Here is a 67677-nt window from a genome sequence, read left to right as displayed (position 1 = left end):
TATCACTATACAGACTTAGATAAACTTGACATCTTCCGTAAAGGGGGATATACAATGGTCTTTCCCATAAATAATTGAAAAACTCAAACAGGTTTAGGCACTTAATTAGCCTAAACTCTTCAACCTGCATGTCACACATCAGTCATTAATCAAGACTACCTCTTATGTGTTTTGTACCCAGAATATAACTTTCCAATCCCTTGTGCTGAGATATACCCCCACATTTTTCTAGTATGTCACCATCTGCAAAAAAACTTTTCCGTGAAGGGACTCTCCACCCCACAAGTTGAAGATATAAAAATAATAATTTGCAAGTATTCAACAATATCTCATAGATATTATAGCATGCTGGTAAATGTCAAAACACGAATAAAAATTATGAGTAAGCAGTAATGGCCAATTAGCAATGGCACGCCATCATAACTCATTTAATAATTAAGATACATCTTTGATGATCATTATAAACCGAATACAAATTGAGAGTAAAAACTGAATTAAATGCATACCATGCTATATCACACGGGTAAAGCTAATGCAAAAGAAGATTATATCATATGCCAATAGTTATAAGAAATTGTCTAAATAAAATTTACTGGAATAGTAGAAGCAGCATAGCAGCCAAAGAGACAAATGAAGGAAGAAGAGGCAATGACATGTTTTATTCTAGTTATATACATATTTCAAATGGGTGTTGTTGACATCAGATCATGACTGCAAGCTAGGATACTCTACGTATCTTTTGGGTTCAGTAGAAAGCTTATAGAATTAATAATGGTTTAGGTACTAATAAGTTGCAAACCCCCACAATTTATATAGTATTCTCAAGGCCAATAGTGGCTTTTGCACCAAGTTTGAAACTAGTACGTATCCAAAGGATATAAAGCCTTCTGTCGTAGCCCGTTTGCCATACTTGCTAATAATATTATTGTTAGTGCATTGGTAAGGAATTGAAATCATATCCGTTATATATGAACACTATAACGTATAATTGCCACACATGAAGTGTTAGTAAATTAATATTATTATGCAAAACTTGCTCCTATGACCACCCCACAAATTTAGGAAAGTCTCAAATAAATACAGGAATAATCACATACCTTAAAGTAGATAGTCATATCGCAAAAATGTGAATTTCTACAAACCTTTCATCATGATTGGATTTGATTGACTTTCGAAAACTAGTCTAGGGCTAGTTTGGTATTGCTGTGCTTTAAAAAAAAAAAATTTTGTTGTGCTGTGAGAATAATCAGTTGTAAAATAAAACAGCAGAGTGTTTGGAAAACTTTTTTGTAAAAGTGCTTTTGGAAAAAAAAAAAACAGTATTACAGTGTTTGGTAAACTTTTATGTAAAACAGCTATGACTATGTGAAATGACCAAAAAGGGTATAATACTATATGTGCCATTAATTTAATTTTCTTAACAAATAAAGGTGAATTACAAAATATACGTTATTTTTAAAAGCAAAATATTTAAACTTTATCTTAAATATTAATTAGTATGACAAACTTACCGCTATTCTATTTCCTATTGGCACGGCCCATAGAAGTTGTGAGTTCCAACTTTGTTCATTGTACAACTAGGTTAACGGGTTCTTTCACAGTTACTCTCTAAACCACTTCAAATATAGAATAATGAGATTTATCCAATACAATTTGAATTAGGAAATCCAACTAAATGCCTCATGTTAACGCACTTGTCTAAATGCAGTCTAAAAGAATTCAACAGAGAGAATGAACTGGAAGTGCTTTCAACTACTAGTACTACATATGCAAAATCATAAAATCAGGTCACTCTATACAAAACCATTCTACAGAATACACGACTACTTCACAACGACCTAAAAGCATGTTGAAATAGCTAAAGCTGAAATGTCATTTTAGAAACTTTTCACATCCCGAAATCATCCAATCACTCTTCAAACTCAGTGATGTCCATCACATCAGCCGTGACATTCTGATTCTGCGTTTTACGCAATTCATCAATATCAGCGGCTAACAGTGGATCATCCTTCACTTTATTTGACTTCAATTTCGCAGGGCAAGCTGATAGGAGGAAAAAGCAAAAGGGTTTAGCAATCTCACCAAAGTATAAGTCCAACTGATGTAGGGGAACAAAAAATAAATATACCTGCAACAGGGCATCGTGTGTTGTTTTCTCGTAAGTAATGCATGATATGCCCTTTAACATTAGGGGGAAAAATACACCAAGAAAAAACTTTAGCATTAGAAAGGTCTACAACAGTGTAGTGTGAGCTAAAGTAAATATACGAAGGGGCTGGAAACGCCTAAACACACATAAATACTCAATGCTAGAAGTCTTATGCCACACCAACATTCAGCAAAGACCGTAAATTCATATTTTCCCAACAAAGAAAAAGATAAATGTCTGAAGTAACTGATACAACACCTGCGTACTGGATGCTCCAGTTCAATGACAGGTCTTGGGGCCAGAAATATTAGAAATAACTTCTCATAAATTTTAGAGAGTGAATTTTCCTTGTACATTGGATAATGGCTTTCATCTACCTGCAATAGTATACAAGGAATGCATACTATGGTCAACTGTGGTTTGCTTACTAGATGTATCCTATTGGCGTCTCACAGAGAGGGATGAATTTATAGTCCTGGCTACTGATGGGGTGCGTAGCCAGCTAATTTATGCTACTTACAAAAGATATATATAACATTTCCTTTCCTTTTCCCCCTCTTATTCCTCGTGCTCTTGGAATCTAAGATTAAAACTTTCTTGGCAGATTTGGGATGTCCTCTCTAAAAAAGAAGTGGTAGATTTATAACAACAGCCCGAGCACGTTCTTCTGCAGCTCGAGCACTGGTAGAGACAGCAGTTCGAGCGTGGAGACAGAAGTACCCAACTTCCAATGTAGATGACTGTGCTGTAGTTTGTCTATTCCTTGACTTAACATATGTCAAACACATTGGACAGGGAGCAGTTTAATACATTGACAACAGAGCAAACATCTTTAGATAGGTAGTAGTACCCAGTGCACAAGGCTCCCGCTTTACGCAGGGTCTGGGAGAGGTGAATGTCGGCTAGCCTTACCCCTATTTATGGAGAGGCTGCTCCCACGTCTCGAACCCGAGACCTACCGCTCATGGGCGAAGGCACTTGCCATCACACCAAGTGCGACCTCTAGTTAGCAAACATCTTTAGATACTTGAGGTAAAACATTTGCATGACAATACTGCTATGGTGCTACCCAAATTGAGCAGTGTAATATATTTATCTAACTCTAAAGGATTATCATGGATCTTTACACATATAAACAACTATAGAGGTGCCCCTCTAATAGAATATATTTGGCTTAAACCGATATGCAGAGAAACCTTCTAAAGGTTGTTGTTTGATCTAGAACAAATCCAGAGGTATGCCCCCCATGCTCCTGCTCCTGCGCCATCCATACGTATATTCAAATCATAGTTTTCATTTATTTTGGTGTGCAGTTTGTGTTTTCTTTAGGATTAAGGCCTTACTTTTTCTCATGTTATTAATTTCTTATCTCTTTCAATTCCTAAGAGAGTCTCATTCAAAAATACATGGATATACCACCATGTCCGAAAAAAAAAAATCCAAATTTAGCCAATCTACGAGAAGACTTCCCATAATCACAATACCAACTACATTGCTACACATATCTCACCTTTTTTCCATAGTTTGCATACACAACAGAAGAAGAACAAAACCACCTTAAGTTAACCACAATCGAAACAATATGAACAACAATTGATCATAACAGAGATATAAAAAGATTACTATGAACAACCAATTTTGCACATGAAGGCGCTTAAGATTAGGCACTTGTTCGAGTAGCCTAACCTTAACCCAATAAGGATAGGATAGATGGATCATATGCACAAAATCAACCCGAAAAGAGAAATTATAGTAGACAACATATACACTAAGCTTAAATAATTAAAAACCTGCATCCACCAATAAGCAGAGCAGAGTTCACAGATCAGTAGCAGGACAAATCAGAAGTAGAGCAGAGCTTCATCCTTTCTTATATACCTAAACCCTAAGATAAATCAGAAGCAGACCTTCCACAAACCCTAATTTTTTCCCCAATTAATTTTTTTCCCAATTAATTTTTTCCACAAACCATATCACCTTCCCCAATTAATTTGTTCCCGACCCTCCATCCCCAATCTTTTTCCCCCACCCCTCTTTCACTCTCACTCTCCCATCCCCAAATTTATAAATCCAAACAAATGAATAACAAAATTTTAGACAAGAGAAGCTTACCAGAGGAAGGACGCCGAGCCGGAGAACGTGACCTGGAGAACGAGAGAGATCGCTGGGAGAACAAGAGAGATCGCCAGGAATGAAGTTTTCTGGTTTGGGTGCGAGAGGCATGCTGATACGAGCGGCGTGTTCTGAAAGTGTGAGGAAAGGATGAGGCAATTTTGCGTTATTGAAAAATTCATTAAAGAGTACTGTTCACCCGTGTTTTTTAACATAAGCTGGTTTTTGGAAGCCGTTATTTCCAGCTTAAGTTTTGGGCTTATTTTCATTCAAAACTTTGAAATAAAGCTGATTTTGAGAGTTTACCAACAACAACAACAACAAAGCATTTTCTTATTAAGTGGGGTCGGTTATATGAATCCTATAACGTCATTGCGCTCAGTTTTGTGTCATGTCCTCCGTTAGATCCAAGTACTCTAAGTCTTTTCTTAGGGTCTCTTCCAAAGTTTTCCTAGGTCTTCCTCTACCCCTTCCGCCCCGAACCTCTGTTCCATAGTCACATCTTCGAACCGGAGCGTCAGTAGGCCTTCTTTGCACATGTCCAAACCACCGTAACCGATTTTCTCTCATCTGTCCTTCAACTTCGGCTACTCCTACTTTACCTCGGATATCCTCATTCACAATCTTCTCCTTTCTCGTGTACCCACACATCCCACGAAACATCCCACGAAGCATCCTTATCTCCGCTACACCCATTTTGTGTACGTGTTGATGCTTCACCGTCCAACATTCTGTGCCATACAACATCGCTGGCCTTATTGCCGTCCTATAGAATTTTCCCTTGAGCTTCAGTGACCTACGACGATCACACAACACGACGGATGCACTCTTACACTTCATCCATCCAGCTTGTATTCTATGGTTGAGATCTCCATCTAATTCTCCGTTCTCTTGCAAGATAGATCCTAGGTAGCGAAAACGGTCACTTTTTGTGATCGTCGCTAGATTGCTCCGGTCATTAGTTTGGATAAGTATATAAATGGATAGATATAGGAAAGCAAACACCAGATGTACGTGGTTCACCCATATTGGCTACGTCCATGAAATAGAGGAGTTCTCATTAATTGTGAAGGGTTTACACAAGTACATAGGTTAAAGCTCTCTTTTAGTGAGTACAAGTGAATGATTTAGTACAAATGACATTAGGAAATATTGTGGGAGAATGATCTCGTAATCACGAAACTTCTAAGTTCCGGAGTGTGGTATCGTCTTGACTTGCCTTATCTGTCTCGTAGGTAGATGTGGCATCTTCTCTGGAAGTACTCTTCCTCCATCCAGGGGTGGTATCTTTAACTGGTGGAGATGCACAAGGTAATGTATCAATTTCACTTGAAGCTTACTTGTAGTTTCAGGCTTGGTCAAACGCGATACAAACCATGTAGTAGGAGTCCTCCAAGTCGCCGAGCTAGGGGATCTGCTGAAAGAGGTGACAGACAAGGTAAGCAATCAGAGCTCCAAGCAATCAGTCCCAGATCAGAACTTTGATTTCGAGTTCCGGCTGATTGTTCACATTCTCCCTATCTTGCAGGCAGCATGAAGGATAAAAAGAAGAAAAATGAGAAGAGATGATATGGGATACTTTTGCTTTTGAAGAAGTAACTTTCCACAGGCTTATTCTTGAACTGGGCTGGAGGGTTTTCTGGTTTCCTCCAGAGTATAAGGCCGACTGAAGAATTTGAGGGTCAAAACAAGTCCATCAAATCTATAGTACGTTCGACCCTGCTGATATGGGATACTTTTGCTTTTGACAGAGTAGTGGATGTATCGGAACGTGTGCTGTTACGCTTGTCTCCACATGCTTCCTTGTATCCTTCTCACTTGCCCTATATGTTCCTCAGGCAGATGCGGTATCTTCCCTGGAAGCATAAGATGTTGAAGATGAGTACTCGAGAGCAATGCCAGGTAAGTAATCAAGTAAGGGGTTCCAGGCAGTCAGTTCCTGACTGGAAGCTTGATTCCAAGTGCTGACTGATTGCTCTCTTTCTCCTTGTCTTGTAGGTAAGAACAAGGCCAAAGGAAAAGACAGGGAAAAAACATGATATGGGATACTCTTGCTTTTAACCCTGATGATATGAGATATTCTTGCTCTAGTATAGCTTGTTTGCAGAGGTATTATCGGGGGGAAAGAAAGCTGAATATTTCGAAAGGCTTCTTTGGGAGTGCCCTCTCAGATATGAGGAAGGGTTGAGCATTTTTGCAGGTCTGCCTGTCTGTTAGGGATGAAGGTCAACATATATAGGAGTCTCCCTAACAACAAGTAGTAATGCTATTCCTTTACCCTTGTGGGTAATAATATGGTAGCTAGACCTTCAAAATTTATGTGTCTAAACTTTGTTAGTGCTGTTTCTTTGATATTCTTTTACCCTTCTTGGTCAGAGCGGTGTAGTGGGAGCTGCAAGCTTCACGTGTCTCAACTTTGTCAGAGAACTTTGGCAAAGTTATCTGTGGTACCCATGAGCTAATGTTGCGTGTGGGAAGTGGGTGATTGAACAGTAAGATTCATGTGCTTTATACTTCACCAGAAATCTTCGACATAATGCCCATAATTTCCGCAAAGCTGACAGGTGCTGACAAGGCTGGAAAAGTAGGTGCCTCTTCGATTTCTGAGATCGGCCCTCGTGGTCTCTGAGCAGCCCAGCTTTTGAGAAAGCAAGCGCCTCTTCGATTTCTGAGATCGGCCTTCGTGGTTTTTGAGCAGCCCAACTTTTGAGAAAGCAAACGTCTCGTGGTCTCTGAGCAGCCCAGCTTTTGAGAAAGCAAACGCCTCTTCGATTTCTGAAGCTCCGTCGAGTGCAGATTTTTATAGAGGCTGACATTAAGTTCCAAAGCACACTTGAATCTCCACCAGTAGAAGCTCCATTCTTGCACTTCTAAGATCTTGATTTGTCCGACCTCTTCTCTCTTCAACACCTTTGAAAATGTCTGGCCCCTCCGACCGTCGTTTTGACTTGAACCTTGTTGAAGAGGCAGCCACGCCTTCTCCAGACAACATATGGCGCCCATCCTTCGTCTCCCCTACTGGTCCTCTTACTGTTGGGGATTCCGTGATGAAGAATGATATGACCGCTGCGGTAGTGGCCAGGAACCTTCTCACTCCTAAAGATAACAGACTACTTTCCAAACGGTCTGATGAGTTGGCGGTTAAGGATTATCTGGCTCTCAGTGTTCAGTGTGCAGGTTCTGTGTCTAACATGGCCCAACGCCTATTTGCTCGAACCCGCCAAGTTGAATCATTGGCGGCTGAAGTGATGAGTCTCAAACAGGAGATTAGAGGGCTCAAGCATGAGAATAAACAGTTGCATCGGCTCGCACATGACTATGCTACAAACATGAAGAGGAAGCTTGACCAGATGAAGGAATCTGATGGTCAGGTTTTACTTGATCATCAGAGATTTGTGGGTTTGTTCCAAAGGCATTTATTGCCTTCGTCTTCTGGGGCTGTACCGCGTAATGAAGCTCCAAATGATCAACCTCTGCTGCCTCCTCCTTCTAGGGTTCTGTCCAGTACTGAGGCTCCAAATGATCCCCCTCCAGTGCCTGCTCTTTCTGGGGCTCTACCGACTACTGAGACTTCTCCTAAGCAACCTTTGTGAAGGCTCCCTTTTGTTTGTTTATTTTGACTCATGTATATGTACATATTTGTGACTTATCAGGGATATCAATAAATAGCTTTCCTTCATTTCAACGTATTGTGTTGAATACACCAAAGCCTTATGCGCTAAGTTCTCTGAATTTTCTTTTGTTGAAGCTTGTATGTTGAAGCTTTGTGAGTGGAGCATGTAGGTTGAGGTAGTATTCCCTTAATTTCCCGAGTAAGGAAAACTTCTCGGTTGGAGACTTGGAAAATCCAAGTCACTGAGTGGGATCGGCTATATGAATCTTTGAACGCCATTGTGCTCGGTCCTGTGTCATGTCCTCCGTTAGATCCAAGTACTCTAAGTCTTTTCTTAGAGTCTCTTCCAAAGTTTTCCTAGGTCTTCCTCTACCCCTTCGGCCCTGAACCTCTGTCCCATAGTCGCATCTTCTAATCGGAGCGTCAGTAGACAACCCCATAATTTCTAATTATATTTTATTCAATATGAAATTCATAGGTCCATTGAGTTCTCTTGACAAATGTTAAATAATTATCATCGTCTTAATCAAATAAGAAAAACTCTATCAATAAAAAATAACATGCATGTAACCCCACATTTAGGATATTTAACCAAGGTTTTAAATCAAATAGTCATTTTGACATTTTTGTATAAGTCAGTTACACATGTATATACACTACAAGCCAACTACAATTATTTAAAGAAACAGCCAATAAATTAGTAATAGGCAAACAAAACGTGATGCAATAGAGCATGCAAAACCAGAATATAAAAAAAAACCAAATGAGAGTGAATGTGAAATATCAAAACTACAAACCATAAATACAAAACAACCAAGTTTTGCATTTCTACAATCATGAGCAAATTCAAAATGTGAGTGAAATATTGATAGAAATAAGAATAACACCACCTGCTAAGACTAGGATACAAATGCTTGACTTTAATTTCATAAACCTGTAATAAAATTCTTGTGGCCATACCAATTTTCAATATACAGAGTTACTGGTTAATTTCACTTAATTCACAACTTAATGTCAATAAAATGAGATAATACAAATATGTTATTGTTATACATTAGATCCTGCTTAACGAAACTTAAATGGATATACAGAGTTACTGGTTAGTTTCAATTGCCGCCGATGTGTGGATCTCCACGTGTGAATCACGAGTCAACTTCTGAGTTTCAATTACCAATGTATAGATCTCTACTGTATGAACCACTAAATGAGATTACACATGAGGAGAAATGTTAAAGGAGTGTTAAAATCATTTTGCGGTAATACCTAACACCTAACAAATTGGACATATTGGACATGTGGTAAAATTGATGAGAGTATCGGTGTTGGAGTGGGGTTCCTCTTGTAATCTTGCTCCCCCTCGTAATTTCCGTCATTTGTGCTGAAATATTTTTTAGATCGACGGGGAAACTCTCCCTCCTCCTGGATTGCAAGAGCAATGCACTGGAGCGCGCCTTCAGGTATGACAAGCTCTCCCTCCTCTTCCACACCTGGACCTTGTATTTGCAGTTGCAGAGTGGTAAGTCCAAACTCCTAAGCTCCTGGATTGGATTAGATTGGTGGGTTGTAGAAATCTAGGTATTCTAGACAGGAAATTGAGGAGGAATCGAAGACGACGATGATGATTCAGCTGCAATCCCAAGTTTCATCATCATTTTGGCCAATCAGCCCAATCCCGATTGAGGCTCCGAAAGGCCGGATGTCTGCCTTGAATGTGCGATCAGGAGGACGACGACGAGGAATACGATGTGAAGCGGTGGCGGCGGGAACGGGAACGGGAATGGGGCCTTACACGGGGAGAGACCCAAATGTGAAGAAGGCGGAATGGCTAAGGCAGAAAGCCCCCCAGGGACACAAGTACGAGGAGGTCAAGGAGTCCTTGTCCCGTCTGAATCTCAAGACGGTGTGCGAGGAGGCCCAGTGCCCTAACATCGGCGAGTGTTGGAATGGAGGTGGCGATGGCATTTCCACTGCCACCATCATGCTCCTCGGCGACACCTGCACCCGCGGCTGTCGCTTCTGTGCCGTCAAGACCAGCAGGACCCCTCCACCTCCAGATCCCATGGAGCCTCTTCACACTGCCACCGCCGTTGCCAGCTGGGGCGTCGATTATATTGTTTTAACCAGTGTCGACCGCGATGACCTGGCCGACGGTGGAAGCGGACATTTTGCTCGCACCGTCCAAACCCTCAAGGTTGGTTGGTTGCTAACTAATCAGCTTGCTTGCTTCAATTTCACTACTTTGATTGATTGAATGCATTATATCATGTCTGATGACCTAGCTTTTAACATAACATAAAGACTCTCAGACGAGCATATAGAGCATTGCAAAATCGACAACTTCTTTCTTACATAATAATAATATTAATAATAATCATTTCTTACATTCATCAATACAATACAACAATACAATGTTTTACACACTCACTTGACTCTGCAGACTCTCAAGCCTGACATCATGGTTGAGTGTTTAACTTCAGACTTTCGCGGTGACTTGACGGCTGTACACACTCTGCTTTACTCTGGACTTGATGTTTTTGCACACAACATTGAGACTGTCAAACGCCTCCAGCGAATTGTCAGAGACCCTCGCGCTGGGTAAGCTAGCTGCACTCCCGATCCAAAGTCTTTCGGTTATGTATTTCGTACAGAAGTGCATAAGTGGTCCGACCCAGATGATTGCACCATATGACGTGCATCAGTTTTTGTACAAACATATTTTTTAAATCATTTACATGCATACCATATTTCTCTCATAAAATCATGTTTGGAAATATGGCCTTGACACATATGTGCTATGCATGCTCCAAGTTTAACATAACATTCAACGATACAATATCCACCTAGGATTAAACTTTCATGTACTTCAGGTAACAGTATCATAACAAAAGGTAAGTCACACAAATGATAGCTAAAAAGGACCATAACAATACTTGTCCAGGCTTTGTATGTATTTGTCGTATACTAGGAACTGAAGTCAATGGGCTGAAGAAGTTTGTTTAATGTGGTAATGCAGGTATGAGCAAAGCTTATCTGTTCTAAGACATGCAAAACAAAGCAAGAAGGGGATGATAACAAAAACTTCTATAATGTTGGGCCTGGGAGAAACAGACGATGAGCTGAAGGAAGCCATGGCTGATTTAAGGGCTATAGATGTTGATATATTGACACTTGGACAATATTTACAGGTTGGTTAAAGATGCATAGCTTTCATGTATTTAGCTTTGATTACTTTCATGCAAATACATTGGAACTTACAGACCGTAAGGCTGGTGTCGTTTTGTTTGAGTGTCCAAGGTTGGACTTGGATTTTTGACAGTCTAATTCTTGTTGTATGCTTGAAGAATGGCTGTAATCTGGCCCATGGTAGTTTTTATTTTCCATAAGCAATCCTCTTTTACTGTTTCTGAGGCAATCATGAAATGAGACTAAGTTATATCCCAGTAGAATTTTGTGATAAAGATTATGATTTTAAGTTGCTTAAAATTGTTGCAGCCAACTCCATTACATTTGGCTGTCAAAGAATATGTTGCCCCTGAGAAATTCGTTTTATGGAAGGAATATGGGGAGTCTATTGGATTTCGTTATGTAGCCAGTGGGCCCTTGGTAAGATGTTCATTAACGTCAGTTTTATAGATGTTGTGGATTATCTTTCTTTGCTATTCTTGTTTGAATGCAGTTACCTAGTTTACCATTCTTGGTGAAAAAATCTTTGCATCTATTAATTTTTCAGGTCCGGTCCTCGTATAGGGCAGGGGAACTGTTTGTTAAAACAATGATCAGAGAAATGGCTAACAGCTCTATTGGCGTACCTCAGTAACTTATGGACTTCAATACGGATGGCTACCAAAACGACAATAAGTTGGTGGCTGCATGAACAGCTAAAAATGGGGAAAAGTTATGATTGCAATGAGCGGATGGCCATACATTTTTAGAGGGTCTGAATTTCCTAGGTCTGCTATATATATACAAATTTTGGTATTTTGGTTCAATTGAGAATGTTGATGTGCCACAATCATTTGTTTGTTAAACGTAGTGGGAGATAATAACACATGTTGGAGTCGGAATCAAGATTTTCCCATATTTCTGTTAACATTTCAATTCAAATTAGGAGAGGAAAGAGAGGACGATGACGATGGTAGCTGCTGTGGTGAACATTTGCTTGCAGTTGCAGTTGCTTTTGCTTAGTATTCAATTGAGATTTTAAGGGATTTTTATTCTTTTAATGAATATTGGGGTATTCAATCAGGAATTTAAGGGCTTGTTTGGTATCCTACTTAAGTTCAATTTTTTAAACTGAAAAACACTTATTGAGTTTTAGGCGTTGAATTCTTGTTTGGTAGAACTTTTTTAAAAAATTGGATTCAAAACTAACATAAAAACATAGACTATTTCTTAAAAACATTAAAAATGAGTTTTTAGAGTTTTTTCTGCTTTTTCCTTAGCATTTTTTTTTTGCTCTCCCCTAACCCTTTCTTTTTGGGGTGTGCTATCCACACACCCCTTTTTACTTCTCACACACCCTTTGTTAATTTCTGTCCGTTGATCTTCTTCAATTCATTCGATCCGACGGTCCAAAATTAGAAGGGTGTGTGAGAAGTAAAAAAGGGTGTGTGGATATCACATCCCTTCTTTTTTCTCTCCCAACCCTCTCTTTCCTCTTTCCCCACGTCACATCCAGTCTTCTCTCTCTCCTCAGCCTTTGTCTCATCACCCTCTTTCTTCTCATTCCTCACCTTCTCATCGTAATTTTTTGCTCTCTCCCTCACCTCCTAGCTCTCTCCTTGTCTTTCTCTCTCCTCGTCAACTATTTCCTCTCTCATTTTTCCCAATTCTCTCTCTCATTCAGTTTATGCTCAAGGTAATTTGAATTCAAACTAAAAAATTTATTTTTAAAAACTCAACCAAATAGATTTTTGAAATTTTGAGATTTAAAAGAAAAATGTTTTTAAGTGATGTTATTTGAAAATTATTTTTAGGAACAATCAAAGTTTTTGGGTAGGATATCAAACGAGCCCTAAGTTATTCTCTGAAATTCAATGTGTATTCAATCAGGATTTTAAAATAGTTTATTAAAATCCTTAGAAATTCAGGTGTATTCAATTAAGATTTTAAAGAAATTTATAACATTCTAGGTGTATTCAATTAGAATTTGATTTTAAAGAATTTGAAAAAGTTGAGGAATTAAGGGGGTGTATTTAATTAGAAATTTGAGAGATTTTAATGAATTTGTAAATCCATGAATTTTTATGGAGTTTAATTGATTTGTAGAGATTTCATGTAAAACTTTGATTCAATTCTCTCGAAATCTCATGGGGATATGTGAGATTTGTGGATGCTTAAAATACACTACAAAATCTCTCCAATTTCTTCTAATTCCTCAACTTCTCCAAATTCTTTAAATTCAAATTATAATTGAATATATCTGAAACGTTATAAACTTCTTTAAAATTCTAATTGAATACACCCGGATTTCTAAAAATTTTAATAAACTATATCCTAATTGAATACGCATTGAATTTTAGAGAATCACTTAAAATTCTGATTTGATACCTCTTGATTCATTAAAAGAATTAAAATCCTTCAAAATCCCAATTGAATACACCCCCCCTAAAAGGAATTTGAGAGATTTCGTAGTGTATTAATCAAAATTTTACATGGAATCTCTACAAATCAATTAAACTCTATAAAAATTCATGAATTTATAAATCCACTAAAATTTCTCAAAATCCCAATTTAATACACCCTAAAAATGGATAATGCTGAATGAATGAGAGGTTTTTGGGCCAAGAGTAATGTTACGTTTACAATCTCTAAAATAGAGGTGTGACTCACTAATACATATAGGTTTCATCTTTATTAAAAAGATGATACAAATAGATAGTAAGAATAATCTCTACTAATTAATAAAACCCTCTTTGTCAACTAAAAGAAGGTGAAAAAACAAATTAGTCTTCTATCACACAAAAAAAATGATGGGCAATAATGTAATTTCATAGGTCCAAAATTTACTTTTTTTTATTGAAACATCACCTACATGTAATGTTAAAATACCTCCAATATTTATAAAAAAAACAAAAAATAAAAAAACAAAAACAAAAACCTCCAACTCCCTCATGTTCTCTTTCTCCCTCTCTCATTCTCATTTTCTAAAAAAATGTGTTCATACACACAAAGTGCGTAGGCAAATGCTAGTATTTTATTAGGCCAATGCTCTCCTTGTTATTTTCTCAAAATGTTCGATTGAGTCTCTTATTTTCTTCGGATGAGTTTCTATTTAGGGAAAATTTGAAATAGGTCCAATTTTATAGGCCTACTTTTGAAATAGGTCCAATTTTTAATTACTTTGGACCCATATCAAAATACCCCTTTATTTATGGAATAAAATTATTTCCTCTCATAATCCCCTCATCTCCTCTCACTTTCATTTTTGTCTTTCTTTCTCTATGAAAAAATTAAGGCTTTTTTAGTCAAAATGGTCCACCAGATTTGCATAATTTTTACTTTGTTCTCTGAGATTTGAAATCAATACAAGTGGTCCCTAAGAGCAACTCCACCCTTGGAGCCCTCCCCCTGGCAATCCACTATTCAATCCACTTAGTGAACAGTAACAGCCCTTAATAAATAGTAATTGTCATTTGCATTTCCACCATTGGAACCCTTCCCCCTGGCAATTAGTAATAAAATATTAATATTTTTTTTCTCACCCAATCCATAAAATATTATTATTTTTCCCTAATTTTGACCGGTCCTCTCTCTCTCTCTCTCTCTCACTCACTCTCTCTTTCTCTCTCTCACAGCAGCATCCATGGAAGCTTCACCAGCTCTGTCGCACATAGGCTTGGCAGGCCTCGCAGTCATGGGGCAAAATCTCGCCCTCAACATCGCCGAGAAAGGGTTTCCGATCTCCGTCTACAACCCTCACGATTTTGTGCTCTCCATCGAACGGCCCAGATTCGTTATTATCCTCGTCAAAGCTGGAGGGGAAAGAGGACGAGGAGGGGAAGGAGGACGAGGAGGAAGGAGGAAGGAGGACGCAGAGAACACCGAGCGCATGCACCGATGTCGCACATCAGCCATACGTCACACAGCCCTCAGGCTCTCGGGCTGGCAATCCCCGCCAGGCCTGTCGCTCGGGCCCTTTCTCCTCGCCTGTCCCCTGAGCAACCAGCAACGCTGGAGCCCCATCCCCCGGCCGTCGGGCCCTTTCTCCTTGCCTGTCTCCCGAGCAACCAGCAACGCTGGAGTTGCTCTAAAGTTGTCCACTATCAATCATTTTGGTCATTCAATGAATAGTTATGTTAAATAAATATTAAAATGACAAAATTATTCTCAGTTTAATAAAAAATAGGCCAAAATGATTTAATAAAAATTGAGCATATTTTTGTCATCTTAGTGGGGTCCACCGGTTTCAAAGTTGCCCACTGTTTACATTACTCTTTCACGTCCGGTCTAGTCCACTAGTTTCTAAGCCCACTGTTTACTTTACTCTTTCACCAAAAGACAGACAGTCTCCCCAACTGCTCACTCGGATTTGTGATTGCCTCCTCTCTTCAACTTTACTGTTCCCTCCTCCTCCGTACTACTACTGCTACTGTCACACCAGCTGCCCCCGCCGCCACGAGCAAGGCTTGGTAACTAAGCTGGTAACCTTGCTACTTCTTATTTGTTGTTTGTTTGTTTGTTTGTTTGTTTGTTTATTTTTTTTGTTTTTTATTTTACGAATTTGAAGGTAGAAATCCGAGAGAGAAGGGCTTCCTTTGTTTTGTTTTGTTTTGTTTGTGTGCTGCTAATTGCTAATCAATCTCAGCTCAGAATCGACTTGAATCGACTTCGAATCGGAAGATAAAATCATCATCATCATCATCATCATCATCATCGATCCAAGATCTATCTATCTTATCTAGCTGAGAAAAGAAGAGAAGAAAGTCAATCAAATTCAGATTTCAAAGCATGGCCAACATAGACATAGAAGGAATACTCAAGGAGCTCCCCAAAGACGGCCGCATCCCCAAGACCAAGATCGTTTGCACCCTGGGCCCTTCTTCCCGCTCCGTCCCCATGGTCGAGAAGCTTCTAAGGGCTGGCATGAACGTCGCCCGCTTCAACTTCTCTCACGGCACCCACGACTACCACCAGGAGACCCTCGACAATCTCCGCACTGCCATGCACAACACTCAGATCCTCTGCGCCGTCATGCTCGATACAAAGGTCCCTATCTATCTCTCTATTTCCTAATTAATTTCTCGATTTCACTTTCCTATACATACATACTTCTGCAGCTACATATATATACCCTCACTTGTGTAATTTTCATCCTACTCTTGTTTTTGTTTGTTTGTTTTTGTGTTCCCGCTTTGCTTTCTGGTGAACTACTGGAATGAATGAAGGAATAAATAAATAAATAGCCTTGTCTAATTGTCTCTCTGTGTTATTCACCATTAGTCTTAATTATCCTCTTCTTAGTTATTATCCAATTCGACTCTTGTGTTTGTCCTATTATTATCCATATATGATACCTTTTTCCTACTCTACTCCACTCTACTCCAATGGAATGGATACATGAATATGAATATTTATCACCTGGGCCTCGATGCCCACACATGGTTTTAAGGGTTGCATATCTTCCAGTTCCTTGCTCCAGAATTTAGCTTCTGAGCCTCTACCAATATCATTTGGCTGATTCATGTAGTTCACTATTCACATCCTCTTGAGATAAGTGGTCTATATCAGTAAACGGTTGAAAGTTGTTTTATTTCTGTCCCATGTTTCTGAGAGAAACAACACTGGGTAGGCTTGGTCACTATTACAACTGAAAGAATTGCTACAAGATTAAGTTCGTGCCTCTACTAAAATATATATAACTGTTAGAAAGCAAACTACTACATTATGGTATCGGAGCATTAGATCCCACGTTCAATTTCTTGCAATCACAATCCTCTCAATCTTAAGTTGAATCCACATGCTGGCTCTACAGGTGGAAAGAGCCTACATATGACAGCAAGTTTTAGTATATAAAAAAATTGTTAATCCACATTCTAACAAACTCTAACAACAATTAAAGATGGTCTGGTCTACAATAATGTTCCACTTTCCACATTTTGAAACTGAGCGCTTGTTACTTCCACTTTTCGTAGGGGCCTGAGATTCGGACTGGATTCCTCAAGGGTGGAAAACCCATTCAACTTAAGGAAGGGCAGGAAATTACTATTACTACTGATTACAGCATCAAGGGGGATGAAGAGATGATTTCCATGAGCTACAAGAAGCTGGCTGTGGATTTGAAGCCGAGAAATACCATTTTATGTGCAGACGGCACCATTACTCTCACTGTATTATCTTGTAATCCAGCAGCTGGTACAGTTAGGTGCCGCTGTGAGAACACTGCAATGCTGGGTGAAAGAAAAAATGTCAATCTTCCTGGTATTGTGGTGGATCTTCCCACACTGACGGAGAAGGATAAGGAAGATATTCTGGAATGGGGCGTGCCCAACAAGATTGATATGATTGCTCTTTCATTTGTACGCAAGGGATCAGATCTTGTTAATGTCCGTAAAGTTCTTGGACCCCATGCCAAGAACATACAATTGATGTCAAAGGTATGCACCTCGCTTTTAATGTTCGATTGTCCCAGCATTGATGTCAGAAGATGATCCGTAGCTTTACTTTTTGGGTTTGTATGTCTAATTGTTTTTTTCATTAATTACCAGTTAAGTTTGCTGTGGTTTCTATAGGTTGAGAACCAGGAGGGAGTTATCAACTTTGATGAGATATTGCGAGAGACAGATTCATTCATGGTTGCCCGTGGTGATCTTGGAATGGAAATCCCAGTTGAGAAAATTTTTCTGGCACAAAAGATGATGATATATAAGTGTAATCTTGTGGGCAAGCCTGTGGTCACTGCCACTCAGATGCTTGAATCCATGATCAAGTCTCCACGGCCAACCCGTGCTGAAGCCACAGATGTAGCTAATGCTGTCCTTGATGGCACTGATTGTGTCATGCTTAGTGGTGAGAGTGCAGCTGGGTCCTATCCAGAACTCGCCGTGAAAATCATGGCTCGTATATGTATTGAGGCAGAATCTTCCCTTGATTACAGGGCAATCTTTAAGGAGATGATGAAGTCGACGCCTCTTCCAATGAGCCCTTTGGAGAGTCTTGCATCCTCTGCTGTCAGAACAGCCAATAAGGCCAGAGCCAAACTCATTGTTGTGTTGACAAGAGGTGGGAGCACAGCCAAATTGGTGGCGAAGTACCGGCCAGCTGTTCCTATACTGTCAGTGGTGGTTCCAGTTCTGACCACAGACTCCTTTGATTGGACCTGCAGTGATGAGACTCCGGCAAGACATAGCCTGATCTACAGGGGGTTGATTCCTCTATTGGCTGAAGGGTCTGCCAAAGCTACCGATGCAGAATCCACAGAGGTGATCCTGGAAGCTGCTCTGAAGTCAGCAACACAGAGGGGATTGTGCACGCCTGGGGATGCTGTGGTGGCACTTCATCGCATTGGAGTCGCCTCTGTTATTAAGATCTGTGTGGTAAAGTAAAACTGAGGTTTGCAGAGTACCAATATTTGCACGGTAAAGCAATGTGGCTGAGATGGACTAAATGGGTTTTGGTTTCTAGCCCCTTGTTATGTTTTAGCGATCACAGCACTGAAAAGTGTAGTAGTTACCTTTCTTTTCTGAAGCTACGTGAGAGGGTATGGTACCTCTACATTTTTATTGCTTTATGCTGCACAAGCTATGAGCTATTATGGGAGTATGCTTGATTTTGCCCGGGTGTAGAAATAAAGCTCGGGGGAATCTTACCGCTGTGTTTGGACGAGAGACTTTTAAAATACCAAAGAAGTTCAGTCTCAAGCCAGTTTTGAAAACTGGACTACAAGAACACTAAAAAACATAAAATGGGATTTGGAATGACATTTCCAGGAGTCATTTCAAAGTTTACCCCAATGGTGCATTCCTAACAAATTTACCCCAAGTTCCATGGAACATTTAAAGTCCCTCGCTCAAGTGCACTGTTGTAGTTTTTCTGGTTGTGGTCTTGATTATGTTAGGTGTTGGGCCTGTTGGCACATTCACTGCTGAATAGTATGTGGTTGGACCTTACATATTAAGCTAGAGAGATTCCCTTTAAAGCCGAAGACGAAGCCAAAAGCCTAAGACAAAGGTGATGATGTGCAAATAAATAAATTAATACAATCGATTGAAAAGTAGATTCCCTCCAAAGCCGAAGCTAGCTACCCCTAGTGCGCAGTGCAGTCGTAAAGCTCAAAACAGCAGTAGGCCCACTTCCCACCCACCAAGCATTCATGCAAAGAGACAAAACGCAACCTACCTGCCCTACCCCTCTTCTCTGTTGATCTCACCCTCTTCTCGCACTCACACCCAATCCAAGTGCCGTATTCAAGAACCTTTCGCATGCAAATGCAACGCCAACAAGAATCGATGACTCCGGAGCCATGTAGCGAAGGCAGATAGGCTCATAGCTAGGAGAGCCATTGTGACCAGACCACAATATAGAACAACTTACACGTGTAAGTTTTATTGTTACATCTTACATCAGAATGCTACAATGACCATAAACCATTTATTGATCACACCACGAGTGAGAAGGAAGGCGACATAAAGATTGGAGCTCAGATAGCCAAGGGTGGTGTCAATTGCTAATTTCGAGGAATACAGCTAGCTAAGAGAAGGCCTTTGTCAGTTGGTCAGGATTCGGGACGCAACGCATCGCGCATCGCATGAAAACCATGTGAGTGTCAGAGTGTGTGTAATTCCATTTCATTTGTGTCTATTTATTCAACCTACGTTCACTTTCAGCAGGTCACTCTCTTCTCCTCGTCGTTAAAAGTTATACATTGTACGGTGATCCTAATAATCCTTTATTCCCAAAGATTTTTAATTTATTATTCCATTTTTCCAAATATTAATTGAATATTTGAAGATTCAGACCACACTTTCAATAATGTAATTAAATATTTTATATGTCCCCAATCCAATCTAGAAAATATTTTTATTTATTTATTTACTTACTATTTGGTGTTAGAAAATATTTTTAATGTTACTAATTTAGAGGGTTTCACTATTTGTCCTTATTGGCTAGTTACCAGTTACGCGAACTTTCTTTATATGGCGGAATTCTTTGACAAAAATTAAGGTGAAAATATTTACCGTAACGAAAACACCACACAACGGTGGAATTCTTATCTTATTATACTCTTTAATTTATTTATTTTTCTTCGGTTTTTTAAGTCTAAAATACGGGATTGTAGTGTAAAACAATTTAAAGTTCGTATCTCCTTATATCTCTCCAACGGAATTGATCCTCTCTTTTTAATTTCCTTTTTTTGGATATAGAGCATTCTTATCCAGTTATCCTAAGATAAAGAGAGAGAATCAGTGAGTGTAGTAGTATTAGTAGCAGAGGAATCTGGTCAAGTGAGTCAACATTAGAGGGGAGTGAGTGGTAGAGTAAGAGACGGTAAGGAAGGAGAAGCAGCAGCAGCCAATATGGGGAAGAAGGATGGTGGTGATTGTGATCATGGTGCACTAGTGACGATGATGACGATGATTGTGATGTTGTTGATAATGGCAATGGTTGTGTCGTTTGCTTCTTCAGCTTCAGCTGCAGCAGCTTCTTCGCAACTCAGACGAAATCTGCTTGCCAACGGACTTGGACTCACTCCTCCCATGGGGTAGAATTTTACTCATTTACAAACTACATAAAATTAATATTCTTGCCTCCTTTAATCGATGGTCAGCCACAGCCAGTCAGATCAGATTCTAAGATATATACATTTCAGCAAACTTACGAAATGGGAAGCAATTTATTTTCCTTCTGCTGTTTTTACACACTTGGAGTGTTATATATATCAACAAGAGACCGTTTGCTTTTAAATCCTAATATTATATGTATCAACATGTGCCGCAACCCACAACTACAATTTTATTCAAATACTTGCAAGCTTGTGGGATTAAGATTAAATGATTAATGTTGTTTTCTTTGCTTGCTTAATTAGGTGGAATAGTTGGAATCACTTCAACTGCAAAATCGATGAGAAAATCATCAAGGCAACCGGTAACTCCAGCAACTTAACTCTTGCCTACTCATCAAAGCCATGTTTTGTTTCCAAAGCTTGCTTAATTTCTCTGGTTGGTTTGACAGCTGATGCACTGGTTTCCACTGGTCTCTCTAAACTTGGATATACCTATGTTAACATAGGTATCCTTCTTCTCTCTTTTTTTGTTTTTTGGGTAGCTTGGTACTTTCCAATTTTAATAAAAGCTGATGCTATCTATATCTATAGATGATTGCTGGGCCGAAATTGCTCGTGATCACAAGGTATTTGTTTCTATTTTTCATCACAGACAAGCTCGGCTGTAAAAGTACTGAACATGCATAAAATTTCATACGCAGCGCAATCTAGTGCCCAAGAAATCAACATTTCCATCAGGCATTAAAGCTCTTGCGGATTATGTTCACAGCAAGGGTCTTAAGCTAGGAATTTACTCAGATGCAGGGTAACACATCTAACTCTCATACACCCCATCCCATTACAAATACATACTGCATGTAGAGCTGTTCTTGAATGTTGATATATACTTGAAGTACAACTAAACAAATAGTACATTCGCTTATAATTTGCAGGTACTTCACTTGCAGCAAAACCATGCCTGGTTCACTTGGCCACGAAGAGCAAGATGCCAAAACATTTGCTGCTTGGGTACGATATATATGTTGTAATCACTTCACTCAATCGAAGGGAGTCATAACATCTCCAATGACGATATGTTGTCACAGAATCTTGAAATGCTCATGCACTTTCTTTGCAGGGAATTGATTATTTGAAGTATGATAACTGTAATAATGATGACTCCAAGCCAACTGTTAGGTAAAATACCTAGAATAGCTATGATGATACCGCACAAAGTACTTTCCTGCCTGCACTTAATTTTCCCAGGATAAGGTCTCCATATGACAAATACCTTTCTACAAATATTTCAACTCTTCTTGTAGGTACCCTGTAATGACCCGAGCTCTGATGAAAGCAGGTCGTCCCATATTCTTTTCGCTTTGTGAATGGTAATGGTCCTGTTTGCTTAAACTCAAGAACCATGTATCGTGTTTTTCTTAGTAATAGGCCTAAGTTCTTAAATTTGTTTTCTATTTCGTTTTTTAGGGGAGATTTGCACCCTGCTCAATGGGGTGCTAAAGTAGGAAATAGCTGGAGAACTACTAATGACATTTCTGATACATGGGAAAGGTAGAAACATGCATGTGCTTCCGTTGACTCTCAATTTGGTCTCATGTTTTTGGGGTCTCACTCTCACATAATACCTTTTTTCTGGCATTTTGCTTGGCAGTATGATCTCTAGGGCCGACATGAATGAAGTTTATGCTGAATTTGCCAGACCTGGTGGCTGGAATGGTGAATATTCCGCTAATGCAACCAACAACCCGGTTTTACATATACTGTCATTTGGGTTGGGCACACTGTTGAGTGTTGATGTTTCACTAAGAGGTTAATCTTATTTATCTGCTGAAAATTTGAACAGATCCCGACATGTTAGAAGTGGGGAATGGAGGAATGACAAAAGATGAATATGTAGTCCATTTTAGCATATGGGCCATTTCTAAGGTACCATAAACGTTTAATATGCTAGATGCTCTTCTTTATATGAAATGTGCAATTTTAGGTCATCTGTTTGGTTACACATGAGCTGTGTTGCAGGCTCCCCTTCTTCTTGGCTGCGATGTGAGGAATATCACAAAAGAGAACATGGAAATCATTGCAAATAAAGAGGTTATCTCTGTAAACCAAGGTAAGTACAAGCTTTGGACGGACACTGATTTTCCTTCCTAGTGAGTGAAGTGAACGATCAAGTTTGCACTAATAGAACTCACGGAATTTTGATTTTTATGATGGTTAACTGTAACAGATCCACTTGGTGTCCAAGCTAAAAAGGTCAGATCAGAAGGGGATCTCGAGGTAAAAATGAAAATGCCAGCAAATCTCTTGTGATATGTATACATAACGTAAGTATTCTGTCATTGTGTATAACTCTGAAATTTGAATGAACAGATTTGGGCGGGGCCCCTTTCAGGATACAGAGTAGCTCTACTCCTTGTCAACCGAGGCCCTTGGCGAACTGCGGTCACAGCTCACTGGGATGACATTGAGATCCCGACAAACAGTGTTGTTGAAGCAAGAGACCTCTGGGAGGTATACTAATCCTTTGTATTATCAATCATCTGTTTTTTCTCAATTCTTGCTACTTTTGGCAGCTGTGTTGTAATTTATGGGAGATATTTACTGATACCTTGCTTGCTGTCATGCAGCACAAGACATTGAAGGCACGATTTGTCGGAAACTTGACAGCCACTGTGGACTCTCATGCATGCAAAATGTATGTTTTGAAGCCAGTGTCTTAACCATGTATGAGTTGAGTTCAGTTGAATAAGAATGTTCATGGTGTTGATGAGAGGTCTCTGAGGTCTCCCTCATTAATGTTTGTCGCATTCATGGTTTACAATCTACGAGCTGTTCCTATTTACCATTTGACCAAAACTTGATTTCCTATTAATAACAATCTGGAGGAAGCAAATTAGTTCCTCTTCTCCGCTGATTTTTATGTGTGTGTGTGTGTGTGTTTGCGTCTTGTGGCGGATGGGCCTCCCCTCAAGGGAATGAGTAAAACTTGTGCAATCTCATCTGTTTCAGTGGTAGTGTGTCTATGACCTACCTGCATGTATGTTAGCTTAGCATTCAACATGACTGTTGCTTGAAGAAAAGATTCAGCATTTGAAGTTGAAGCCGCTATAACTAAATCCAAATGTGATGTTGCCTTGTATATTCCAACTTCCAAGAGTAACCAAACTCTCTTTAATTTAGTACAAGATGTGAAATATATTGCAGAAATATACCAACTATTTATATGATCAAATATAACAAATCAAATGTATAATCACTATCAGACTTATTAAAATTAAATTAGGAAAAAGGAATAAGAATATATGGCCTGTGAACTAAAGAGAGGCGTGACGTCGCTGCCCTAAAGCCATAGACGCCTCCCTACGTGCAGGTTAAGGCGGTGCCTACAACTCCAAGATAAAACCCAAAGCCTCACAAGATGTTTGATCTGTTATGCACGCCAACGACAGGCCGGATTGCCAAGTAGTGATCAATTGCCCAAAAATTATAAAGTAGGAATGTAAATTGACTGACAAAGATGTGAGAACTGAGGAAGACAAAAAAGGTTTTAGCGTATATTATTTTCTGTCTGAGGTTTCTTATGTAAAGGATTTCTCATACCCTTTTAGAAAAGGATTATGACTCTTCAGATAAAACACAACTCTTAAATATTAAAAATAAATAAAATAAAATAATAATAAGTTTTGAATCTTTAAAATAAAATATAATTAAAAAAATTAAAATAACCAACAATCCCCCACAATATTCAAAACTCTATGAGGAATAAAATAGACACAAATGAAGAAAAGGAAGTTTGGGCAATTTGTATACCATGCAATGGGTGTAGGTGTCTTTTGGACTTGAACCTACACTTAGTATTCATAATTTTCATTTGAATGAATCATAGTGAACTAAGTCATATTACAACATTTGACACGCATAGTGTTGATAAAAAACTTGGCGTGGGTTAGCGCTATTAATGGTCATGCACTTAATCTTGATTCTCACGAGTGTTTTTAGAGAACAACCCAATTATCACAGTCGCAGCCTCACGAGTACTCTCACTTAGGTGAGTCCTCCAAGAGTACATGCGACATGTAGCCTGCCTTGGAACTCATTCAGGACAATGTCCTTCCTTAACATCACATATCATCAGCACAATTGTCATAGGGATGCGTAGGGGATTTTATTTCAAATCTCCTATTTTAGAGTGCTGGAATATAGGTCACACAATATGGATTGTTTCTACCTATTGAACCTTCTTCATGGGATCTCCAATCACAAAGGTTGAGCTTCTTCCCTAGGTGACTTCCTTATGGGTTTAAGCCCATCCCCCTCGACAAATCTAGGACTCCATTCCTAGATAGACCTTTGGTCAATTGATCTGCAATGTTCTTTTTCGACTTCGCATAGTCCAAAGAAACAACTTCTTTATTTAACAAGCTTCTCACATATTTGTATCTAACATTAATATGTCTATTTAATTTCTTATTTGTATGTGTCTACCTCACTAAATCTATCACGATCTTATTATCACAATGTATGGAGATGGCAAGTATAGGCTTGCTCACCAAAGGGATATCAAGCAAAAAGCCTCTATACATGCAGTATCAAGAGCTATGAGTTCATATTCCATTGTACATCTAGAAATTATTGTTTGTTTCTTAGATCCCCAAGATATAGTTGCTTCTCCCACTAAAAATACATAACCTGAAGTAGATTTCACTTTGGAGCTATTAGTGATCCAATTTGCATCACTGTACCCTTCTACAACATAAGGAAATCCTTTATAGTGTATAGAATAATCCATAGTTCCTTTTAAATACTTAAATACTCGCCTTAAAGCACTACAGTGTTCTTTACTTGGATTATGAGTGTATCTACTTAGCCTTCAAACCGCATAAGCTATATCAGGTCTAATTTTATTTGCTATATACATCAAAGACCCAATCATTTGAGAATACTAGAGTTGACACACGGGTTCACCACTATTTTTAAGTAAGCACACACTTGGTTCATATGGTATCGAGACAGGATTGCAATTGAAAAGGTTGAACTTCTTAAGTATTTTCTCAATTGAACTAGCTTGGTTTATAATAAAACCTGCTTGTGTTCTTTCTACTTTCATTCCTAAAATAATATTGGCTTCTCCTAGATCTTTCATGTCAAATATCTTTGATAGATAAGACTTAACATCTTTCACAATTTCCAAACTTGTTCCAAATAATAATATATCATCGACGTAAAGACATAAAATAATACACTGTCCATTGCATTCCTTGTAGTAGACACACTTTTCATGCTCATTAATTTCAAAATCATATTCTGAAATGACTTTATCAAACTTCTCATGCCAATGCTTAGGAGCTTGCTTGAGCCCATGTAACGATTTAGCCAACTTACACACTTTATGTTCTTGACCTTTCATTATAAATCCTTCGGGCTGCTCCATGTAAATTTCTTCATCTAAATCTACATTCAAAAATGTTGTTTTAACATCCATTTGATGAACTACTAAATTGTGTATAGAAGCTAATGCTATGAGGATCCTAATTGTGGTAATCCTAGACAAATGAGAGTAAGTGTCAAAATAATCAATTCCTTTCTTTTGAGTGAATCCTTTGGCTACTAGCCTAGTATTGTACTTGTCTATACTTCCATCGGGCTTCAGTTTCTTCCTAAAAACCCACTTTCAACCAATTGGTGTAGTACCGGATGGTAAATTCGTTAACTCCCAAGTGTTGTTTTGTAAAATAGACTTAACTTCACAATTTATAGCTCCTTTCCAAAATGGAGCATTGACAGAGATCATGGCTTCTTTATATGTTGTTGGATCACCTTCAATTAAAAAAAATATAAAAATCATCATCAAAGTTCTTCTCCACTCTAGGTCTCTTACTCCTTCTAAGTTCTGTTGGAGGTTCTTCTTCATTTGTAACTTGATGGCTAATACTTGTAGAGACTTTGTCAGTACTAGTGCATGATCTGTCTACCATTTGCTTTTGCATTAAAGTCTTGAAAGGAAATATGTCTTCAAAATATGTTGCATCCCTAGACTCCAATATTGTGTTATTCGAAATTTCATTTATTTCAGAGTTGATGACTAAAAATCTATTGGCACTACTATTATAAGCATAACCTAAGAAAACAGTATCCACAGTTTTAGGTCCTATCTTCTTTCTCTTAGGTTCTGGGATTGCAACTTTAGCCAAACACCCCCACTCTTTCAAGACTTGAAGATTTGGTGTTCTCTTTTTCCAAATTTCATATGAAGTAGTAGTGTTGTCTTTAATGATTACTCTATTTAATATAAAACATGCAGTCAAAATTGCTTCACCCTACAATTTTTTTTGGTAATCCAGAACTCAAAAGCATTGCATTCACCATGTCCAGTAAGGTCATATTCTTCATTTCTGCAACTCCATTTGATTGTGGAGAATAAGGTGCGGTTACTTCATGTATAATATCATGCTCTTTACAAAAAACACTAAGATCGGTAAGAGTGAACTCACCACCTCTATCAGACCTAAGTCTCTTTATCCTTTTCTTTAATTGATTTTCCACTTATGTCTTGTAAATCTTGAATTTACCAAATACTTCGACCTTGGTCTTTATCAAATAAATATAACAATACTTCGAACAATCATCTATAAATGTGACAAAATACTTATTATCAGCTCTAGTAGGTAATCTATTTGAGTCACAAACATCACTATGTATGTCACGCCCCGATCCCGACATACGTCCAGGATCGACACGTGACGTCACTAAATACCCGTATTTCTAACATACCCCCGCCTCCGGGAAATGGCAAAACACAACTTAAGATCCAACTAAGCAATAATTCTTCGTAGACTTTATGGCTGCATCTAACATCCTTGTTAGACTGTCTACGTACCCTAAATAGGAATCAAGCCATTCGTAGTTCATTATTTCACTAAACTCGAATATTCATCACATAAATCGTTATGTCCCAACAATATACCACAATGCATATCATGCAATATTTCAAAGAACAAACGACGAAGCACAATCATATTTCTAGCCATATTTATCAGCAAGTCTAATCATAACAATAACAATGATATCCAACATAACAATCCCACATGACGATTAATATTTCCACTTCATCCATCACATAAATCATCATGTTTCCCACATAAAATCACAACTCATAGCGTGTAACATCTTAAAGAATTAACAATGCACAATATTATTCTCTAGAAACATTGATCAACTAAAATAATCATAATAACAACACTCATATCCAGCATCATGCCACAATCCCCTCAGTTAATCAATTCATGAATCAAAGATGCACGATCTTATCATTTAATTACGTTAATCAAACAATGCGATAACATATCAATTCACGAATTTAACCAAGGAACTCTACATAATTCCCTACTTGGATTATGAATAATAACATGGTAATTCTAATTTGTATTCACAAGGTCTATTGTGGGTAATTCTCATTCACTCGAATCTAGGGTTCTAGACTAACCTTATGGAAATGAACAAGAGCAAGGATTCTGGACTAGTCAACGGAATCCAAAATATCTAGCGTTTCTCATAGTCTACCCAAATTTATCACATTTATAATCAGTGCCTACATCAGGTGAATGGTGCACTAGCCAACCAGAACTTGGATAAACTGCGAAGCTCGGGTGAGTGACAATAATACAAGTATGTGATATTCAATAAAAGAAAGACCATCGATCACCGTTTATAAACCTCGAATATAAATCATATTTTTACGAAATCATAGTTAAGTCACTGGAAACTCCAAAGGAGTCACCCAGACATCCAACGGTTTTTCTAGTTCAAATCATAAAATTCTCAAAAACCATCGTTCATATATACATTAAAAACTAGGGCTAGGTGGATGTAGTTCAGCCGAAACCTACATAAGTAACCAAACAGGAAGTGGCCCCTATAGTGGATTAACCAAGCAGAGCCACCCCTGAGTAACCATGTAGGTAGTGACCCCCCATCGCGGATTAACCAAGCAGAGTCACTCCCACAAATCTGTTAGGCAGTGATCACCCATCGCTGATTAACTAAGTATGATCACCCCTGAGTATGTATGGCTATAAAGATCGCCCATCGCGGATTAACCAAGCACGATCCATAAATAATATGGTCCCTCATCGCAGATTAACCAAGCAGGACTACTAGTGACCCCTCATCGCGGATTAACCAAGCAAGGTCAAGATAACCAAGTAGGTGGTGACCCCCCATCGCGGATTAACCAAGCAAGGTCAAGATAACCAAGTAGGTAGTGACCCCCCATTGCGGATTAACCAAGTAGAGTCACACCTACAAAACTGTTAGGCAGTGATCACCCTATGGGTGGGTTCAAAAAACCAAAAACTGAAAAAAATCGGACCGAGGCTGAAAAAAAATGAACCGAAAAAAAACCGAACTGAACCAAATTGGGTTGGTTCGGTTTCGGTTTTTAAGGTTAAAAAACCGAACCGAATATATTTTAATTATAAAAAAAAATATTACACCCAAAGGGGTTCTAACCAATTCCCACTTGGTTGAGTATCTTCCACTTCAACCATCTTGACAGCAAGTTTTTTATTGCTAATACCATTATGAGTAGCATATTTAAAACAAGTTGGATCGTAATTGTTTAATACGTTGTCAATTCCCATCTTTCATCCAATCCCCACCTTTTATCTTTCCCAATTCACATCTTTCATCTTTCCTTAACCCTAGTTGAAAAAACCATTTTTCCTAATTCCTATCTCTCTCTCTCTTTATTTAACTTCAACTTTCTTACACTCTCAGAGAGTACTGCAATGGCACCTATGAGTCATCCTCTCTCTCTCTTTCTCTCTCTCTCTCTCTCTATTTAACTTCAACTCTCTCACACTCTAAGAGAACTGCAATGGCACCCATGAGTCTTCCTCCTAGATTCATATTCTACCCAACGGATGAAGAGCTTGTTGCTTACTATCTAGATCGAAAAATCAATGGTCGCGCCATTGAGCTAGAAATTATCCCAGAGGTCGACCTCTACAAATGTGAGCCACGGGATTTGCCTGGTATGTATTTGATTTTGATTTTGGTTTTGTTCGATCTGCAAGATGGAGGTAAAGGTTTAATTCTTGGTTTTCTGGGTGAACTGGAAAAAAGAATAAATTGTGGGTTTTTTTTAAAATTTTTTATAATAACTGATGTTGCAGGTTTGTTAATTCATGCGTTCATTATAGGAATGCTTCATGGATTTGACTACAAGTTTGTTACTTTTAATAACTGATGTTGCAGGTTGATTTCTCACTAAGAATGCTCAAGGCACGGAAGCATGTTCTTCAAGCTTCAAATAAAAAAAAAAAATTGAAGCGGGCCGAAACTGAACCCAAAAAAACCAAAACTGAAAAAAACCGAACCGAACAATAACTTCGGTTTGGTTTCCGATTTCGGCCAAAAATTGAACCGAATGGAACCGAACCCACCCTTAGATCACCCATTGCGGATTAACCAAGCATGATCACTCCTAAGTATACATGACCATAAGGATTGCCCATCGCGGATTAACCAAGCGCGATCCATAAATAATATGGTCCCCCATCGCGGAGTAACCAAGCGAGATCATCCATGTACCACTACTACATGGTGCAGACTCGGTGTCACTTAACCCCGTGACACTAGGGTAACGGTCCCTTACTAGCCCTCGCATTTCTCAACATTTCAAATATATATTTTCAAACACATTTCATAAACATTTCAATATGCAATTCGAATCACTTTTCCACAAATATTACCAATCCATGAATCAAATCAAATTTAATAAAATAGATCGATGGCTAATTATAAAAGAATCACATTTTAACAAAAAACACATTTATAAAACCATGTCATATCCACAAAGGATGTTAATATAAAGAATCGAGTAATCACCATATCACATATATTAAAGTCACTTGCTGAGACAAGTCCGCAAAGCCTCACTAATTTTAGTAATTCAAATGGTTTAAGACATGTTGACCAAAAATCAACGGTGGGGTCCACAACCTAGCAATTTAATCCGGAAGATCCGCATATCATAATCTAGATCCGTAACTTCCTAAGAACCACATTATGCTCAAAGAACAGCGTACTAAAATCTCATTACGATCCGACGGTCGGATCTCCTCCAATTGCTAGAATTAGGTGGCGGTTAACAATTAATTTTACTAACTTATAAATCTAATTCGGGAAGATCCGTACGTCAGATTCCAGATCTATCAGTTCCAATTATCCAATTGCTAGAATTAGGTGGCGGTTAACAATTAATTTTACTAACTTATAAATCTAATTCGGGAAGATCCGTACTTCGGATTCCAGATCTATCAGTTCCAATTATCCTCAAATATTATGTTATATAACGCATTAAAGTTTGGCGACAATCCAACGGTCGGATCGTCGATTCAAATTTTGATGAAGTGATGTATCATAATGAAACTAAGTTCAAACAATCAAATCACTTCATACGGATATCAATTATGAATTCAGGACATCTAATTGGACTTAAAAAGACATCGTCGGCCCACTGACCATGCGCCGCCGCGGGTGGCAGTTGGCCGTCCGACTCGCCGGAAAATTTAACTATTTCAAAAAATTACCAAATTTTACAGGAAAATAGATCTCAGTGAGTGGAGCAAGTTTCATACATGTGGCCAAGTCCAATTTGGCCGAGAAAAGCTCCAATTGCCCTCGAACCCGCCAGAAAACCTAGAAATGGGTGTTCCTCGATTCATTGCCAAAACGAACTCCGTCGCCTCATCCAATGCTTGGGCCTTGCTCCAGGGGTTGAGGGGAGTCTATTGGTGGTGGTGATTGACGGTAATCATTGTCGGATTCAACGAAAAAATGAGAAAACCGCCGGAAAACCGTGGACTTTGTGGCTTCCGTTTGTAAAATTGGGTTAGAAATTGAGAACTATAATACCACAAATATGTTGGGTTCGCCGAGAGCTTTCCATAGACACCAAGATCACCTCAATCGGAAGTCGGACGGAAGAGATACAACCGGGTCAAGGAACCGGGTTGGGATTTGAAATCAGGTCAAGGTTGGTTGGGTGTTTCCTCACCTCTCTCCTTTCCCTCCTTATTCCCCCTTTTGATTGGTGGTAATTAACATAAATTTTGATTGGTCTCCTTCCCACAAGGTAGGAGTTTAAAATAAATTTAAAATCTATAGTTTAGTAACACAATTTCAAATGTCCGTATCTATACCGTTATAGTCTGGATTCGCAAACAGTTTTCACCTATGGGCTCATAGTTTCAAGATCTATTCGAAAACGTTACTTGTGACCTCGAAAGGTCAATGAATTTTAGATAATTAATTTCCAAACTTCAAACTTCGTAACTAATTTAATTAAAATCTAAATCGAAATAAATTAATATAATTTCTCGAAAAATAATATAAAATCTCAATAATACAAATACGTAGATTATAACAATGAAATCCAGGAATGAGATTTCACAATGTATAAGCTCTAAAACTTGGGTATTTCTTTCCACGGACTTAAAAGGTTTCTCGGGTTGTTTTGCTTGTACACAAATTTCATACTTATGCTTAAGATTCACAAACATCACTATGCTTAAGGTTTCTTGGGTATAATTCTCATCATGCTTGACTGTACTTTACTTATGCTCTGACATCACGTGTGAAATGAGTTCATTCTCGCTCACAAACGCACTCTTATGCTTAGGCACTTTTAGGTTCAAATTTATTCACATTTTCCACATCACTACATTTTATGGCTTCGTCACCCTCCTAGTGTCGGCCAGCACAGCTCAATTCGGAGTCCGGACATTCCGGATCGGGGTGTGTCATAACATCTCTAATGAATTTATAACAAAGTGAGATAAGTATGTGATCGTTAAAAGTGACTCTCACATAATGTATGTACATGTGTGTACGTCCAATAATTTATTTATTTCTTTAATTAGGTTGTCTTGGATCCGTAACATGACTCATTTTAAACCTGACTTTCATGAATATATATGCAAAATGTATGAGAATTAGATACATTAAATGAAAAACATATTGAAAACCCAAAATAAAATATAAAAAATGAAGAAAAGGAAACGAGAATTCGTCCCATAAAGAAAAGAAAAGAAAATTGGATAAGGTGGAGAGTTGAGGAAGGTGAGTGATGGGTGGCCAGTCCTGTCAATTTTGATTTGGGGAAGGAAGGGGATACAAGCAGGCAATGCTGTTTTTACTCACCCACTCGTCATCTTGACGCACGCTTTAAGATATATCTTTACAAAAATTTATTTAATTTGAAGACCGTTTAGTAATTCATATGAATTAAATTAATTGATTATTAATCGTTAAAATATTACTATTTACAATAACAATTAATTTGTTCGACGCATATAGATAACTATTCAATTATGACATTTGAATATAAACTATAACCATGTGGCCAGTGAAAAGGAGTATTTCCCTCCAATGGGAAGGAGGCAAATATCAGCTTATGATGATTAGTAGGAGAAATGACTGCATATAGTTTTTGGAAGCGCAAGACAAAAAAAAGTGATGAGTAAATAGATATTAGTAGCAAAATAGAAGTGACAAAAAATCAAAATGAGAACATAAAATATTGGAAGTTTTAACGAAAAATTGCATTTGTACATTTTTCTAGTACTATTCATTACACATTTATTTGTTATTTTTCAATAAAATTAATTTTTTTTTTTAACTTTTCGTTAGTTTATTTTTAAATATTTGAAAGAAAGAAGATTGAAAGGGGACAGATGAGAGATTTTCTCTAATTGAGCTCTTAATAAAAGTATTTTTTTTTTAAATTTATAACTGTCCCATTTGTAACTTTGGGTGGGTCCGGGGTGGGGTGTGGTGGGTTAGAGTTTGTATTTTTTGAGAGTTTAGGGTTCAGATTTCAACAAAAGAAAAAAAAATACAACAGATTTTAATTTTAAATCTTGTAAAGACGGAGTTTGAAACCAATTAATTCATACCCAGGTCGTGAAAGGAAAGCGGCTCAAGGTCGTGTGCTTCTGCGTGCACTTAATTATATTGGCGCTGCTGCTGCCACTCGCCCCGCCGTTGTCATTTTATTTGAGCAATCTATTCTGCTCTGGTCTTGTCTGCTCCGGGGAATGAATGAATGAAATTGGAGTTGGAAGCAGAGGGATACTCGCTGAGTCGCTGTCGCTTGTAACAGTAACTACTAAATTCTTCATCCAACTTTAATTATCTTTTAAGAATACTCTAATTACTAATTAATTACTACTCTCTGCTGTACGGTACCTTTGTCTTTCGTCTTTCTGTCCCTCTGTCGCGTACATTTTCAATTTCAACTTTGACAAGAAATGTAATTTTAGATTTTGTGACAACTTTGAGAGTGAAGAAGAAGCAGCAACAGCGACAAAAGAAAGAAACCTCAACGTAATGTACCTCTGTATTCTACTCTTCATATTTCCTATCGCTCTCTTCTCCCGATCTATTCTCTTTTATCCCTTAACTTGTTCTGTATTTGAATTTTCAATTTTGAAATGTGAAGGCACTGAACGTTACGGAACGGAACGCAGTGAATTCTTCGAGATCCGGAATGGAACCACAATCATCACCGTCCTCATCGTATTCAGCAGCACCTTGACATTTGAGATTTGAGATTTGATTTCAGAGTGTGGACCGCGGCAGACTGGTTTGGTCAGTGCTGCTGCTATATTTACCTAGGGCGGCTAGGGTTTCTCTTTTCTTCTTCTTCTTCTTCCCCCATGACTACTAAACGCGCTTACAAGCTACGTATCCTCCTCTTGGTTTATTTATTTCGCTATGTGCTCTACAGTTTCCCTCCTTCATTTGTAGATTGCACGCACACACAATCTATGATTTTGCTTTTTATACTTGAACACACTGTTGTGTGTGTGTATGTATGGGTATCAGATTCAGAATAATATCTCCCATAGTTCTAGCCTTAACCTGTGGTGTGGCTCAGAGGAATTTGTAGCACATTCTGCAGCTGTGAATTGCCTCAAGATTGGCAGAAAATCTTCGAGAGTTCTTGTCACCGGCGGAGAAGATCACAAGGTCAATCTCTGGGCCATTGGGAAACCCAATGCCTTACTGGTAACCTTCGCTCCCTCTCTCCTTTTGAGGTTAATATTTGATGCTGCTGCAAGTTTTCCAGCGACATTGTATAGTTATCAACTTGGAACAAATTTGTTATTTCATTAATTCTAATCTTCTCAACGTGCCTTCATGCCCAGAGTTTGTCTGGACACACCAGTGGAATTGATTCAGTAAGCTTTGATTCTTCAGAGGTCTTAGTAGCTGCAGGAGCTGCAAGTGGGACAATTAAGCTTTGGGATTTAGAGGAGGCAAAGAGTATGCCGTTTGTTCTCTTTTTTTTTTTTGCAATATTTTAATTTAAATTCCTCCAAACAAGAGAACACCCCCAACCGAAATTGTACTGGAGCTTTTTTAGATATCTATTTTATGGTGTCAAATTGTCTTTATATCCTTTATTGGTTTTGCTATGTGATTTTTTGTGTAGTTGTTCGCACACTTACCGGTCACAGATCCAATTGTATATCTGTGGACTTTCATCCTTTTGGGGAGTTCTTTGCATCTGGCTCCTTAGACACAAATCTCAAAATATGGGATATCAGGAAGAAGGGGTGTATTCACACATACAAAGGCCATACACGAGGGGTCAATGCTATCAGATTTACCCCGGATGGCCGCTGGGTTGTTTCTTGTGGAGAGGACAACACTGTGAAGGTTAGTATTTCTTTCCTCTTGCAAAATAATTAATTCTATTTTCTTTGGCCATTATTTTGGATGTTGATACATGTAATCTTTAGACAAATTATGCCATTTGCCATTTTCTTCAGACAACATATAAACTAAAGTCTATTATTTCACAGTTGTGGGACCTGACTGCTGGAAAGATGCTGCATGATTTCAAGTGTCATGAGGGCCAAGTTCAGTGCATAGACTTTCATCCCCATGAGTTTCTGCTAGCAACAGGTTAGTGATCTTCTTTTGTACTCATCAGTCATGCGTTGAGTTGGTGTTATTAGCTGTATATTATAGTATGGGTGTCAATATCCTCGGTGTATTCTGATAGTCCTGCGAGGTATCGGATTATTGTTTATATATTGAAGTGCCATTTTGTCATCCTACAGCTCAACATAGGCCATTGCTTCATTATAGGCTGCTTCTTTCTTGCTATGTATAGTAGTTTTACCTGCTGTTTTCATTTCTTATTGAAATCGGTTTACCTACTATCTGGTTCTTAACTGGATCAGTTTGATCATTGGATACCCTGGTGTCTGTTGCTTTGTGTTGTTTAATGGGGCAAGAAAATCTATAAATATAAGTTGGAATATGAATATCTTTCCGAGACATCTTTATGTGACTTAAGATGGAATATCTGGATATATCTAGGTTTGAATCTCATTGATGACAATCAGAAGCCATATGGATATAAGAAGATATCTGGAATCACTCTGGCCATGACATCATGCCAAACATGATTGGAATCACTACAATAGAGAAATTAGAAAGATTCTTTTACTAACTCTGACAGTAAAAGCTTACAAAGTAGTCCCCATAGGCTAATTGGGTGGGACATGAGTCCGGAAAGATACACATTAATATCCTTACAAATTGTAGCAACTATTTTGCGAGACCTAAACACATTACCTTTTTAACTGAGAGATACTCAACCATAGAATACAAGCTGGATGGATTAAATGGAAGAGTGCATCGGGTGTGTTATGGGATCAAACTTAGGGGAAAAATTTATAGGATGGCAATAAGGCCAACAATGCTTATGGCACGGAATGTAGGGCGGTCAAGCATCACCATGTGCAAAAAATGAGTGTAGTGGAGATGAGAATGCTTCGTAGATATGTGGGCACACGAGAAAGGACATGATCCAGAACGAGGATATCCAAGGTAAAGTAGGAGTGGCCATAATTGAAGATAAGATGAGAGAAAATCGGTTCAGGTGGTTTGGACGTGTGAACCGAAGACCTACCAATGTACCCTAAACCCTAAACCAATGTATTAAAGGCGTGGGCTAGGCGTTTGAGGGATAGCCCGGCCTAGGCGTGATATATATACATATATTATATTATATATATAAAATAGAGGATGTAAAGTACAATGAGCACACATATAATAATGCACGCAGACAGCACACACCTCCATTATTTAAAAAAAATAAAAATAAGAAAAAAAGGCAGGGAGACGATAGTGCAAGGAAGAGGTATGAGGCAGTTAAAACCCTATCCAAAATTTGGGTTTGGGAGTTTGGAAAAAAAAAAAAAAGAACCCCTGAGGCATGCCTAGGCGGCTCCGGCGGAATAGTGCAAGGAAGAGGTATGAGGCAGTTAAAACCCTACCCAAAATTTGGGTTTGGGAGTTTGGAAAAAAAAAAAAAAAAACCCCTGAGGCGTGCCTAGGCGGCTCCGGCGAAGCCTTTCGCCCACTCCAGCAAAATAGAGGCGTTAGCCTTAGTGCCCAGCCTCAAAGGTGCCCTAGGCGTGCCCCGAGGCTAGTTTTTTAAAACATTGAGACCTACAGATGCTCCAGTTAGAAAATGTGATTATGAGATAGAGGCTCAAGGCAAAAGGGATAAAGGAAGACCTAGGAAGACTTGGAAAAAGACTTTAAGAAAAAACATGGAGTAGTTGGAGCTAACGGAAGATTTGGCGCAAAACCGAGCACAGTGGCGTTTTAGGATTCATACAGCCGACCCCACTTTTAGTGGGATAAGACTTTGTTGTTAGTATTTTTGTTAAAGAACATTGTTGAGTTTTTCTATTTTTGACACATTTTTCCTTTCCAAACGTAGATTTGTATGTCTGAAATTTCAATATCAGTGCTGATTTTACTTTATTGATCACCTTAAACTCTACCCATAGAAAAGTCATGTACATATTCTACCATGTTCTGACCTTGACGTCTTCAAGATTCCCCAAAACACCAATGACTGACAAGTGAATTTTCATGTGTGTATCCTATTTTAATGGGAACTTGCGAGTCGATCTGTCTACAGTAGCTGCTTCATTTCTTAGAGTGGCTCTTTTGCTGCTGTCAATGTCGGTTATGAAAGTAAAAATAATAGTGTCATTTCAAAGTTGTGTGGTTTGTTTCAATTATCAATAAATGTGCATAACATGCTGCTCAAATTATATAAAGTGCTTATTACTTCTGCTTTTATTCCTGCATATAAACTGTAAACTCTGGTAATCTGTAATCATTTACACTGCACATCTGTCCTTGTACAGTATTTCACATAAATTGCTTTCTTCTCCCTTCCTCACTTCCTTTCAGGTTCAGCGGATAGGACAGTCAAATTTTGGGACCTCGAAACCTTTGAGCTAATTGGCTCAGCTGGACCTGAGGTACTGTGTACCTCATGAATACTGCTCTTGGCTCTTATTTAGTAAAAATATTGGTCCATATTGCCAAGAAATTAAGATTCTCATGATTTTCTTTCTATAAGGAGATTATCTATCTCATTTCTAGTTTCTAACAGACAACTGGAGTGCGTTCTTTGACTTTTAGCCCGGATGGGAGAGCCCTACTCTGTGGATTGCATGAAAGTTTAAAGGTAAGCTCATATAATCCTTCATAATAATCAGGATTATCAGATATGCATACTTTATAATTTTACTATGTAGGTTTTCTCGTGGGAGCCAATAAGATGCCATGATGTTGTGGAGGTGGGATGGTCTCGATTGTCAGATCTTACTGTTCATGAGGGAAAGCTTCTTGGATGCTCATACAATCAGAGTTGTGTTGGAGTGTGGGTTGTAGACATCTTGGTATTATTCAGTTTATCTTTGTTCTTGGAGTGTTTTCTTGGTTTCTAGCCCTGGTGCTATTAACTATTGATTTCAAACTTATCTGTTGCTTGGTATAGCGCATAGAACCGTATGCAATTGGTAATGCCAGCAGATTGAGTGGGCACTCAGAATCTAAATCATTGTCTGGTGGGAATCTCTCCGTGCTCAATGAAAATGCTGCTAAATCTAGTTTGGGCCGGTTATCTATTTCTCACAATTCAGATTCTTTAGTGAAGGAAACAAAGTCTCTTGGAAGGTTATCAGTTTCTCAGAATTCAGATCTCGTTAAGGAGCCAAAAATTATTGCATGTAGGCAAACTATTAGCCTTTTTAATTTATAATTTTTGTGGTGTCACTGAGATTCTTAGAATTTTTTTTTATCACAGATCTTACCTTAGCTTGTTTACATTTCTTTATGTTATTACTTCAGTCTGATGTTGACTTTTTAATGCCTGATGATTATCCTCTGAATGAAGCCACAGGAAGTTTTCCTGTTACTCCTCAAAGGATCAATTTGAATTCCAGTCCAAAAACTATTGCGGCTAGTTCAGTGGCAGTTCCTACTGTAACAACCCTGAAGAGGAGTTCTACTAAGACCCATTCAACAGCTAATATTCCAACATTTAACAAGTCTGATGTCATACCTGTAATTGTCCCAAGAACTAGTATGAGGTCGGAGCTGTCAGCTGAGTCTAGAAAAGAGGTCGGCATTGCTGGAAGGCCACTGGCGTTTTCTTTGCAGTCAAAGGCAACTGATCTCCGGAAGTTGTCCAATAGCAGAGAAGAAGTGGATAAGCCAGCTGTGTCTTCAGTGTCTGAATCCCCTGCTTCTAAGGCTATTGAATTAAGCAGTGCGGCAGATAAGAATGGCTTCTCAACAGTTATAAATTCAACTCGGGAAATACATGCTGAAAAAAACACAAAGGATGATATATGTTTTGGGCCTGGGAAGCATGAAACAAGTTCAATGATGGAGCCGACTGCGAGTTACCAGCATGAAAGTTGTATGTATCTAATCTTGGTAGCACGCTTTCCACTCATATCCAATATATTCAATATATTGTCATTTAGTCTAATTTTGGATCTTGATTCTTGGGGTGGTTGTTTTGAAGTTGTTTATACATCACTGACATGTCTATAAATGAGCCATACTATCGTAAGTCTGATGATTTTCTAGTCTCTGCTACACAAGCCTTCAATGTGTGAACACTGGAGATTATATTGATACTTTAAATATCTTTATGGGCAGAATATTGTAAATATTAAATTTATAATATCAGCTGCTCAAACCTTCGTGTGTGTGAATTGGGGAGGTCGCCCTCCCCTCTGCCTGACCCCCTACTTCAATAATTGCTTTGTGATACCAAAATAATGTAATAGCCTTATAGGTTTCTTGCATTATCTTGGAAATAAAACAGTTTTCATAATCAGTTGTAAAGGTTGTACAAGGCTGGTAGCATGAACCAAGCATACAGTAGAACCACAAGCATCTCATTTCCTCAAATGATTGATAATCAATATTCCACATAGGTTTTTATCAGATAGTCACGCAAAGAAAGGAATTGTCACTAGTGTGAAGGCAAGCAGATGGACGGCTGATCATGAAAACCAAAATAAGCAACTAACCCTTTGTGGATGGTATTGCCAACCAAGGGACTGGGAAAATTCCTTACTCTGAAAATGGATTCTCCATATGCGCATTCTTAATGGCTGTTATAAGAACATGTGTATGTTTTGCATATTCATTGCCGTCATTTCCCATGTGTTTTAGTTTGGTTTTTCTGTTGTATAGTATTTTATTCTATATTATCTGTAATGTTTACCTTAATGACTGATGGCATTGTACATGTGGGTTTGTCCATCTTTTTCGTACCTTTGAGACTGAGTGTCATTGTCAAACCTTAAGCTTCTATTTTTTTCACTTTTGTTTCTTTTTTGTTATTAAGATGAGGCTCCAGGGCACAAGGTGAGTGGAGATGCACATTTTGCTGAAGGTCAAAGAGGAGGTATAGTGTTTTTGCTTGTGCGTCATTTATAAGACTAGTCTAGTGAAGTATGACCCAAGCTCTGTATGGTATATCTAGGGAGAATGCGCTCAATTGCTGTAAATTGGGAGAAAAGAGAGAGAAATTCTAACTACGAGGGACCTACTTCCAATGGTACCATGGGAACAGCATCTGCACCAAACATTACCCCTTTAATTGCGGTATGGCCGCATCTTTGTTCTGCCTTTTGGTGCCATCTTTCTTTCTTGATACACATCACATATTGCACTTAAGAAAATGACATGGGAATATTCTGTCATTTTTTAAAGAATGACATTAACCATGAGATAACTTAATTGCAAATTGATTGCCCAATTCTCAATGTACTTTTCTTTCCCCATAATGTCATGATATGAGGACTGACTAGAAACCATGGATAGAGCACTGTAGTAGAGACCATGGAAGTGTATAAGATTGATCATTTTCTCATGATAACTTCTGGATGGTGTTCTGTTTTGGTGGGCAAAATTTGTAACCTATACCATCTTCTTTTTGTTTGAAGTTTAAGCAACGAGGTTATCCTACATCTACTGAAAAAGAAACAGTGACTGCTAGTGATGAGGATGCTGTTGCAGATCTCCTGGAAAAACACAATCTATTTGTTGGCTCCATGCAATCTCGTCTTGCCAAATTACAGGTTATATTTATTGGTTTTGAGACTATTTTTAAGTGTTTATGTGGTGCTATTGTTTTCTATATGCATCTTTTCTTTCTTTACATGAATTTTGGGCATTGGTAAGTTGATGGGAGCTCAATGCTTGTTAATTGGGGTTGTCAACAAAGCTTAGATCAACTATCTTTCAATAATTCATTGTATTCCATCTTTCTTCCTTCTATAAAATTTCTTGAGCTTTATTTTTCTGTTTGCATCTTTGTAGCCACAGAAATGCGAGATGTTTTGAATGTTTTGTTAATAGCAGTTATTTCAGTGTGTTTATTTATTTATTTTTTATAATTTTTTATTTATGCTAGTAGTGTTTTGAATGGCAGATAGGTTGGGGATAGATAGGGGCCTAGGGTTTGGGATAGGTTTCAAACTAATGGTTCCTTGTGGGAGGTTATATAAGAACGGCTGAGCTGCAATGAGGAACTACCAATCATTGCTCAGTTACAATAATAATAGTGACAATTTGCTGACAGAATACATTTAACTATCACCTAATAAATTCATGAATGTTATCGGTAGCTCTTTGCAGGTAGTCTATAGATATTGGGAAAGGAATGATGTTAAGGCGGTTCTTGGTGCAATGGAGAAGATGGCTGATCATGCTGTAAGTATAGAACTAAAGTTTTTCTTGAGCCCTCAATTTCAAGATACTATTGAATGTGGAGCAATCATCCCTTTTAGTCATTGTATAGAATTAAAGTTTCTGTATAATGTTTGTGCTTTTAATCCAGGTCATTGCAGATGTAGTTGGCATTATGACAGAAAAATTTGATATTGTCACGCTGGATATATGCACTTGTCTTCTGCCACTCCTCACTGGCCTTCTAGAAAGTAACATGGATAGGTAAGAAGTTTTAGCAGTATCTTCCTTTTTTCTCTTTTTATTTATTTGGGGTCTTTGTCTCGGATTCAGGTAGTGGGCCTTCTAGAATCTTAATAACATCAAACAGCTTCCAGAAACTTTTCTTTTTTATATATTCATTTTGAGTTTTATTTATGATCAGCTGCACATAAGTAATACATTTGTGTTTTGGTTTTCCTCTGTTATATCCGAGTTATGGGATACATTCCCCTTTTTACTTCTTGTCTTTTTCTTTTGTTCTATCGCATAAGGGGGCTCACTATGTCATAGGTGTCCTCTGCTCCCCAATGTTTTTTAAAGCGCTATGCATACACATAGAAGTATCATCCATTCATTTGTTTAGTTATAATTTTCTGTGGATTTCTGAGCGTGTCGCACTTTTGGGTTTGAAATTGGAAAAGCTGGTGCAAGTTGTCTCTGGGAAACCAGTCTATTGTTTCTTTCAACTAAATATGCTTTGTGCTTTTGAAGTGATTTATTTTCAATCATTTCTTTTAGGAGTGATGCTTCGACACCACATTATTTTTTTCCCCTTAAAATGGAATGGCATGTGGATTTCTGGTGCACTAGGGGCACCATATTCACAGGTTTGGTATGAATGAAATTGTGACATGCCATCTATTGCCCATAAAATCACTAACTAGAACAATTGTTTATGAAATCAAGAAAGAAAAAACGGGGTAGGGTGTTGGTGGCTGTGAAAGAGGGGCCTCTAGTAGCAATTTTCCGGTGAAGGATGGATGTTACCTGGGTGAAGAATATTTATGATCCTGGGTCTGGTTGCTTTGTGGTAGAATGACAGACCCCTTGTGGTAGTCAAGCTGAATTTGATAGGCAATAATAACATTCCTGATTAACAAATAAAATCACAGCCATTCTTTACTAGGTTTTGTGCTTGGGATCTTTCATCTGCAATTTTGATACTTATTTGACGGGCCTGATCTTTATTCAGGCATTTAGGCATTTCTTTGGAAATGCTGCTCAAGTTGGTTAGAGTATTTGGTTCTGTGATCTATTCAGCAATATCTGCATCATCATCTGTTGGCGTTGATATTGAAGCCGAGAAAAGGTATGCTTTTTATTGCTCTGATATACATTTTTCTTTACGTTATATCTAGATTTAACCATGATCAGCTTTGAGGTGGCTATCTATTTGAAATGGTTATCCTAGGCTGGAGCGTTGCAACATCTGTTTTATGGAGCTTGAAAAGGTCAAATGCAGTTTGCCTGCTCTTACCAGGTGCCTGTTTTTCTTTAGTTTGCTTCAATACAGGGGTTTTTTCCCTCATTTAATTAATTATGCTGGAGATGTCAATACTCTTTTGTGCATTCTTTTTTACCCATAGAAGAGGAGGATCAATTGCAAAGTCTGCACAGGAGTTGAATTTAGCTCTTCAGGAAATTTCATGACTGAAAAAGTGTGCATAGTGAAAGTGCAGTTTGGAGGGAGTTTGTGCATTTTGGAGTTGTGAACCCCTCTTCTCTCTTGCAACACCGCCCTGATGGTTCAATGCTCTCTGTGTTCTGTGGCCTGGCAGGCTCGGGCAGTCCCTGGTTGTACATTAATCCTAAGTGGAGAACTGGTACAAGCTAACTCTAAACTATTAACTAAAACGAGAGTCTAATTGACGACATGTCACTCTACGTCCTGTTTGCAGTTTTGGGAACTTTCCATCCATTTCTGCTTAGTGGAGATCGCTCCACTCCGTTTCACTCGAAACCAACATGGCAGCATCCAATCGTATCTTCTATTTTTATGGGTTAATCTGAGCATCAAATTGTATCCTTTGGCCGCATTAACAATTATATATTGGTAAATTATATTTTGCATTCTCCAGTTTGCCTTCAATGGCAATCTCATATTGCGTCTTTTAAACACTGCAATGTCATACACAAATTAATGTCATACATCTATTAGTCAATCCATCAATTTGATCATTAAATAATAATGTGTTAACTGTGCGTCCCAAAATTTTATTGATAATGATGTCAAATTTGTGCCACGTGGACAATAACTAATTAAAATTATATAAAAAGAGATTTCGGATGCGGTTCCTAACTACCAATGTTCTTTGATTGAAACTCGGTGGTTTTTAGTTTTTTAAGTCTCTAACATTAATGTGATAATGTATTTTTATGTAGGTTTTTATATTTTTAAATTAAAAATTAAAAATTATAGTTGTTTATATTAATGAGATTTTAAATAAAACCTATAATTTATGAGATTAGAAATATTAAATAAATAAACATGGATACATTCATCAAAACTAACAAAAAAAATTATTGTATCAAAATATGGGTACATTTTTCAAACAAAAAAAAAATATTAGGTTTAATAACATTATTAAATTTCTTCTATTAAACTTAGCATGGACACATTTTCAAATTAACGAAATAAAATGTACTCATATAAGTTAAAAAAATGGATTAGAAAAAAATTGAATGGATTTTATATAAAAAAATGGGTACATTTTATATTAAAAAATTGTACATTTTACATATAATAAATTGGTATATTTAAGATGAGTACATTTAAGATTAGAAAAAATTGAAAAATTATAAGAGTGTATATTGAAACTCTTTTTATAAAAGAGTGCTGCATTTAGTTGCAAATATGATCTCTTCTTTTCAAAACGTAAGCGATTGGAAGGTGAAATGCTATGCAGAACAGTGAACCAATAAAGGCAGGCACTTAACTCTTAAGCGAGGTAGTTGAAATGCATACGCAGAAAACACTGAACAATGTATAATTTGGGTGGAGGCTCCTACGGATTAGAAGGCAGTTTCCATTACCATTCCAAGTCCCGAGAGACAACATTACTTTTGTATGAACCGTAATGGCAAAAAAAAAAAAAAGTAACCGTTTATTAAATTATTTAGTGCGGGGTTCTCATAGCTGGCTTTAGACACTGATAAGCTATAAGCTCGTCAGTTGTCACCACTCCAGATCTGGCCTTTCTCCAGATTGGACTTTGTATAAGTTGCCCGGAGTTTAAGCTAAAAGATTAATGCTCAAACATGGCCTAAGCTTGAACCAAACTAGAGTGTTCTCCATCTTAACAATCATTAGTTCAATCTATCAAGAAAAACTAAGGCAATCGATTGATGAACAACAATAGTCTCTGTGCCTGTGAAATGAAACAAGGAGGCAACACAATCTGTTTCAACTTCTTGTTGCTATTATTTCATTCGCAACAAATTTTTGTCAGAAGCTGCATCAATGCGAATGCAACTTTTATCTAGCAGGAGGTGAGGAGGTTAGGAGCCTAGGAGGTTAGGCAGGCTAACCAACAAGAAAACTCAACTGCATATTGCTCAATGCTCGAGAAATAATAATAGATCAGACTGATCCATGTGAATGTGATTAAATACGTAGCAGTTGCAGTTTCTTTGAAACGAGACAGAACTAACTGCTATTACAGTTATAATTATAAATATAACTATAATTTATTTGATATATAATGTGTGAGGTGAGAGAGAGACTGATACCGAAATTGATTAAAGATATTCGAACTCGTCCTCCTTGAGATGGGCGAAGAACTTAACTGCGCCACGGCCTTGAACGTCGACGACGAACTGCACCTTATAAGGGAGATTGGCTGAAATCCGCTTGCCCTTCCACAGCCCAACGTACTGCTTCAGCTCACCTTCCATGCCAGTAATGTCTACCTCCGGAACTCTGGGCACGTGGTACACCTTCAGAGGCACCTTCACTGTAACCCTAGCTCCGATCTTGGAGGAGGCGGCGGCGGCGGTGGCTTCATCTGATGATGTTGATGGAGATACATCGGCGGCAGCGACCTCGCAAATTACCCTTCTACTTAATTTCCTCCTCCGTGGGCAGTGAGCAGGAGGGGTGGGAGTGAGTTTGTGATGTGAAAATGAAACTGCCCAACAAGAAGGGAAAGAAAATGAGAACGATTTCATCTGTCCCACATCTGCTGCTGCGCTCAGGGATGAAGAGGCGGCGGCTGCCACTGTTGCGATACTCATTGCTCCTGTGTCCGTCTATCTTCCACTTATCTAGTAAATCCCTCTCCGTGAACGCACACCCAGTCTTTCTTTTGCTTTCTTTTTTTCTCAACTCGCTCTCCAAACCCCTGCCCCACACGAAAATCCTTCGAATTTAGCTAAAGTAGGAGATATTTTTCAATGACCTTTACACGGATGGTACACCAATATGATATAACCACAACTATTGAGTAATTGCTAAAAAGCTCTTCATTTAAAGGTCACTTTGCAATTTACCAATAACGCTTCTTTCTGCAACTATGCATATCAACCCTTCCTACTATGAGATAATGAGAGACACCACACAGCTCAAATGGGGTTACACAAAAATCAAGAATGGAGGACATGCTTTATTAAAGGTGTTAAGAGACAGCAACCAATATATCTGATGCTGATTGGACCAAGATGAAGATGAGCGATGTTTTATGGTAAAGAATTCTATAATTTCCTTTGCCAATGAAGTTGAGATGTTCAATCATGGGAGTTTGGTAATGGGTACTTCGATCAAAGGGAGTCTAGTCAAGAGAAGTTTGGTCAAGAGGAGCTTGGTCAAGAGATGTTCGATCAGAGAAGGTCAAGTCATGGGTACTTCGATCAAGGGAGCTTGGTCAAGAGAAGTAGGAACTTGGTCAAAGAGAAGTTCGATTAAAGGGAGTTTGGTCATGGATAGTTCGACCAGGGGGAGCCTAGTTATGAGTAATTTGATTAGGAGGTGCTTGGTTATGAGTAGTTCGATCATGGGGAATCTGCCATGAGTAGTTCAATTAGGGGGAGCCTGGTTACAAGTAGTTCAATCAGTGAGAGTTTGATCACGAGTAGTTCAATCAGAGGGAGCCTAGTTATGAGAAATTCTATCAATGGGAATTTGATCAAGATGAGCAATCCTATTTTGGTATACCTTTCTAATGGTCTCGAAGGGGAAATTGGTAGGTTTTTCCATCCCATGATGAGTTGTCATAAGTTTATTAGGAATTATAGTCTTAGAGGATTTAGTTTTTTTTTTTTATTTTTATTTTTTTATAAATTTCTTCTTCCTCCTTGAATCCATGGGTGAGAAAAACTGCTCTTTGTATGAGAATTTTTAGAGCTGAGTGGTTAGCTGTCCACCCTTGACGCTTATGCTAGAATGTTATTCATTGAGAATATATTGTGATATATGTTAAAGATAAAAATAAATGAGACAAATTTGTGAATCACTCATTTGAGATAGTTGTTCGGAATTATGGAGTTGAGATAATAGTTCGAAATTATGAAGTTGAGATAATTTGAAAGAATCTTTTGTGTAGTTGAGTTTAACTTTTGTTATGTACCAGGTCTCAAGTTAGCCTAAAGTGCACATGATTTTTATTGGGTATTTTGGAGTTGGGTACAAGGAGTTGAGGAAAGATGACTAACAAGAGAAAAAAATTGGAATGATTGACTTACAAGTGTTGGTTTATATAATAGAGCTTTCACACAACCATTGCAGTGGTCAAATGCATGGTATGGAAAATGCATGTCTACTTGTTCTATTATATAGATTAACGGGTTGAGTAATTGAAGTTAATTAGTTGCATTATGAAATATAACCCATATAGTTGATTATTGATAACATGTTATAGTTGAATTACGTGTTACATGACATTTAATTTAGTTTTATCAATTAATGTTCATGTATATATTGAGTCTTTTTTATAAGGTATGTCCATATTGAGTTGTTAAAGTTCACCACTCCATATTTTTTGCAGGTTTATGAACTAGACAATCAAAATGATAGGTGGGATGAGATCAAATTATTTATTTAGCTTAGTTGATAGAGTGTTGTGTTTTTACCTATGCGGTTTTGGTTTGAAAGTGTCTTTTCTCCAAATTATTGTAATAGTTTGAACTCTCTCCTCTCATCTTATAATAATATATATATTTTTTAAAAAGTTCTTTTTATAAGAGAGATTAATTTGACCCTATTTTAGTTTCCTTTTAATTATTAATTAACTCACACTTTATATTTATGAATTTTTATCGATTTCGAGTCTGCGGTGTGTCGTTCAAATTAAAAACTAACTGACCAGTAGGTTAATGAGACTTTAACCGTTCATTTGGACCCACTCTGCAATGTCTAAATGATCACCCTTGTAAAAAAATTAAGCAAATTAAACAACATTTGGTCATTGAACTAATCAAACAAATAGACGAAGACTATATTCCTTAATGGCAATGAGCTTTTTTTGAAGAGAAATCAAACAGTGAAACGATTGTTTGCCTCTCTGCAATTTATCTGCCATTTCACCTGACACACCCCGTCCCGAAGGAGGGCGTGCTGGCCGTCACGTGAGAGTGACGTAACCATTTACACAGTTCGGAAGCTTTAAAAAAATTTCCAATTACTAAGATAACACACCCGAGGGTGAGTCCTACTTTTGTGAATTATGTCAGAACACCGTTGGATTCCTCGTGGCCACCAAAGCTCTGCTAACTTGAACCTGGAGGGGCGCAAAACAAAATTGAGTGGGTCAGTAAAACAAAGTTTTTCGAAAACTTTTCATTTAAAACATTTCTAACCCCTCACCGTAAAACCTGTATACTTTCCCAGAAAATAGCATATATATAAACATATATATAAGCAAAAATCTCAAATCTCAAACCTTTAACACTTTTCAGAAAAATATATATATATATATATATATATATATAAAACCATATGAAATCTCAAAACTTGAATTCCAAATCTTTAACATTTTTCAAGAAAAACATGTCATGCCATAAATCAAAATATAAATCAGGTGAAATAAGGAATCAATCGGAGACCCTGCAGTTGGTCCTATACGATTAATTCAATAGCTCAATATCTCACTAAGCCGGAGTCACCACAGTGACCTATACGGCCCTACTCTGCACATCACTCGGAACTACGTAAGGTAGTCTATACGATGATAGGTGTAAAAATACGCTCTAGTGCTTCTCTCATCATATCATCAGCGCGCATATCTAAGGTCACCCACCAGTCGGAACCCCTCTAATGGTCTGTACGACTGGCATGTCGGAACCCTCACATGGTCTGTACGACATCCACCTACTTGGATCCAAGGCGAGCGTGCGGTGTGGTGAATAAAATAAGCACTAACACCTAGGGTGCAGGTTATGAGCTCAAAACATCTCAACAACAATTCAATGAATAAATGAACTCACCTGACTTACCTGTGTCTCCACAGCACCATGCAACATGTATGCATCATATATCAATCATATAACTCATATGAAATTCACATTTTCCAAATAATTCTATGCATGGCATTTTCAAAACATAATTTCTCATAAAAGCATTTTTCTGGGAAAAACAATAGTATATAGGTAATACGAAAACAAAACTGCCCACTCACCTGGAGTTCGCCCAACAACTCCCTAGCACCACACATCAAGGCGTCATGAAGATTAGCGCCTAGAACAATAATCAAACCCAACCTCAGAAATCCTGCCGATAGAATACATAACTTATATAAGACACGTCACTACGTAATTCGATCCGGATGATCTGCAACTCAGATTTCAAATCCGTAACTTCCAGAGGTCCACAATATACCTCTAGGACAACATCCTAAAATTTCATTACCATCCAACGGTCGGATCTCCGTCAATTTCCAAAACTAAGTGACTGTTAACATTCTATTTTATGAACTTACAACTTCAATTCCGGAAGATCCGTAAATCGGATTCTCAATCCGTAAATTCCTATAATCCTCAAATATTACGTATTACAAAGTATCAAAGTTTGGTGACGATCCAACGGTCGGATCGTCAATTCACATTTTTACCTAACCACGAATCGTAACCAACTTAGGTTCAATTATTCAATTTACGTCCATCAATTATCAAAACAGAACCTAGAACCTTAATCACAAGCTAATAATGACATTGGCGGGCCATTGGCCACGCACCGCCGCGCGGGCCGCCGCGGGTGGCGGTTGGCCGCCCCGGCTCGCCGGAAAATTCAACTATTTCCAAAAATTACTAAAATTTGCAGATTTGAAGATCTCAATGAGTAGAACAACTTTCATACCTGAGGCCAAGGCCAATTTGGCCTGGAAGTGCTTCAATTTCACCAAAACCGTGAAGAACCCTAGAATTGGGTGTTTCCAATTCGACCTTCAAACTTGTTCCAACGCCTCAATTACCTCTTGGGCTTTGTTTTAGGTCCTAAGGGAATGCTAATGGTGTTAGTAATTGAAAGAAAACATTTCAAAATTTGGAGAATTTAAACAAAAGGGTCGCGGCACCCGTAGGGGTGTTCTTCGCGAAATCACAACGAAATTCAATGATTCTTGGGGTGAAACGTGAAGAGGGAAGGCCTAGATGATGATTAGGAGTGGTACCCTGATTCAATTCGTCGGAAAATTGGACGAAAATGGCGAAAACCCGCCGATTGGAAGTCGCGGGTCGCGCGGGTATACGGGTTGGGGAAAACCCATTTCTTCCTTCTCTCCTCCGCTTCTCGCCCTCTCTCCTTTCCTCCTTTCCTTCCTCTAGTTGGTCAGCTTCTCCCTCTCTCTTCTCCCCATTCGGTCTCTCCTCCTTCTTCTCCGATTGGGCAGCTTTGCTCAATCCCTCTTCTTTTCTGTTTTCTTCTCACGCATACACACACACACAAAACTTTCTCTCATCCCAACCATCCATTTCATTCATCATTAAATCTGGGCCGTCCATTTTCATAAAAGAATTTCTATATTTTACTAAAATTATAATTCCTTAAAATCCCAACTTCAAACTTTAATAACTTCCTCGATATAACTCCAAATCACGAACCGTCTGCGCCCACGCGTCCGTAACGACGAGTACTACGGGGATATATCAAGAAAACAAATCTTAGATGGCACGACATGGTGATTAACCTCGAATAATGCACGTACCTTCAAAGGGCATTTTTGTAAAATCCTTTATGAAAACTTTAAAAATTCTTAAAATTAGGGACGGGCTGTCACAATCTACCCACCTTAAAGAAATTTCGTCCCCGAAATTTACACAATCTTTACAATCCAGCAATATCCATAAAACAGCCCGAAACACAACTCTCTCATTCGATTCTCTGACTTTCAAGTAGTTTCTTCCACTGAAAGATTCCTCCATAAATTTTCACCAAACTCAGAGTCTTGAATATCATCCGTCCCCAATTCTAACAATTTCGAAACACAAGACATAGCTTTCCACGGCCTTATGGCGTTACTCTAGGGAACAAACTGAAGGGACCAACATACCCAAGAAGTTTAACAGATCCCAATCTCCTTTTTCCATAAAACAAATAAATAACTGTTGCGCTTATCTGGAAAGGTTGATGTTCTCATACTGAAGTAACATACGCTGACGTCACAAGTCGATCAATTATTATTCAAATTCCAACCTAACTATTTTGTATACGAGGAAGCTTGTCCACGAAATCCATAGTAATATTCTCCCATTTCCGCCGTGGAATGGGAAATGACTACATTATTCCAAAAGACTTATTTCTTTCTGCTTTAACCTGATGACTGATGATACGCCTACTAACATACTTCGCCATTCCTCTTTTCATACCCGTCAATAGTACATGAAAGAATGGTATGATAAATCTTAGTACTTTCGGGATGCATTGTAGAAGTGGAATAATGTACATCGTCAAAATTGCTTTCTTTAATTCCACACCATTAGGCATAAACACTTTGTTCCCTTGCATAAGCTTGTCATCTGATTCTCTAACTCTAAGGTCTTTCTTTTTCCCGTTATTCCTTGCTTTAAATAAATTCTTGAATTTCTTTGTCAAACGCTTGAGTCTCGAGTACGATCTACCAAATGGGTCCAACTTGGAAATTAGCAAATAAGGCTTCTTCTCGATTTTTCGATACCCAACTTTACTCCAGTAGATTTCAAATCCACAAGAAGATGAACATAGCAAGCGTACCAAGCATTAATTCTCACTGGGGTCTTCCTACTAAATGCATCAGCCACAATATTAGCTCGACCACCCTAGTCGCACAATCATAATCACTAAGCAACTCAATCCACCTTTGTTGCCTAAGATTAATATCTCTCAGCGTAAACATATATTGGAGACTCTTATGATTCATTAAAATCTTGCATTTCTCACCAATAATATAATGTCTCCATAACTTCAAAGTAAGAATGATAGCCGCCAATTCCAAATCACACGTAGGGTAATTCATCTTATGAGATCCCAATGGCCATGAAGCATAGGCAATCATCCTACCATGCTGCATCAACGCGCATTCAAGAACATTCAAAGAAGTATTACTATAGACCACATAATTACCACTATCGTCTGGGAGTGTGAAAACAGATGCATGAGTGAGGGAATACTTTACTTGCTGAAGCTCTACTTATAATTTTTCATCCCACTCAAACTTAACCTCTTTTCTCATCAATCTCGCCAAGGGCGAAGCAATAATTAAAATCTTGGACGAACTATCGACAATATCCTGCTAATCCGAGAAAACTCTGAACCTCAGTCACAGTTCGCAATTGTTCCAAATTCTCAATCGTTGCTACTCTTTTAAGAATCCATTTGAATACCTTAAGTAGATATAATTAATTTATCCAACATTAGCATTTGCTAAACTTAGCATACATCAACGTTCCCTCAATCTTTGCAACACCAACTTTAAATATCTAGCATGCACTGCTCTAATCTTATCAATCTCGTCAATGGCAAACAATAACAACCCGGTCCAGATATCACTGGAATACTTCCTTCAGCAAACTCATAAAAGTAGCAGGTGCATTCGTCACTCCGTATGGCATCCTAACTTGAAATGACCATAACGAGTCCTGGATTCAGTCTTATGAACATCCTCACTGTTAATCTTCAACTAATATCATTCAGACCTCTAGTCAATCTCAGAAAGTACCCAGGCGCCTCAGAGCTGATCAAATAATCATCAATACACAACAATGGATAACAGTTCTCAATCGTTACCCGATTCAATTACCTAATATCAATGCCTAGCCTTAATGTCCACTTTCTTCCTCACAAATAAACCGAAGCTTTTCCAATGTGATATAATAAGTTGAATGGAACTTTTAACTCAACCTGAACCAATCTCTAACATAGGATTTGTACCTAAAAACAATTCAATAATGGAACCCACATCTCTGCCTGGCGGTAATCTAGGTAAGTCATTTGGAAATACACCAGGAAAATGTCTAACCATCTTTACATCTTCCATACTATTAGGATCAACATCATTTAGCACCATATGAACTAAATATCTTGGCAGCCTTTTGATAACAATCTTCTTTGCTCTCTCAACATGAATAATGGCATGACTCACTCCACTTTACTTACCCCCAAAAGTAACCTCTGGTCATCCAGGTCGACAAAAATTAACTGATTCCCCATAGCAATCTAGCTTGGCACATTTATTCTGCACCCACTTTGTGCCAAAAATCACCTCAAAATCCACAATATCCAACGGAATAAAATTCACCGACATGACATTTTTCACCATCACCGGACACCCTAAATAGCACCATACTAACGTAGGATGACCTACGTGTTTACTTGCTTAACGAATCCAACAAATAAGTTATAAATATTACGGTATGCAGCCCGCAATACAAATAACCCAATGTTGTCTCGATAAGTAAGTAACAATTCCTGAATGTGTAATATTATCTTGTTCTTCCTTAGAAATACATAAATACGCCTCGATCGTGCTCCAACATTACTTTCTTTGGCAACATCATCCATAATAAGAAATATATCAGTTGGAGTCAGCTAGAATGACCTGTGCGACTGAGTCTACAACTTGACTATCCATGCTAGCTCATAAGTCGAAGTCACATATAGTGACCTGTACGACTTACCCGTCAATTTTCCAAGTGATATGTTAAGGAAGACTGTTGGGTAACAACTGATCTCAGGGACAATTCATACTTCTATGTCCCATCCGTCCACATGAACACATTCACTGATTCCCACACTCTCCAAAGTGTCTAATATTATACCTATGGCACAAATATACATTTCCTCTACCAGAGTCATCTTGTCTCAGAAATCTGGGATCACTAGTAAATCTATCACTTCGCCTCTGACCAGTGGCAGTAAAACCTAAGCTGGGAAAATTAGCTCTAATTTCACTTCCTTTGAAGCTCTGAGTCCTCCGAGGTCTTTGATATGACGAATCTTTAACTTTATCGTCTTATTCTGATTCTCATTCCTTTCTTATTCCTCTTTACTCTCGCTGATCATATTCTCAAAGTCTTTAAAGCCCAACAACATCTCGTAAACTCTTGGTAAAAAGTACAATGGATTGTGGTCGCCAAAGAACGTCACTTCTTCTTATTATCCAGCCAAAAACGACATAACACCTCGACCGGATTAGTAACAACATCCGAATGGAAACAAGGCAAGTCTGTATTCAAATTTAACTTATAACCAGTCTCAAGGTTCCTTTAGATAATAGACTGAATCACAATGGCAATAGTTCCCCCCCAAACTACTATATCAGGGAATTTAGGCTCATCCGAACTACGTGGCTCGCTACGAGGCGGTATAGTTCTGACAGAAAACACTAGGAAATTCTCAAGATGTCCAGAATTGCAACCTAGGCTCTGATACCAACTGACACACCCCGTCCCGAAGGAGGGCGTGCTGGCCGTCACGTGAGAGTGACGTAACCATTTACACAGTTCGGAAGCTTTAAAAAAATTTCCAATTACTAAGATAACACATCCGAGGGTGAGTCCTACTTTTGTGAATTATGTCAGAACACCGTTGGATTCCTCGTGGCCACCAAAGCTCTGCTAACTTGAACCTGGAGGGGCGCAAAACAAAATTGAGTGGGTCAGTAAAACAAAGTTTTTCGAAAACTTTTCATTTAAAACATTTCTAACCCCTCACCGTAAAACCTGTATACTTTCCCAGAAAATAGCATATATATAAACATATATATAAGCAAAAATCTCAAATCTCAAACCTTTAACACTTTTCAGAAAAAAAAAAATATATATATATATATATATAAAACCATATGAAATCTCAAAACTTGAATTCCAAATCTTTAACATTTTTCAAGAAAAACATGTCATGCCATAAATCAAAATATAAATCAGGTGAAATAAGGAATCAATCGGAGACCCTGCAGTTGGTCCTATACGATTAATTCAATAGCTCAATATCTCACTAAGCCGGAGTCACCACAGTGACCTATACGGCCCTACTCTGCACATCACTCGGAACTACGTAAGGTAGTCTATACGATGATAGGTGTAAAAATACGCTCTAGTGCTTCTCTCATCATATCATCAGCGCGCATATCTAAGGTCACCCACCAGTCGGAACCCCTCTAATGGTCTGTACGACTGGCATGTCGGAACCCTCACATGGTCTGTACGACATCCACCTACTTGGATCCAAGGCGAGCGTGCGGTGTGGTGAATAAAATAAGCACTAACACCTAGGGTGCAGGTTATGAGCTCAAAACATCTCAACAACAATTCAATGAATAAATGAACTCACCTGACTTACCTGTGTCTCCACAGCACCATGCAACATGTATGCATCATATATCAATCATATAACTCATATGAAATTCACATTTTCCAAATAATTCTATGCATGGCATTTTCAAAACATAATTTCTCATAAAAGCATTTTTCTGGGAAAAACAATAGTATATAGGTAATACGAAAACAAAACTGCCCACTCACCTGGAGTTCGCCCAACAACTCCCTAGCACCACACATCAAGGCGTCATGAAGATTAGCGCCTAGAACAATAATCAAACCCAACCTCAGAAATCCTGCCGATAGAATACATAACTTATATAAGACACGTCACTACGTAATTCGATCCGGATGATCTGCAACTCAGATTTCAAATCCGTAACTTCCAGAGGTCCACAATATACCTCTAGGACAACATCCTAAAATTTCATTACCATCCAACGGTCGGATCTCCGTCAATTTCCAAAACTAAGTGACTGTTAACATTCTATTTTATGAACTTACAACTTCAATTCCGGAAGATCCGTAAATCGGATTCTCAATCCGTAAATTCCTATAATCCTCAAATATTACGTATTACAAAGTATCAAAGTTTGGTGACGATCCAACGGTCGGATCGTCAATTCACATTTTTACCTAACCACGAATCGTAACCAACTTAGGTTCAATTATTCAATTTACGTCCATCAATTATCAAAACAGAACCTAGAACCTTAATCACAAGCTAATAATGACATTGGCGGGCCATTGGCCACGCACCGCCGCGCGGGCCGCCGCGGGTGGCGGTTGGCCGCCCCGGCTCGCCGGAAAATTCAACTATTTCCAAAAATTACTAAAATTTGCAGATTTGAAGATCTCAATGAGTAGAACAACTTTCATACCTGAGGCCAAGGCCAATTTGGCCTGGAAGTGCTTCAATTTCACCAAAACCGTGAAGAACCCTAGAATTGGGTGTTTCCAATTCGACCTTCAAACTTGTTCCAACGCCTCAATTACCTCTTGGGCTTTGTTTTAGGTCCTAAGGGAATGCTAATGGTGTTAGTAATTGAAAGAAAACATTTCAAAATTTGGAGAATTTAAACAAAAGGGTCGCGGCACCCGTAGGGGTGTTCTTCGCGAAATCACAACGAAATTCAATGATTCTTGGGGTGAAACGTGAAGAGGGAAGGCCTAGATGATGATTAGGAGTGGTACCCTGATTCAATTCGTCGGAAAATTGGACGAAAATGGCGAAAACCCGCCGATTGGAAGTCGCGGGTCGCGCGGGTATACGGGTTGGGGAAAACCCATTTCTTCCTTCTCTCCTCCGCTTCTCGCCCTCTCTCCTTTCCTCCTTTCCTTCCTCTAGTTGGTCAGCTTCTCCCTCTCTCTTCTCCCCATTCGGTCTCTCCTCCTTCTTCTCCGATTGGGCAGCTTTGCTCAATCCCTCTTCTTTTCTGTTTTCTTCTCACGCATACACACACACACAAAACTTTCTCTCATCCCAACCATCCATTTCATTCATCATTAAATCTGGGCCGTCCATTTTCATAAAAGAATTTCTATATTTTACTAAAATTATAATTCCTTAAAATCCCAACTTCAAACTTTAATAACTTCCTCGATATAACTCCAAATCACGAACCGTCTGCGCCCACGCGTCCGTAACGACGAGTACTACGGGGATATATCAAGAAAACAAATCTTAGATGGCACGACATGGTGATTAACCTCGAATAATGCACGTACCTTCAAAGGGCATTTTTGTAAAATCCTTTATGAAAACTTTAAAAATTCTTAAAATTAGGGACGGGCTGTCACATCACCCAACCAGTCATTGCATGCTAAATGTAAAGGAGAAAACTAGTATTTGGAGGGAAGGTTGTTAATTTCTTATTTGGTTTCTAGTTTTTTTTTAATTTTCAAGAGTGTTTTTTATACTCTCTATGTGACACAAAATTATTAGTTATGTGTGGTTCTTGTATGGTAGGCCAGCATTCTTCTAGAAAATTTAATGAATTTGATGAGAGACTACATTGATATACGGTAGTTAAATCTAAAAATGATTTTGATCGATTTTTCAGTTAAATGATCAAAGGATGAATTAGACCAATTTCAAAATTATTTATGATAAAAAATGTGCCGTTAAAAATAATAATTATTAATATCAAAAGAAAAAGTACAAAATAGAAAAACTTGCACGACCAACTGGTCCAAATAGAACGACTCCCTAAGATAATAGGGGAGCTAGCTCCGTTTCAGTTCCTGTCCTTTACCCGGTGAATAGAAAAAGAGAGGAAAAACTGATAATTGAGGGCCGACCCCGACGCGGACCGACTGAAGAAGAGGAAAGCGGGCTGAATTTCCCTTTCAGGTCTGATTGAGTGTGCGACTTTGTATTCCGAAGGATCGCCATCTCCACCTCGGCTGAGCAACAAGACGGACCTGCGGCTCAGCTCAGCTCAGCTCAGCTCGTAAGTCGCCCCCTTCTTCCTTTGCCTCAATTCCAGCGGATTGAGTCTCGATTATTTTTTATATCTTATATTGTTGTAATTGTAAGTGTAATTGTAATTGTAATAGGATTGTAATTATTTTTCGACTTGTTGAGGATTCCGGTCCCAGTTGTAGAAATGGCGATTTGTGCTCAATGAATCCATTTTTGATGAAGAATTAACCTCTAATTCGAAACAATAAATATGCAGGGTGGTTGATCTAGTCATTTTTATGCCGCAGTTACTGCGTAATCAACGTTTCACTATTAGAATTGGGATTGAAACCTCCTCTCCAGCTGCTGCCGCTCATCTATCCCTACTAACAACACATCTTTCGTCTGTTTTCTCGATCTCCCCTTTTGCAATTCATAAGCAGAATAATAATTCTGGTTTTACAAGGAAAAGTAAGAAGAAAAGAAAGATATAAATAATATGCAGAAGAGTGGGAGTGTTTCCAAGAACAGTTTGAGAGTAACGACGCCCCAGCAGTCTCTCAGGCGACTGGGATTGTGCTCCCAGATAGCTACTGCAACTGGGGGCCAACACTCCTCCCCAATTGTCTTCCCTGAGAAACAGAAGCGACAGAAGATCAAGGCTTCCAAGACTCCAACCCCTGCCTCCACTGAGGATCCCAACACACTAAAGACCTTCGAGCACAGGATTGACATTCCGGCTTCTGCTGCTGGAGATGAAAAGTCTGATCTGTTGGGTTATGTCGTCTTCACCGGAAAATTAGTGTTGGACAAAAGAAAAACCAGCAGTATAAACACTTCTTCTTCTACTGATGCACAACAAACCACCTCCTCCTCTGCTGATATTCCCAACCAGGAAGCTGTTGCTGGCAAGCTTACCAGTAAGGCTTTAATTTGGGGTTCTCACATGCTGCATCTTGATGATGTCATCTCAGTAAGAACTTCCTCCTCCTATAGCTGAATGTTACAACAGCTACAAATCACAAGGCTGCCTTTCCCTCTTTGGAATGAAGTAGGAAACAGTAATGTTTTTATTTTCTTGCACAGGTTTCGTACCATGTTGGTCTCAGACATTTCACCGTGCATTCTTATCCCTTGAAAAAGGGTTCTTGTGGCCTTCCATGTTTTATAAAGCCTCGCAGAAGACGTAAGGACTTTCGATTCTCGGCTTCTAGCATAGAAGAGGCAGTTCAGTGGGTTGGGGGGTTTGCTGATCAGCAGTGTTATGTGAATTGCTTGCCTCATCCATTGCTATCTTCTAAAAAGCAGGCTTCTTCAGAATTAATCCCAATTGATACTCCTCCTGAATTAATTTTCAAATGTAAGAGTCCGCCAAAAATGCTTGTTATATTAAATCCACGATCCGGACGTGGCCGTTCAAGTAAGGTTTTTCACAACGTCGTTGAACCTATATTTAAGGTATGATGTATATTCTGTTACCTTTCCCTATATATTGATTATAGTGCCTTTTGGTATTCAGGAGAAGTATTATTTTTATTTGATGGATACGACTCTTAAACTGAGCTGTTGTATGTCACCCATTGATGTAGCTATCTAATAGGAAATAAGTATTTATAATTCCTCTTTGTATATTTGAACTCAATGGTAGAGTTGGACTGCATCTCTAATCGTGATAGTGTTAATGCACTCTTCCAGAGCTTGTGGTCATATTTATATTCATATTGGAGCTGTGAACTGTGACAGCTTGCAGGTTTCAAAGTGGAGGTAGTTAAAACAACGTCTGCAGGTCATGCTAGGAAACTTGCCTCTACTGTTGACATTAGCACTTGTCCTGATGGTACTACTACATAATCCAATATCTAATCACATTGCTTATTTTTGGTTTTCCTTATGCTTTCTGATTTTCTTTGTCATCTTTATAGCTTTTGTGCATTTATAATTTTTTATTTTCAGGAATCATTTGTGTTGGGGGTGATGGAATTATTAATGAGGTAAATCCTTTGCTACTTCGATGTTCCCGGTACCTATCCATGATTCTTATTATTTTCTCTCTCCTTCACTCCACGACGAACACCCCCCCCCCCCACCCCACAACAGATACTTTAACTGTCTACAACACATATTTTGACCATTAAAATGATTTAGCGCCAAAAAAAATGAAAGCATGCATTGATTATAGGACCGCCATATATGTGAAAATATTTTCCATAAACTGTCATTTTCTATCATGGGGGGCTATAGATTTTGTAACTGAAACCAAGGATGATGAAAGAATCCTTCCCAGTGTGGTGCATTGACAGAGGAAGATGGCTCTTTGGATGAAGCTGAAATACCAGACGTGGGAGAGGATGATTTGACAGAGATCTTAGGTGAAAGTCAGTGTGGTTGGGACTGTGGACAGCAACAAATTGTAGGGGACACACAAAATGCAGGGAAATCAGATATTTAGAAGCATGAAGAGATGTTGGGCAATTGGAGTGTGGTGGGGAGCTAGTTTGTATAAAAGAAGAGAAGCTGTGGTAGGATCTGGAGTGGATCAAGCTGGACGGTGAATATAATTGCAAAAGATCATAATGTTTTGGAGAAGTTGGGAGATTTGATGGGCAAGTTGGACATTTTGTCGTTTCCACTTGGGGAAAAAGAAGCATTCAGAGAATTGAGTTGAAGCTGGGAGGTTATTAAAAAGGGAACCGAGCTAAAAGTTTAAAGTTGGAGTTGAGCAAATTGAGTTGTGCAAAAAGGAAATAGGAAGAAGGGGTATGGTAACATCATTAATGAGGATTTAAGGGTTTAAGATGGCTAAATGGTATGTGGTGACGAAAGTGAAAGAAAAGGGAAGAGTCTAGGTGCGATGGAGAGAACTTACTGAAGAGAAATAAGGCTTTACTCGGGAAATAGTTATGGCGATTTCCAGTGGAGGATGATTTTTTGGTACGATGTCATTAAGAGTAAATAGGGGCCACATGAGGATGGCTTGGATTCTAACGTCATTTATAGAGGTTCAATTTGACCAGAAAAAAAAAATTGGAGATTGAAGTCTTTTTTTTAAATTCTGAATATTTGGATTAGGGGAATGGCGAAAGGGTGAGGTGTTGGGATGGAAGGGGGAAAATATTTCTCTTCTCTTTTTTCTCCTTCATATAGATTATCAAGATCTTTAAATGCTTATATTTGCAGTTTGTGTTTGAGCCGTCTGTCTTTTCCTTTGTCTTGGGATTGTTGGGTTTTGAAAAAATCTTGAATGACTTGGAGTTAGGAGAGTGACTGAGTTGTTTTTTGTCTTGAATCATTTAACGGTCTGTTTTCTGTGGATAAGGCTGTTTTGGGAAACCCAATTGAGTTGGGCAAAATTCTAGGTGAGAAGCCGGAGTTTTTGGGAGATAGGAAAATGGGCTTGGTGCTGTGCAGGCAATACTTTCGGGTTGCTTGGATGTAGAGAAATAGGAGTATTTTTAGTGGTGCTAGGGAAAGGATTGTGAATCATTTGTGGAACACATTTTGTTTGTTAACGTCCTTATTGGCTTCAGTTTTCTCAGAATTTGAGGTTTGGTTCTTTCGTGCTATTGGAGCACTGTTGTGTATGAGTTCTTTTGTTCTGTTTTCATTGATTTTCTGTTTTGTTGTTCTCTATTCAGGTGTAGTTTTAGGGAACATCTTGTTCCCTGTGCTGCAGTTTATTTTTTCTTTTTAATGAATATCTTGTATCTTTTAATAACAAAAATGAAAAAACAACCTCGCATTTATATTTTTTGGAGTTTGACGGCTAAGAAATTTGAAAAATAAAAAAATTCCCATATTCTATTTTCTTCTTCTATTTTGGCTTGGTTGAATTCAATGGATTAAACTTTGGCTTTTTCTTTATTTATACATTTTCATTAACTTTATTTCTGTACAGGTTCTAAATGGTTTACTAAGTAGAGACAACCAACAAGAAGGAATTTCTATACCAATTGGGATTATACCTGCTGGTTCTGATAATTCATTAGTTTGGACAGTCCTTGGAGTTAGAGATCCAGTTTCTGCTGCAATGGCCATTGTCAAGGTAATGTATTTAGGGTTCATCATGTTAATAAAAGAAATTAGATTACATTCAGTTGTAGTGTATATACTACAAAGTAACATTTTCCATCAATTAGGCTGACTTCCCATTTTAGACCAACACCAAATAGATGCTCGCATGAACTGAAAAACTACCCTACATGCAAGGCAAAATTACAACCACATCGTAAGTCATAGATCCGTGTGTCTCACTTTTCTTTTTTGTGTTGCCATGACTCGAATCTTACTCTGAAATATCAGCCTAACATCACCAAAGTCATAAAATCGGCGAAAAGAGTTAAAAGGCTATTTCCTTCTAAATAGTAGTGTGGAGGATGTGGAGAGAAGGAATCAGTTTGAGCTATAACATATCCAGAGTTCGAACTGCCAACCATTCAGATGGACCCACAACAATTTTTTTAACAAACACAATTGTGATCGAGGCACAATTTACTTGGCAAGCACACAATTGTGACTGATTGGCAATCACAGAGTTGTGATTGAGTCATGGTGTACTTTGTTGTTATTCTAATGTATGTATTGAATTCTGTTGAGAGTTTAGTATCTAGGCTTAAGAGTTGAAGGCTTAAAACCCAAATAGACTAAACTTGACAATATACTATGGTTGTAAAAACGTATTAATAGAAAATTAATACTTCTACAATGAAAAACAAAGTCTCTTTTGGTACCTTATCCAATTTTTCTGTAGTTATTTGGTAATCAACCTCTTACCAATTAGGTCTTAACCTCAATTTCTTATGTGTGCATGGGAAGCTCTCTAAATTCGCTGCAGTCAGTTTCCTATCAACTAGGTGAGTGTGTGACCAATGCAACTTACTTTGTAACAGTTTAAAATATTGTAAAACACTAATTAAATAGACTCTTCACCCTTCTATGCCTTTGCCAATAGCATGAAATGGATAAGGGATGGTTATTCAACACCCCAAATACACCAAAGGGAAGACAATCAAATTCAACACTTGTGAATACCCAACAATATTCCAGCTAACTTTTTATCAGCTGCATTGCATAAACATTTAAGATCCCATTATTTATTATCTCCATTTTTTGAGTTATGAAATTACCTATCAGCTACATTTATCTGTAAGGTTGTTGACACATTTGAAAACTAAAAAGTATTCATTGAAGTAGAAATTATGTGCTGTTTTCTTGGTTTCAGGGGGGTCTTACAGCTACAGATGTTTTTGCTGTTGAGTGGATTCAGACTGGCGTTATTCACTTTGGGATGACAGTCTCATATTATGGTTTTGTGAGTGATGGTAATTCCTAATGCATATGATTAAGTTCCATCTAGATATTGAGTGATGGTATTTTGTAATGCATATTTATTAGCAAACTTGGTGGCTAAGGTCTGTTAATGTGATACTTTGTCTGATTCTGATTCTCATGATTAGTCGCTGTTGGGATTTAGCAAAACTACTTTAATTGGATTGAATGTTTTTGGTTTTTGTAAGTATTTATTGTTTGTCTTGTGTGTCGATGGTCACTTTAGATCCATCTGATATAAAAATTGTCGAGCTGTCTCCTTCTGTTGTGTATTTGTAAAAATTTTCAGTTTTCCCACAGCCTGGTTGTTCAATAATGTTGTTTAGATTATTTCCTAGCATTTTGATCAATTGGTGATTGATAGATGAGTTGGATCTCTGAGAACAACATTTCTTAATTTGGTCTACTTGTAGTAATCAAAATAAGTCTGTATGGGGAAATTATATTTGTTAGAATGTTAATTCTTCTTGGACTGGTTGCAGTATTGGAGCTCTCTGAGAAATACCAAAAGCGCTTTGGTCCTCTTCGTTATTTTGTTGCTGGATTTCTCAAATTCTTGTGCCTACCAAAGTACAGCTATGAAGTTGAGTATCTTCCAGCTTTAAAAGAGGACGTAGAAGGAAAACTCTCAGAAAGGGAAGTAGTTGACATGTCAGAACTATACAGAGACATCATGAGGAGATCAAACACGGATGGGATTCCAAGAGCCTCTAGTTTGTCAAGTATCGACTCCATCATGACTCCTACTCGAATGTCTGGTGGAGACTTGGATACAAACTGCAGTAGCAGTCATGCTAGCATTGAACCATCTGAGTACGTACGTGGCCTAGATCCGAAATCAAAACGACTTTCAACGGGAAGGAGCAATGTAACTGCAGAGCCAGAAGTTATTCATCCTCAGCTTCCTCTGTCAACAACTCCAAATTGGCCAAGGACCCGCTCTAAGTCGAGAGCAGATAAAGGATGGTCTGGATTGACAGCCACACATGATGCCTCCAGATCTTCTTGGTGCAATGCTGGAACAAATGATAAAGAGGATATATCATCAACGCTGTCTGATCCAGGTCCAATTTGGGATGCGGAACCCAAGTGGGACAGTGAACCTAATTGGGATGTGGAAAATCCTATTGAATTACCAGGGCCATCAGATGATGTGGAAGCAGGAAAAAAGGAAGTTGTTCCTAGGTATGAAGATAAATGGGTTGTTACGAAGGGTCAATTCCTCGGTATTCTGGTTTGCAATCATGCTTGCAGAACTGTTCAGAGTTCTCAAGTGGTGGCGCCAAAAGCTGAGCATGATGACAACACCTTGGATTTGCTCCTAGTTCATGGAAGTGGGCGGTTAAGGCTTTTGAGATTTTTCATGCTACTGCAGATGGGTAAACACCTTTCACTGCCATACGTGGAAAATGTCAAGGTACTTTAGTAATGTCTTTGCACTTTGTTTGACAAACTGCATTTATTGAACCACAAAACTTCACAATTTTTGGTGCATTTCTAGTTCAAGCAAACAGTAAGTGGCTTCATCGTTGGTTGGATTTTGTATTGCAACTTTTCCCTTGTGTTGGAGTTTAGGGGTTGGGACGGATTGGGATTTTTAATTCCTGTTTCTTGGGCAGGTTCTTGATAAATAATAATTTACAGTAAGTTGTATAGGGGGATTCTCATTTTATCTTTCATTGCAGGCAAAGTCAGTGAAGATTAAGGTATCAGGAAAGCACACCCAAAATGGTTGTGGTATTGATGGAGAGCTTTTTCCACTCAACGGGCAAGTCATTTCTTCTTTGCTTCCAGAACAGTGCAGACTTATTGGTCGCTCCCTTCCCGCTAACCCTCACGTCTGAATACCGTGTATCTTCTCTTGGACTTGTATAACGGAGTCAAGGGCATCTTTCCTATTCACTTATCGAATATACAAGATTATATGTTTGACACTTGGCCGTTACACCTTATAATAGTTGAGGCGCCTATAAATGTTTTGTTTGCCCAAGTGTATGTTGTTTATCGGTGTTTATTTTCATTCATTTTTTTGTATTCAATTTGAGATCATGTAACATTGTCCTTGTTTTTTATTTGGCGCAATCTGCTTGTGTGGTACTCGTTATTCTGTGACCATGTTCGTGATATTTGTTTTGTAACGATCAGCCATTGGGTTGCCTTGCTTCAAGGTGCCTTGCCTAAGGGTGCCTTGACATAAGTTGTCTTGCCTCGGGTTGCCTTCCCTAAAGGTACCTTGCCTTCGGGTGCATTGCCTCAGGGTGCCTTGGTTCGGGTTACCTTTCCTAAGGTTGCCTTGCCACAGGGGTACCTTCCCTTAGGGTTGCCTAAAACCCCGTCTCCTAGTACGAGCCTACAACGTAGACAACTAGAAGAACAAAGCAGAACAATCTCACAAAGAGAAAGACACAAAACTAAAACAAAGAAACACTTTGAGAAATTTCATTAATAAAAAACATCCAACCCCTCCATCTTACACAAAGAAATGGTTTTTATAACCATTTTGTAACTTACATTCAGAAATTGAAAATGCAATAAACATAAAAACACTTAAAACTGAAAATTTCATAAACAAAGGCTATTATCAGCCATAAAAATGCTCTAGCTGTTATGATTAGCCAAAAAAAAAAAGGCCTTGTAATTAACCTGATCAGCCATTTGTATTAAAACCCTCTTTATTTCAGCACATGAATTCATCTTTTGAAAATTTATGTGCTCCATTCCAAATGCATCTGCTCTTTTCTTGTCCTGCATCATTTTCCCCTTCTCGAAGAAAACTTGTCCTCGAGTTTTGTTTAGTCTTCCTAGATCTTTAGGATGACCAATCAATATTTTCCACTTCATCCATATTAGCAAAAGAAACTTCTGAATTTTCCAAGTGTTCTTGCCCACAAGTTGATGCAAGTTCCATTGCAGCCTTCCAAACCATGTGTTGTTTAATCTATTCATAATGTAACTTGACTTCAAAGCATGCAAGTAAGTTTTCCAAATAGTTTCTAGTGATGAATAGGCTTGGAAGAGTAATCCAAGCTCAGAATCAAACTCAGCAACTATTATTTTCCAAGGTTTTCTCATGATGCACGAGCAACAAAATCTTCCCAAACATAATTCTGATACAATTGCGAAGCTTTTACCTCTTGATGAAACTGGACATGGAAGTCTTCATCCATTGTAGTCAAAATGTTACTATGGTACTCATCATAAATTGGTGGAGAGTACCAATCAACTGTAATACCCTAAAAATTTTAAAAATATATGCATTTTTTTTATCGAGAAGTGAAAAGATGAAAATGTCTCTCGTTGACTAAACGTAATTTTATGAGGACATATTTTATCCTCAATATATTTTATCCCGTTTCTTGGAAAATTTGGATAGAGGACGATTCTATGAATGTGTAGGCGAAAACCGTTCTTAATTCCGAGTTAGAACAGAGAAGTTACGAGCCTCGGAAGTAGTGAGACCTTTTAGACATGTGGACTTACTATTAGTAGTAAGTTTCCAAAGTCTATCTGCCAAAAAATTAGCAGGTTTCCATATATAGAAACTGGGTTTAGAGGCTCAAGGAGCCCAGAAAAACCCCCATTTTGACCTCTGCGACCTCCCATTTTTCCGAGGTCGATTCCGGCCAACTCCGGTGGAATTTTTTCAACACCACCACCACCATCTTGAAGCTCTCACTCCCCTCTACAAAATCCAACCAAGAACCACCTTGATTAACCACCGTATGTGGCGGTGTGAGGCCATAAAAACTAGGGGTGGGCACGGTTTGGTTCGGTACGGTTTTGAGTGAAACCAAAATCGAAATCAAAATTTTTTGCGGTTTGGTTCGGTGCGGTTTTGAAGCCAAAATCAAAATGAAACCAAACTGTTTGGTTCGGTTCGGTTAGGTTTCAAACGGTTTCGGTTTGGTTTTTAAGAAAAAATGTACAATTTGCAATTTAACATATTAATAAGCATTTCCCATTAGCAATAGGAAAAAGACATTTTTATATAAACAATTAGCATGTTGCATGCAGTTGTGATGTTAAAATATGTTTGTGCAAAAAAAGGGTGTCCCATACAAGGTATAACATAAAACAAGTTGAATAACTTTGAATTCATTAAACATGAGCGAAACTTTCATACTAGAATATGTGATATCATGCTTCAAATGAGTGGACTTCATTAGATCATTGTTCGACTCTTGATAACAAGATTAGTCCACCCTTGTACATATATGTGTGTGTGTGATGGTATAAAATAACAAAGGTCCTTCAAGTTAACGAACGAAAGAAAGTGATGAATGATGATATTCTAGTGTGGTTGTGTCCATACTAAGTGCATGAATTATAGCAAACAACCAATGAAAACATGAAATTTAATATGGACATTTAATTAAATGTTTATTAATATTTGCGGTGCGGTTCAGTTTTGGTGCGGTTTTCAAAAGCCAAAACCGAAACCAAACCGTTTTCTATGTTGCGGTTCGGTTTCAAAACCTAAACTGTTCCAAAACCAC

At 38.3% G+C, this 67677-nt stretch overlaps 6 protein-coding genes and 3 long non-coding RNA genes across 26 annotated transcripts; 5 read left to right on the top strand and 4 right to left on the bottom strand.

Annotated features, from left to right (window-relative positions):
- Positions 1–1601: 1601 nt before the first annotated feature.
- LOC108175153 (uncharacterized) lies at positions 1602–4440 on the bottom strand. The gene is made up of 3 exons (XR_003767851.2): positions 4262–4440; positions 2129–2179; positions 1602–2043 (listed from the first exon to the last, which is right to left on the bottom strand). It is a non-coding gene; the product is annotated as an uncharacterized lncRNA (long non-coding RNA).
- Positions 4441–9144: 4704 nt separating this feature from the next.
- Positions 9145–11938, top strand: LOC103414180 (lipoyl synthase 2, chloroplastic-like). Of its 2 annotated transcripts, none has more exons than XM_008352586.4 (5): positions 9145–10065; positions 10312–10469; positions 10888–11059; positions 11367–11477; positions 11605–11938. In XM_008352586.4, exons 1-5 carry the CDS (start codon positions 9490–9492, stop codon positions 11689–11691), a joined length of 1104 nt encoding a protein of 367 aa, XP_008350808.2. In that variant the 5' UTR covers positions 9145–9489; the 3' UTR covers positions 11692–11938. The 2 variants fall into 2 exon arrangements, with proteins under 2 accessions (XP_008350808.2, XP_070667089.1); XM_070810988.1 differs by having other exon boundaries at positions 9181–10065; positions 11689–11938.
- Positions 11939–15341: 3403 nt separating this feature from the next.
- LOC103414179 (pyruvate kinase, cytosolic isozyme-like) lies at positions 15342–18645 on the top strand. Of its 4 annotated transcripts, none has more exons than XM_070810985.1 (4): positions 15342–15517; positions 15682–16082; positions 17009–17470; positions 17606–18645. In XM_070810985.1, exons 2-4 carry the CDS (start codon positions 15825–15827, stop codon positions 18416–18418), a joined length of 1533 nt encoding a protein of 510 aa, XP_070667086.1. In that variant the 5' UTR covers positions 15342–15517; positions 15682–15824; the 3' UTR covers positions 18419–18645. The 4 variants fall into 4 exon arrangements, with proteins under 4 accessions (XP_070667086.1, XP_070667087.1, XP_028946992.2 ...); XM_070810986.1 differs by having other exon boundaries at positions 15348–15517; positions 15687–16082; XM_029091159.2 differs by having other exon boundaries at positions 15362–15505.
- A 723-nt stretch (positions 18646–19368) lies between these two features.
- Positions 19369–23506, top strand: LOC103451430 (alpha-galactosidase 1). 2 transcript variants are annotated; one of them, XM_008390831.4, is made up of 16 exons: positions 19459–19631; positions 20237–20574; positions 20899–20957; positions 21045–21101; positions 21187–21221; positions 21297–21400; positions 21528–21603; positions 21713–21771; positions 21897–21962; positions 22060–22143; positions 22244–22308; positions 22436–22518; positions 22612–22702; positions 22820–22869; positions 22963–23103; positions 23220–23506. In XM_008390831.4, exons 2-16 carry the CDS (start codon positions 20390–20392, stop codon positions 23310–23312), a joined length of 1248 nt encoding a protein of 415 aa, XP_008389053.1. In that variant the 5' UTR covers positions 19459–19631; positions 20237–20389; the 3' UTR covers positions 23313–23506. The 2 variants fall into 2 exon arrangements, with proteins under 2 accessions (XP_008389054.1, XP_008389053.1); XM_008390832.4 differs by lacking the exon at positions 22060–22143 and having other exon boundaries at positions 19369–19631.
- Positions 23507–33467: 9961 nt separating this feature from the next.
- LOC103452201 (katanin p80 WD40 repeat-containing subunit B1 homolog KTN80.4) lies at positions 33468–43895 on the top strand. 13 transcript variants are annotated; one of them, XR_011574937.1, is made up of 21 exons: positions 33468–33756; positions 33918–33981; positions 34097–34341; positions 34535–34665; positions 34806–34923; positions 35093–35319; positions 35466–35568; positions 37885–37955; positions 38090–38164; positions 38235–38378; positions 38477–38708; positions 38876–39403; positions 40346–40405; positions 40484–40605; positions 40947–41081; positions 41641–41715; positions 41843–41955; positions 42926–43042; positions 43145–43213; positions 43320–43556; positions 43632–43895. XR_011574937.1 is itself a non-coding variant. In XM_070810984.1 (21 exons), the coding sequence occupies exons 3-21, from the start codon at positions 34314–34316 to the stop codon at positions 43381–43383; spliced, it is 2325 nt and encodes a 774-aa protein (XP_070667085.1). In that variant the 5' UTR covers positions 33468–33756; positions 33918–33981; positions 34097–34313; the 3' UTR covers positions 43384–43895. The 13 variants fall into 13 exon arrangements, 7 of the variants coding, with proteins under 7 accessions (XP_070667085.1, XP_070667084.1, XP_028947766.1 ...); XM_070810984.1 differs by having other exon boundaries at positions 38477–38546; positions 38631–38708; positions 43323–43895; XM_070810983.1 differs by having other exon boundaries at positions 38477–38546; positions 38631–38708; positions 43320–43895.
- A 1576-nt stretch (positions 43896–45471) lies between these two features.
- LOC103451428 (ferredoxin-thioredoxin reductase, variable chain) lies at positions 45472–45966 on the bottom strand. Its single transcript, XM_008390828.4, has one exon. It carries the CDS (start codon positions 45964–45966, stop codon positions 45472–45474), a length of 495 nt encoding a protein of 164 aa, XP_008389050.1.
- A 2138-nt stretch (positions 45967–48104) lies between these two features.
- Positions 48105–50156, bottom strand: LOC139190617 (uncharacterized). Its single transcript, XR_011574936.1, has 3 exons — positions 50018–50156; positions 49341–49399; positions 48105–48443 (listed from the first exon to the last, which is right to left on the bottom strand). It is a non-coding gene; the product is annotated as an uncharacterized lncRNA (long non-coding RNA).
- A 4509-nt stretch (positions 50157–54665) lies between these two features.
- LOC139190616 (uncharacterized) lies at positions 54666–56472 on the bottom strand. The gene is made up of 3 exons (XR_011574935.1): positions 56334–56472; positions 55657–55715; positions 54666–54761 (listed from the first exon to the last, which is right to left on the bottom strand). It is a non-coding gene; the product is annotated as an uncharacterized lncRNA (long non-coding RNA).
- Positions 56473–57607: 1135 nt separating this feature from the next.
- LOC103414176 (sphingoid long-chain bases kinase 1) lies at positions 57608–65285 on the top strand. The gene is made up of 9 exons (XM_008352581.4): positions 57608–57905; positions 58134–58829; positions 58943–59314; positions 59600–59693; positions 59810–59847; positions 61752–61898; positions 63075–63174; positions 63664–64598; positions 64867–65285. Exons 2-9 carry the CDS (start codon positions 58356–58358, stop codon positions 65023–65025), a joined length of 2319 nt encoding a protein of 772 aa, XP_008350803.2. The 5' UTR covers positions 57608–57905; positions 58134–58355; the 3' UTR covers positions 65026–65285.
- The last annotated feature ends 2392 nt before the right edge of the window (positions 65286–67677 follow it).

This window comes from Malus domestica, chromosome 13, assembly GCF_042453785.1.
Source record: "Malus domestica chromosome 13, GDT2T_hap1".
Classification (NCBI taxonomy): domain Eukaryota; kingdom Viridiplantae; phylum Streptophyta; class Magnoliopsida; order Rosales; family Rosaceae; genus Malus; species Malus domestica.
Note: the sequence above shows the minus strand (reverse complement) of the source record. Positions and strands in the feature narration are given on the sequence as shown.

Coding starts and splice junctions, on each gene's coding strand:
- LOC103451430 (XM_008390831.4), top strand. CDS start 20,390: ATGGGGAAGAAGGATGGTGGTGATTGTGATCATGGTGCACTAGTGACG. Junction 20,575..20,898: donor GGACTCACTCCTCCCATGGG/GTAGAATTTTAC, acceptor TTGCTTAATTAG/GTGGAATAGTTGGAATCACT. Junction 21,772..21,896: donor GACTCCAAGCCAACTGTTAG/GTAAAATACCTA, acceptor CTCTTCTTGTAG/GTACCCTGTAATGACCCGAG.
- LOC103414179 (XM_070810985.1), top strand. CDS start 15,825: ATGGCCAACATAGACATAGAAGGAATACTCAAGGAGCTCCCCAAAGAC. Junction 16,083..17,008: donor CCGTCATGCTCGATACAAAG/GTCCCTATCTAT, acceptor CACTTTTCGTAG/GGGCCTGAGATTCGGACTGG. Junction 17,471..17,605: donor ACATACAATTGATGTCAAAG/GTATGCACCTCG, acceptor TGGTTTCTATAG/GTTGAGAACCAGGAGGGAGT.
- LOC103414180 (XM_008352586.4), top strand. CDS start 9,490: ATGATGATTCAGCTGCAATCCCAAGTTTCATCATCATTTTGGCCAATC. Junction 10,066..10,311: donor GCACCGTCCAAACCCTCAAG/GTTGGTTGGTTG, acceptor TTGACTCTGCAG/ACTCTCAAGCCTGACATCAT. Junction 11,478..11,604: donor ATGTAGCCAGTGGGCCCTTG/GTAAGATGTTCA, acceptor TTAATTTTTCAG/GTCCGGTCCTCGTATAGGGC.
- LOC103451428 (XM_008390828.4), bottom strand. CDS start 45,966: ATGAGTATCGCAACAGTGGCAGCCGCCGCCTCTTCATCCCTGAGCGCA.
- LOC103452201 (XM_029091933.2), top strand. CDS start 34,314: ATGACTACTAAACGCGCTTACAAGCTAC. Junction 37,956..38,089: donor TTGGCTCAGCTGGACCTGAG/GTACTGTGTACC, acceptor AGTTTCTAACAG/ACAACTGGAGTGCGTTCTTT. Junction 40,406..40,483: donor TGCTGAAGGTCAAAGAGGAG/GTATAGTGTTTT, acceptor TGGTATATCTAG/GGAGAATGCGCTCAATTGCT.
- LOC103414176 (XM_008352581.4), top strand. CDS start 58,356: ATGCAGAAGAGTGGGAGTGTTTCCAAGAACAGTTTGAGAGTAACGACG. Junction 58,830..58,942: donor ATCTTGATGATGTCATCTCA/GTAAGAACTTCC, acceptor TTTCTTGCACAG/GTTTCGTACCATGTTGGTCT. Junction 59,315..59,599: donor TCGTTGAACCTATATTTAAG/GTATGATGTATA, acceptor GAACTGTGACAG/CTTGCAGGTTTCAAAGTGGA.